The following is a 72,089-nucleotide window of genomic DNA, read 5'->3' as shown; positions in this document are numbered from 1 at the left end:
TATCCAATTATCCCTAAGACGTGTGTTGGCATAACAGACACAGAGCATCATGGGGTATTATTATTTTTATGATGGAAGAGTAAATATTTAACAGAATCTTACTTCTTTAGGAAGTGATAATATCAATACCAGGATATGGTACATCAAATGAAAATGTTACGTAGTTAGAATGCTGTAACAGACACACTTATGAAAGTGCTGGAACACTCCCAAAAAGCATTTGAGAAAAGATAAAACAAAAAAGGACATTAAATAATGTCATTCAGTTATCCTCTTATGTAAGAAAAGCCAAATAAGCGGAAATGAAACCATTGCAAAGTCATTTGAACTTAAATCTCAAAAAACATAAGAAGAGTGCTTTAATCCTAGCATTGACCACACTTCCTTTGCAAACCTGAGCAAATGCCATTGTCTTTAACCTCATTTCTCCATTTCTGAAATGAGAAAGATTGGATTTTGTTTCTCCAAGGATCCTTGAAGTGATTAATTGCCTAATGGTTTCTAAAGATCTTTGAAAACCAAAGGGCTGAAATTTAACATATTATGGTGCATCCCCCCTTGATCATGGCATTTCTGAAATTTCTTTGTAATTAAGTTTCCATTCTCTCTCTCTCTACTTTTTAAAATCTTACTGATTATTTTTCTTGAGATGCGTTTTACTGATAAAAGGGCCAATAGAGCCACTGACCAGCATTTGGATAAGACAAGTTGTTTCGGGTTTATTTTCTAAAATGTGACACTGCCTTCTCTCTTTTTAAAATTTCTTTTTTTTTCTCTTCTCTTTATTTTCCTTTCTATTCCTTCCTCTTTATTTTTTCCTTCTCTTTCCCTCATTCCATGACATATTTCAAGCATATAGAAAAGTGCAGAGAATAATGTAAGACTTCCAGGGCATGCAGCCATGGCACAGATGTCATAAAGAAAAATGGTATAGATGATCTTCTTTGCAAAGCAGAAATAGGGACACAGATTTAGAGAACAAATGTATGGATACCAAGGAGGAAGGGGGTGCAGTGGGATGAATTGGGAGATTGGGATTGACATATATACACTACTATGTATAAAATAGATAACTAATGAGAACTTACTGTATAGCACAGGGAACTTTACTCAGTGATCTGTGGTGACTAAATGGGAAGGAAATCCATAAAAGAGAAGATATATATATACATATGTATGATTCACTTTGCTGTACAGCAGAAACTGACACAGCAGTGTAAAGCAGCTATACTCCCCCTGCAAAAAAAAGTCCATCCAGAGTTCTAACACAAACATGTTTTAGTTTCCCATCTGTCAATTGTAGGAACAAATCATGTCAAATATATTGAGATAAAGAAATATGATGGATAGAATAAGTGGAGAATAATGGGTAAGATGGTATTTTTTTCACAAAATATTGACCATCACAGACCCAGAGGAAACTGAGAAGGGCTATCTTAATTTTTTCTGATAAAAAATTGAAACCCGAATAAGCCACAAATTGCTTGCAAAGAACTTCAAAGTAAAATGTAGGCTTGGCAGCGAGATTTTGCCCATTGCCTCAAGAGCTATCACAGTTCACTCTTCTCCATGGCTGGTTTGCATGTTTCAGCTCATTTCTTAGCATTATAAATAATTCATTAGACACTATATGTAATTCACAATCTTCCCTAAATATTGGAAGTCACAAGCATGCCTATGCCTCATGGTTCTAGCTATTTGTGAGTGTTGCTTTTAAGTGCCAGGGATATGGTTCAGTAAATTATTAGAAGCATATTAATTAGCTGTTTTTCATTAGGCAGTATTGCAAGAAAGATCAGCAACAAAATGTTAACAGGTGGAAGATCTGATTTATTGCATATCTCATAAAACAAAACCACACAAAATTTGGTACAAGTTCCTAGTCTCTGTTGCATTCGTTAATTCTGTTATTCACTAATGAACTCTAATATTAATAAATTAACTTATGCATAAAAAAGAATAACGTTGGGGCTTCCCTCGTGGCGCAGTGGTTGAGAGTCTGCCTGCCGATGCAGGGGACACCGGTTCGTGCTCTGGTCCGGGAAGATCCCACATGCCGTGGAGCGGCTAGGCCCGTGAGCCATGGCCGCTGAGCCTGCGTGTCCGGAGCCTGTGCTCTGCAACGGGAGAGGCCACAACAGTGAGAGGCCCACATACTGCAAAAAAAAATAATAATAATGTTTAGCTTCCTTATAGTTTTAACAGAAGTAAAATTTTACTTATGGGTTAAGTTTCAAATGTGCCCCTCCCCAGCTCCACTGGCTTCTCTCCTTCCATGAGTTAACTACTGTCTTCAAGATTTTTGTGTCCCTACCAGTATCTTTTTCCCTGTGGATGGACATTTATGTTGTTTTCAAGATTTACTATTTAAAAAATTGTAATGAACATTTGTGTACTTATTCCTTTTTGGACTGGTATAAGGTTTTCTAGTCTGGATCCTTGCAGGGAAATTTTTGAGTCATAGATAATTTTATATTCAACTAACTTCAGTATTTTCAAATTGCTTTCTAGATTGGTTATAATGCCACCAGCAGATAGATTATGAGGCTCGTTAGGTCCCTGGATCATCTTTAATTCTGGAGATTGTCAATCTTAAACATTTCTCATGTGATAGGTATTAAATCATATTTTATTTTTTATGTGTATGTTTTTTGAGGTATAATTTGCATATAGTAAAGTTCACCCTTTTGAGTGTACAGTACAGTATTAGAAATTTTAACAAATTCATACAGTTGTGTAACCACCACCACAATCAATGTATAGAACATTTCCATCACCTCCCCAAAATTCCTTTATTTCTCTTTATAGCCAGATCCTTTTTAATTCTCACAAATAGAGCTTCATGGATGCAAGTTGACTGATACACATCCAGGCAACACATCTGTAATCAAGGCACTGGGTTTGGGAATGCCAGCTGAATCTATCTCTTTTACTGAGAAAGCAATTTTTTAAAAAAAGGCATCAGCAGGTATCTCTTTAAGTCTACCTGGTCAGAATTAATTGGGTGTGTTTTGGGGCAGGATGCAGGGAGCATCTTCTGGGAGTTTGCTTGGAAATGCATAGAATTTATAGATTAATGTAGAAAATAAATATGGTCTAACACTGCATGTAGTTGGGCCTTTTTATGTATTTTGATCAAATTTTATATTTTCTCCATAGTCAAAAAAAGTGAAAAATTCTTGCACATTTTATTAGATTTATTCCTATATACTTTAAATTTATTTTTCAATTGCCAATTAATTTTTAATGATCCTATTTTATAAATGTTATTTTTATTTACTGAACTCTCTGTATAAATTTTCTAAACTTTTTCTAATTATAAATTCAGAATCTTCTGAATTTTTGTTTAGATGAATATTTAATCTATGAATGATGACAATTTGGACTCTTCTTTTGCAATTCTTATAGTTTTCTTTCACATTTTCCTTTCTTCATTCCCATTTTTCTTCCTGGTTTGCCCCCTTTTGCATATTTGTTTTAACATTTATGATCTATAAATGCATCTGTTCTTAGTATTCTTTTCTGAAGTAGTTTAACATCTGTCTGTTTTTCTCATGAATTAAACTCTTAAGCAAACATTTATTTTTATATTTGTAAGAGAGTCATGATCTTACATTTTTCTAAACATTATCATTTCACTGTTTTCACTCTTAGAATTTGGTAAGTATGCAAATCTGATTCTTGTTCCTCCATATTGTTTTAGTTTTTTTCTCATGCTTTCTGATTTTTTTAACTGTAATAAGAATATTTCTGATTGCCTTAACTTTTCTAGCTCTTAGCAGTGCTGTTATCTCCTGCTTGTTGCTTTTCCTGCCTTTCCTCTTGGGAATATGATTCCTGGTATGGTTTGGAACTTTTAAAGTCCTATTGCCTTTAGCACAATTTGCTTTTATTGTGGAATTTCTATTTGCCATGGGTTGTGGAGGGTTCCCTATAGAATAATTTTTGCTTTTACTAGGGCATGGGTGAGAATGAGCTGTGTTGTTAAAGTTCTGACTTGGTGTTCCTACATATGAGTATGGTGCTGACTCAGTTTCCATTTTTCACAGGGGAACATTATGGTCCTATCTTGTTTGTATGTTTTCTTATTGTTTCTCTGGCATATCAATCAGAGTTCAATGTAAGGTACAGGAAAGGGTTTAATAGAATGAATTAGGCTTGACGAATTGAAGAAGTGGATTCTAGAAATCACCCCCAGACTAAAAAATTCATCCTACCCTCAGTCAGAAATCACCATCGGTTCTGTGGTAGAAACATGAAGCTACTGCTGGCACCCCTGCCACTACCACCAGTGCCTCTCTAATTCCAGAAAGTCTAAAGAACAGGCACTAGACATATGTAGCTGAAAACACAATTCCACAGCTTTGCTTACAAAAGTCATTGAAAAATGAGCCCAACTCTTTTCCACCTTCCAATCTCATGTGAGGGCAGTGATTGGTAAACCATTTCCCAGTTCCCTTGCTGTGTGGAATCTAGGAAATGTAGTCGATTTCAGTTTTGTTTCTGATTTATTTTCTTTTGATTTGCTTTCAACACCTCCAGTCAGAATGAGGGTGTAATGAAGCTTGAGTAATTCAATCAATAATGGCCACACCTAGACTAAAGGGGGATGTTCCTTTCAGGAAAATGGTTTTTGTTCCCCACTTCTCAGGTACTGATGGTCAAGTGTCAGCTGAGTCCTACAGGAAGCAGATGCTAAGATGGAGTCAGGACTGTAAGCAATTTACTGGGGGATAACACTTGGGAAATGAAAAGGGAAGACTCCAACTGGGAGAAGGAGGCATCTGACTCCAGTACAGATCTAATCGAGTCTGCTAGTCCAACAGGGGGCTTCAGGACAAAGGTGGCCCATTAAAGGACTCCCACGTGGTATGGAAATGGCCAGGCCCTTGGACCAAAGGCTTGCTCAGTCATTGGCTGCAGCAACTCTAGGCCGTAAAGCTGAGGGGAGCCTGATGAAATTCAATAACACCTGAAGGCTCTCAGCTCATGACACTCCTTGCAGCAGGGCAATGTGCTCTTTCCTAAAGGGAGATCTTGGCAGGGCCTCACTATGCCTGCCAGAGATCACTTGGCCTGTCACTAGGTTTATGTCAACCCTTGCTGCCACCTATAAGGGCCTGCCTCTGCTCTAATACCCAAATGCATTGCCACAGCATCAGCTCTTATTTGCTTCCTTGGTTTCCTCTTCATTCTGGGCACAGAAAAATTGTCTTTTTTTTTTTTTTTTTTTCCTTCAAGCTTGGCTACATCATCAGAATTTCTAAGTGTTAACCATAGGCATACAGCTGTTTCTTGTCATCTCAATCTGTCTTTTTGCATCACTAAATTTATTTGCCTCCAAGACATCACTTACTAGAGACTTACTGGAGTCAGTCATCATGTTTGATGCAATTATGAATGTCACTGAGACAATAAGGAAGAATGATCCTCTAGTTGCCACAGATTCACCTGTAAATTGTCCTCGTTACTGTGACTTCATGGTTCAATATTGTCCTGCTTCTAACCAAGTCAACTGAAAACTACTTGACAATTTTAATGATCATTATGCTAGGAGATGGAGGAAATAGAAAATGGAAAAGAAATTGTCTGTATATTTAAGTAGCTCTTAGTTGGATGTACTAATACACAAGGAAGAGTTGAAAAACAATTAGCGTGAAATTATATGGCTTGAACCCTTCCTACTCAAAAGTGTGGACTGTGGACTACCAGCAATGGCCACACCACAAATGCATAATAAATGCAGATTCTCAGGCCATGCTCCAAACCTATTGAGTCATAATCTGCACTTTAACAAGATCCCCAATGATTCATGAGCACTTAAGCTTTGGAAAGTGCTCATTTATACAAAATGCCATTGTTGATGGATTTGGGAGAAAGAAACTCAACAGGAAAAGAGAGAAACAGGGTCCTTAAATGGTTGTATGCGATCTCACCTTAAAAGAGAATAAATAGAGTTATATGGAAGGGATTTCAGTTCTGTGGAACAAAATGTGATAATTCAATTTTAAAACCTTTCAGAGAAACCTCCAATATTAACCTAAGAATCCACTATAAAATTTTATGGGACATCTAATAAAAGATTATTTTAATTGATATTGACATTTATGTTGTATGTCTTCTATGCTGTAGGATTTTTCATGAAATACATGAAGTCCTTTTGATAATTCATTAACTAGAGCTAGAATGGTCTGAATTTATATTGAATTTCGATATATAGTAAATTTTGCTATTATAAGGCACATTGTGGCCAAAAAGTGTAGTTTTATTCTAAAATAGTCTTAGTAAATTCTATCACAGGTATTCTCTGGATTATAGAGAGACTGACATTTTTATAAAGTGGGTTTTGCCAACAATATTTTTAGTGTCTTTCCCCTGTATTCCTACCTCTTCTATGAAGTGGAAACTGTAACTTCACAAAGCAGATCCACATGCTCTGAAACAGTGGAAAGGGGGCTTTTGTTATAAATTAAAATGTGTCTTCTTTGATTTCTTCTCACATTGTTAAGACAGGTAAATTGTATTTTCATGAAATGTTTCCATGTAGAAAAAAACTCTGCTGATAGATAATATTATTTCAGAGGGTCTCGCTGCAGCTGCCATCCTTTTATTTCTAACTCCAAATCAGAGAGAGGGGACAAACAACCCTTGACTGACACGACTGATTCCAAATCTCAGTGATATGGAGAGAAGAAAAACACCTCTAGGTATGACTTCAATGTAATTTTTAAAAATTGTCCTCAGGGACTCTGGTTTTTATAGCTTGAGTTAGAAGACATATTAGTGACAGCTGAGAGGGAAGTACAAGGAGGAATGTCAGTGGTGAAGATTGTAGTTTATGTTCAATGTATTAGGAATGAGGACATTGGTTTAATTCCAATTTATTTATTAAGTGGTTCTTATCTCCCTGTTTATGCTCTCAGTTTCCTAATTTATAGGCAAGTTCAGATATTAATACTGAAAAAAAGACAAGCAGTAGATTAACCAATTTAGTGAATAAACAATCAGGCTTCATTTTATTTATTTATTCATTTATTTTTCGCGGTACGCGGGCCTCTCACTGTTGTGGACGCTCCCGTTGCCGGAGCACAGGCTCCGGACGCGCAGGCTCAGCGGCCATGGCTCACGGGCCTAGCCGCTCCATGGCACGTGGGATCTTCCCGGACCAGGGCACGAACCGGTATCCCCTGCATCGGCAGGCGGACTCTCAACCACTGCGCCACCAGGGAAGTCCCAGGCTTCATTTTAACAACTTCATTGAGATATAATTCACATACCATAAAATTCACCCATTTAAAGCATACAGTGCAGTGGTCTTTAGTACATTTAGCATATTAATTGTGTAACTATCTCCACAATCAATTTTAAAGAACTTTAATCATCCCAAAAAGAAAGCCGGTACCCTTTTGCAATCATGACATATTCTTTCTCACCTCAGCCCTGGCAAACACTAGTCTACTTCCTGTCTCTATGGATTTGCCTATTTTGGACATTTAATATGACTAGAATCACACAACATGTGATCTTTTTGTGACAAGCTTCTTTCATTTAGCATGTTTTTAAGGTTTGTCTATATGTTGGCACCTGCCAGCACTTCATTCCTTCCTATTGCTGTGTAATTGAATGGACACAACAATTAGTTTATACATTCATTCATTGATGGACATTTTTGTCGTTTCCTCTTTTCAGCTATTATGAATAATTTTGCTATGAATATTGGTGTAAAAATTTTCTGTGAAGTCACATTTCATTTCTCTTAGGAGTGGAATTGCTGGGTCATATGTTAAATCTACTTTTAACCTTTCTAAGGAACTGTCAAAACTATTTTCCAAAGTGTCTGCAACATTCTCACAGCAGTGCATGAAGGTTCCAAGTTCTCCACACCCTTGCCAACACTGTTATTGCCTGTCATTTTTATTACAGCCATCCTAGTGGGTGTGAAATGGTCCCTCATTGTGGTTTTAGCATGCATTTCCCTGGTGGCTAATGACACTGAGCATCTTTTTGTATGTGTGTTGATCATTTTATATATTCCTTGGAGAAATAGCTATTGAAGTCCCTTGTCCATTATTACAGACTACTGGATGAAGATTGAAGGAGAGCGTCGGGAGCCTGATTGTCATTGCGATTATATAATTGAACAATTTTCAATATTTCTTTACTGCCTTGTAATATATTAAGATTTATCTTGGATTATCATTCACACACACAAAGTTAACTTAACTTTCTTTATCTAAGAAAAATGATAGTTGTTTTGCAGATTAAATTCTTCCCTCAAGATTTGAGGAGGTCTTGTTTCAAGTGTTTATTTCATATAAGGGGTTATCTCCAGGGTGTGTGTGTGTGTGTGTGTGTGAGTATGGATATGTGTATCTATGTGTGTCCGTGCATGCCATCATTGGGAATTTACCCTTTTACTGAGTTTGTTGAGTTTTAATGAAGCCTGATATTGTCCCCCAGGGATGTACTCTCTCTCTACTGGGTTCCTTGGTGAACCAAATGATGTCTTAAAATATGATGTTCATGTCTGAGGGCCTGGAGTTGTCTGGTTATGTCCACTTATCAGTAGAGTTTGGGGCAATAGCAATATTTGTGGGCTGATCCAAACCATTCCAGTCATTTATGGGAAAGAACTGATATTTATACAAATGAATTAGATACTTTGCATTAGTCCTTGCCATCTTTTTCTTCTTGGTTTCCTGGATATTTGCATTATCTTACTTAGTTGTCTATGATAAATGTACACAATAGCTTAGTCTTAAACAACATCAGGAAAAGGATTTCATGCAAACTAGTAAGAACAAGGAAGAAGTAATTATTTAAGAGAAAGTTAAACAACTGAGGACTTAGGAACGGGAATCAGCTACCCAAGGGTAGCTATAATATCAGCTTTAAAAATGTTTTTGGTTACCTAGAAGTCACAGGAAAAAGGTGAAAAATATTTTTAGAAATCAAAGTATTTTAAGAAAGCAGTTATTTAGTCTGAATTTTGGTTAAGGACATTTTGCTCTTCCTATTTAACTTTAAGAATTGATGCTTGATTTTTTTAATTGATCAAAGATGTTTGGATTTACAAATAATTGTATGAACGAATTTAGCACAGCAGGGTTCTTCATGTGTCTTGTATAATGAACATATTGCAGCAACTATCTTTACTTTCTCATTTCCCATTCACCATCCATTCTTTCAAGTGCACTTGCATTGTCTACACTGAATTATGCAAATAAGTGAATTTTATCAAATAAGAGACACATAAAGGGAAGAAGGTCTGACTGAAACATGATAAGTCTGAAATTATTTTCCTTACTCTTCTCCTTGATACTGTACATTCCTGTGGCTCTACAAGCCTTCTGCATTTACTTACATATTTGGCACATATTCACTTAAACTTGCTACTTTTATTTAGAGGAATTCTCCATCTTCTTCATTTGAATTTGTCTTGTCTCTTTCATTAAGCTGGAAACTACTCCAGGGGACTTGGTTTTTCCCATGGCTGAGAGAACCAGCACTTTGTTGAGTCCCGGGCTGCTTCCGTGCTGTACAATGATTGACAAGTAGATCATACATCGTTGTTGTCATTTTCGCTAGAATTCCAGAAGTTATTATCCTATGTGGGACATCTTCCTCCCCACCCTATCCCCAAGTCTCCCATCTCTGTTGCTCTCAGATAGGAAGCGCATCAGGCAATCCTGCACTGAGTAGCTGAGTCATCCACCTCAGATGGAGAATGGAACTACAGAAGAGATACTGTGTAGTTTGTTGAGGGCAAAAAGGTTTTAGCTTAATGTAAACAGGAGGGAGGAACCGATGTCAGTCTAAGATCAAAGGCTGAGACTCCTGTTCCAGTGTAAACATAATATTTTTGCAAAATCTTTGCAAGCACTCAACACGTGAACATGTCTTTACGCAAAATCAAATGATTGTGGAGTTGGGCTGCATTTATGTATTGCATTCTCAAGCTCCTCATTGTTAAGGCAGTGTAAATATGACTCTTACCTTACAAGCATCTTTAGAAAACATGGAGAAGAAATAGGTGAAGTGAAAATGGGAAGATTTCTTGAAGACAATTCAGAGCCAATGGAAGCTACACTGTTTGGAAATCTTAAACTCTCCCAACTTTACTAATATGAAGTGCAGCATATTTTAAATTTTAATTTATGTTTTTATTCTTGGGAATTTGTACCCTCCCTCAGCCAAACCCTCATTTATTTGTTTGCTCTCATCTTTCCTAGAACATCCATATTTTATAGCAAGTAAAAGGCCTGGTTAACCAAAGTTACTAATCCAGGAGGAAGAGTTCCAGCAGGAAGCATTTCTAGACCAGGTCAGTAACAGAAAAAATGAGCAAAGAAGCAGACTTGCTGAGCAACTTTTTGGCTAATACTATTGGAAGCAACACTCAAAAGCAATTTACAGCTTTGTAAAGTTTGGGTTTTAAAGCAATCCTTGTCTCCTCCTCATTCATTAGTAAGGTTGCAGGGTTAGTGACTGGGTGATCCTGCCAGGTTCACGTGTATCAGTCCCAGAGGCAAGACTCTGTGTGCTGAGAGCATCCACCAATATGACATAAAAAGTATAATTGTTAACATTTTAACTTGCTTATCTTTAATTTGTAATAGCTACTAACTGTCTCAGTCAAGGACATTCTAAAAAGAAGTGTATAGGGGCTGAGCCTGTTGTAATGGACTATTATTTCTCAAGTAATGGCAGGAGAGCTTTTTCGGAGCAGGGTAAATTGAGATATCCCAAAATAAATTTAAAATATTTCATTTCATAATAAACTTCACTTTCAATGTTTTAAATTATTTTTTATTGTGGTAAAATATACATAACAAAAATCTTACCATGTGTAAGTATACAGTTCAGTGATATTAAGGACATTCACATTTTGTGCCACCATGACCACCATCCAACTCCAGAACTCTTTTCATCTTGCAAAACTGAAACTCTGTCTCATTAAACAACTCCCTGTTCCTCCCTACCCCCAGTCCCTGACAACAACCATTCCACTTTCTACTTTCTGCTCTATGGATTTGACTACTTTAAGTACCTCATATAAGTGGAATCATACAGTATTTGTTCTTCAGTAATTGACTTACTTCACTTAGCATGATGCCTTCAATGTTCATAGCATGTACCAGTACTTCCTTCCTTTTAAAGGCTGGATAATATTACACTGTGTGTGTGTGTATGTATGTATGTATCTATATCTATATACATATATATATATTACATTTTGTTTATCCATTCATCTGCCTATGGCTCCTTGGCTTTTCCACCTTTGGGCTATAGTGAATAATGATTATCAACTTCATTTTAAAAGGAAAAGTTCTCTGTACTCAAAGTGTTAATGTTTTGTCACAATGTTTCATGTTGGATTTGAAGATAGCAAAATCCATTGAAAAACTGAGATCCATATACACTGTATAGAAATCATAGATATTATTTATTTTTCTGTCCAGGAATAAAATATTCCTGGAAACCTTTATATTGTGCAGAATAGCCAGTCTTTCAAGCTCAGTGTCTCTGTCCACTAACTGTGTTTACAAGAGAAAGGTGACTGCATTATCTTCCGGAATGGAGGGATACATGCTCCTTTTGCCTGTGATATTTATGGTAAGGACTCTGTTCCAGGGATTTGGGGCTTTATGAGGTTCTCCTCAGTGGGATGCCTTTTAATTGCTTAAGTTATATTAGTCCTTGAGGTAAGATCATTTTCTCAAGTGTCCAACTAAGTCCCCTGATCAACCCTCCTCAAAGCCACAGTAAAATTGGCATGCTTCAGTTGGGCAGGAATGCTAACATCCCAGATCTGAGAGAGGTAATTTCGTCCAAAATGCACTCCAGTGATGTTTATGTTTCAGATAAAGTGCTTACAACACTGTCGCTGCCCTTTTGACCCCTGTTTCCTTGTTCCTGTGCTTCTAGGAGAAAGTGATACTTAAATTCAAATCTTTACTTTTATTAGCTCCCAGAGTGAACTAGGATTTCAGTCCAATCTTATCTCTGGTATAAACATCCTGTTACCATTCATATCTTGGAGATATCTTGAGGAAAACAATTAAATACATTCCATCAAGGGAACATATGAAAACTCCTCAGAATCTGTTCCTTTCCTTGTTTTTCTTTCTTCCTTCCTTCCTTCCTTCCTTCCTTTCTTTCTTTCTTTCTTTCTTTCTTTCTTCCTTTCTTCTTTCTCTTTCTCTCTTTCTTTCTTTCTCTCAGTCTCTCTCTTTCTTTTCAAATTCATGACCGTATATATGACAAACCCAAAGCAAAGCATTTTCAGAACAAAAAGGCACACTCTGCAGTGGCTGTTGTGGGGAGGGGCAGCCTGTGAGGTGTGAGTGAGGGAAAGGGGGTGAGGGCTGGAGTTACAGCCATATGCTGAAGTTGTTTCTCAGGTTGGACCCTCTTGTGTGGACAGCATCTTCAGCTGAGCTATAGGGTTGAAAAACAACACCTTAACCTGTTGCAAAACACAGCAGTGAAGATGCACTTCCCAGTTCTCTTAAAAGCAAAACCTGCATGAGCCTTTAGAGATTTATGACTTCAGACAAGTAGGATCCCACTTCCCGTGGTTGGCTCTATTCTCCTAAACCTCATCTCTTCAAATATAACAAGTGAAGGGCGTAAACAGAGAGGGAGGAGAGCTTCAGGTCACTTAGCTGATGTAGCCTCTGAAGGTATGATGAGAAATCATACGTTGAAACTGAGACCAAAAGACAGCTGAACCTTAATATCTGGGAGAAGGCTTGTGCAGACCAATTGAATGGTGAACCATTTTATTTACTGAGGATATTATAATGGTTTAGACAAGTAGATTAAACAGCTCTATAAAACAGAATTCTGCACATAATCAAATTTCCATTTTGCAATAAAACTTATCTGTCAGTTTGACAGAAATCAATGAGCTAGTAAATATGAAGACATGGAGTGAACTGAAGCAAAATGCCATAGGAATAATTGTCAGCACCTTGAATTCAGTTGGTGTTTTCACATGAGAAGTATGAGATGGGGAGCCAGTAGCCTCACCACGAGTGTGGATCCTAACAAAACACTATCGACCCAGAGTGCTGTGCAAATCCCACAGTAGCCAGTCACATCCAAAGACGAGGGGCCTCATATAAGGAAGACTGCCTGGATCTTGCTATGACTTTCCGGGGGTACCTTATTTTTTCTTATTAAGTAGTTTTTCTTGAATGAAGGGAGAATCGTATGTTCAGATTCTGGCAGCATGGAAGTTTCTTGTAGAACCAGAACTACCCTATTTTTTCTAATTGTGAATATGTATTATGTTAAAATCTGGATGTCATCTTTGCATATTTAAATTTTTTTATTGTTTATATATAATAAAAAATGTCTAGGCAGTGGAAAAGACAAAAAATGAAATTAAGAACATAAATGGGAATGTAGTAGAGACATAGAAGAAAAACAAAGATTGTGTAAATCTTGTTTGCAGAATTGAGGAGAGCCATACTTAATACAGGTGAGGTGGCTTTGGACTTTCAGAGTGCCATCGAGCTGAGTATATCTAACCTGAGAACAGTTATAAAACAGTGGCTCCATTTATAAGAATGCTTGTTACATGAAACCTTCTTTATTAACAGAATCACATCAGCATATCAGAATATCAGTATGCTCCCTGAATGTTCCTGTCTAAACCCTTTACAGGCTTTCACCTGTTTTTGGCATAATGACAGCTTCTGGAAACTGCCATTTACTCATGTAAAGAACTCAACTACTTGCTATCTGTGTGTATATGTCCAATTTAACTTCCCAATGATGATTAGTGTCCAAAGCAGAGAAGAAATATTCAGTAATGAATTATTTCTCTGTTTATATATCTATTCCTGAGGTGAGTTGTTTAAGGAAGGTTTCTTCTTAGATTATCAATCTTTGCCAAAGAATATCATCAGCTGTTTGAACTTTGCATTTCATACCAGAAAACCAGACACATCAAAAATTGCTTGAAATAGACATCAAATTTGAAGTAAATAAGCACTCATAGATGTTTTAGTGATGTATTGTTATGTAACAAATTACCTTGAAATTTATTTTTAGTTTAAAAGGACAAGAGTTATTGAATATCTCTTACCATTTCCTTGGGTCAGGAATTCAAGAACGGCTTGGCTGAGTGGTTCTGTGTCAGTCTCTCATGAGTTTACATTCAGGGTGTCGGCCAGGCTGCAGTCAACTGAAGGCTTCACTGGCTGGAGGGTCAGCCATTCATGTGGCTGATAAGGGCTGGCTGTTAATGGGAAGCTCCAGTGCCTCATAATGAGGGCCTCTCCAGAGGGCTGTTTGAGTGGCCTCACAGCATGGTGACTGGTTATCCCAGAGAAAGTGATCCAAGAGACCACAGTGGAAATTATAATGTTTTATATGACCTACCTCAGAAGTGACAGTCACTTCCTCCATATTCTGTTGATTACATGACCAGCCCTGACTGACTGTGGGAGAGGACCACACAAGGGCATGAAGACCTAGCACCAGGGGCTACTGGAAACCATCTAGGAGGGTGACTACCATTTTAGGTAATTTTTTCAATAATTAATACATGTATATGATGCATGCTCATCATATATATGTCCTGAGAAAGAACTTCACACATAATAGGCTTATTGTAAATATATGTTGAAGGACTTCATGAGATATTTATTTGAATATTTAATCCATGAAGAGTAAAGGTGGATACTTTGTTACTCATAGTTATTTATTATTAGAGTCTGAGTTTGACTCCATGTATAAATTAAACCTATATAAGCATGTTTAAGAAACTGGAGGGCTGGGAAGCCACTTATGCAAGACTGAGGAAGACTTGGAAAACATACTCAGAGAGATGGGCCTGACCAAAGAAATAAACAAGAGCACTGAGGGACACCTGGCTCTGGAATTGATTTCCATACTGAACTCCACTAGACGTTTTTCTTTTATATTTTTAATCCCAAATGCAAACAATATGGTCATGTTGCATTATTTTGCATTTACTTGATTACTATTGAGGTGGATTATTTTCATCATGGATTTATTGGTCTTATCTAGCTCCTCTTCTGTGAAACTTCTGATCATAGTTTTTGGCCCATTTTAAAAATTCAGTTGTTTGTCTTTTTACATCAGTTTCTTATTTATGATCTTTGCACACTATTCTTTAAATTTATTATTTATTTATACAAATACTTCTTTAGATGCATTTGGTTGTTCATATTTTGCTAAAAGTAATCCATTTTTAGATTTATTAACATAAGGTTATATATTCTATTCCAATTTGTTCTACTTTTATAAATATCTCTCATTCTATTTATCAAGTCCAAAATACTTTATATTTTATTCTCCTTTGAAATTTCTTTCTTCTATCTTTTAAAAACTTAATTTTGCTTTTCCTAGATTCTTATTTATTTATTAGTATTTTTTTCTAATGAATGTGTTAAAGGTTCTAAATGCCTCTGAGTGTTGCTCTGGCCATGCCTACAATGTTTTAGTATGTATTGCACTCACTGACATCTATTTCTAAATGATAATTGATTTCCATTTTTAACTTTCTCCTTACACCTAAAATTATACACAGAAGAATTTTATTGTCGAGTGGATAGATTTGAAACCTATTCTTCTAATAACTTCTAGTTTCATAGCATTGTAAATAGAATATAGCCTCTATAATTTCTATTACTTGGCACTAGGTAATATTTTCTCTGTGGATTAATTAATGGTTGGTCTTTTAAAATGTCTAACAAATATTTAAAATATGATTGTGTCCTCTTCCTTAAAACATTGATTGTAGTCTCTCCTCTCTGCAGTCTCAAATTCTTCAGTATAGAACTAAAGAGCTTCTTGAAGTTTCCCAAATATTTCATGCTCTTTGGGCCTTTGCTCATGACATTTCCTATTCCTGGAGTATCCTCTTTCTTTACCTTAAATTAGCTAAAACCTACTTTTTTTTTTTTTTACATTCATTTTAGAAAATGTAGCCTGTGCACTTTCTATAAACTATTATCTTCAAATGCCATTTTCTCTACAAAGGATTCTCTAATCTCCCTCAAGACTGTACCAAGTTTAATCTGTGGGGCTTTCCACTAATACTCTACCCTTCCTCTTCTGAGTATGGCACTTGCCTATTTATTGACTTTCTGTCATTAGTGTACAGACCACTTTGAGGCAGGGGTCGTATGCTGTTCCCTAGTATATATCCCATTCCTAGCAGGGTGACTGGCATCTAGGAGGTGATAAGTAAATACATGTTGAATGACTCAGGAAGAAAAGTAACTGTACAAATCATGAAGGGGACCTGATATTACCAGGTAATGGGGAGCTATGGAACTTCTTCGTGCTAAATATTGTGCTAAGTGTCATAAAAATATAACTTCTAATTCTCAAAACCCTGAAAGGAAAATTGAGACTCAAAGGTACACATGTGTTGGCTTAAAGAGGCAAAATGAAAATAATTGAGAATAATTTGAACATTGTAAAGAGTAAAGCTATCTCACTGGTAGAGTGACATCGAAGAAACTGATGGAGAACACCAAACAATTGAGCAAAAACTTTCACAATCAACTTTATCAGACCTCTGGAAAATTGTCAGAAGCTTACATCAGTGAAACAAACACTGAATAAAGAAAAAAGCAGCTCATAGCTAGGGTCAAATCTTGGCATGCTTCAGGGCGACAATTAGACAGGTTTTTCCTGTAACCTGGGAAACAGAAGCGAGAATTTGCTAACATGTATTGGCAGAAACCTGGGGAACATGTGTGGGAAAGATCTCCAAAGTGTTGGACTAAAAAGGAAGGAATATAAAACTGGATTAGACTGAATTAATTGATATGGGAATATAGCCCCATTCCAGGGTTATCCTGAAGAACAGTGGTGAAGAAAAATCCTTCTAGGAGGCAGAAGTCTATTTTATGTAGTACACTGGTTGCCCACTATGTCTGAAGTGAATGCTGGCCAAAATGAAGATCTATACTGTTTTATGGGGCACTTGCTGATAGTTCAGTTCAATGGTTAGGGACTTTGAAAAAACAAGATGGGAAGATTGGTAACAAATATGCTTCTGGAAGAAGTATGTGGGTGGACTTTTCAGAATGGACACAGAATGTGAAGATTTTTTTTGTCTTATGTTAACACTAATCAAAGGATATCCACTGCAGAGCAGATGCTTAATAAGTATACAAAACAATGCATTTGTGGATATCAGTCAGTCTCTTTCCCCAGCCAACCCAGTTCTTGCTCTATAGACCCATGAACAAGAAGTCCACAATGGTAGAAATATGTGCTCGGCCCCGGGCGTCCCCGGGAGTCCCGACCAGCAGGACAAATCCTTGTGAGTCCGAGGAGGAACCTGTAGGGGTTGAAAAGAGAAGAAGGGGCAGGAGACGCGAAAGAATGGAGGCAAGACAAAATCCTGATCAAGCCTCAAATTTTTATTGCTGCAGTAGCTGTATTTATACAGTACAGAGAAAGGGGGGCGGGATCCAGAATAAGGGAAGTACTTGGCAAATTATCATTGGTGCTGCGTGCGCGGGCTTTCGTTTTAGGGGCGGGCTTTTATCTCATTAAGCAGGAAGAGAAGCAGGATGTCGGCCATCTTCTAATGGCGAAAACTTCTTGGCTCCCAACAGAAATATAGGCTATGCATAGACCCAACATAAACTTCCTCTTACTAAGGCTGAACTGGCTACCCCGAATCTATAGCCTAATCTGCCAACATTGCAGATCAGCATTGAAATCCCAATATGGCACCATTCCTGGGTACCACCCTACCACATAGTGGCAGGCTAATTACATTGGCCCTCTTCCATTATGGAAGCATAAGAGATTTGTCCTCATTGGAATACACAAATATTCTGGATATGAATTTGTCTCCCTGTCGGTAATATTTCTTTTAACATTACCACCCGTGGATTCACAGAATGCCTGATCCACCATCATGGTGTTCCCCATAGCATTGCATCAGATCAAGAAATGTATTTCACAGCAAGGAAGGTACAGCAAGCTCCTGCCTGGGAATCAACTGACCTTACCATGTACCTCATCACCCCAAAGCAGTTGGCCTAATTGAAAGATGAAATGGCTTGTTAAAGACTCAGTTATGGTGCCAGTTGGGAAATAACACTATGAAAAGGTGAGGTTCTGTTTTACAGAGTGGAGTTTATTCTTTAAATCAGAGACCATTGCACAGCAGTTTTTTTCCTGTAGCCAGAATCAAGGGGTGGAAGTGAAAGTGACTAGTGTCACTATTATACCTAGTAACCCCTTGCAATTTGTTGCTTCCCATCCTGGCAACTTTGAGGTCTGCTGGACTGGTGATTTTAAACCACAAGGGTGTTTGGCTCCACCAAATTGGAAGATGAGAATTCCACCTGGACATTTTGGGTTCCCTATGCCACCAATCCAAGAAAGGAAAAAGGGAGGTGGGCTAAAAAGGAGGAAACCTAGTAGTTGATTTTGATTACTAAGGGTAAGGGGTAAATCTGGTTACTGCTGTACAATAAAGACAAAGAGAACTATGTCTGAAATTCACAGGATCTCCAGGGAGCCACTTAGCATTTCCACCTCCAGCTGTAAAATTTTATGGAAAACTGTATCAACTGATATTAGGCAGGATGACTAAGGACTCAGACCCTTCAGAAATGAAGATTTGGGTCACTCCATCAAGTAAAGAACCCAGAACAGCTGAGGTTCTGGCTGAGGTTGAGGGAAATATGGGGATGGTAGATGAAGTTGCCGTAGATATCAGTTATGACCTTGTGGCCATTTACAGAAATGAGGGCTGTAGTAACTTTGCAAAAGTGCTTTATGCTTGTTACATGCATATGTTTACTTGCATATATGACTCATTCTCTTCTTTCTCCTTGTTGTATATGAAAAAATTCATACACAAATTATAGGAAGTTAATACATTTATTGGAGATAATAAATAATTGGAGTTATTGGAGGTAATAAATAATTATAATTTAAATTTGGGTTACAGAATATTTTGAGGCAAATATGTGACTGAATATGAGGAGTAATTAATACAGCTTACAACACACTGTCATAGCATCCACGTTGGGACTGTGTGTCTTCCTATATGGGGGAAGAATGAGACCTTCACTTGTAAAAAGGAAAGTTGTGTTTTGTTGCAGGACAGATCGTGTGTAGAAGAGAACAGATGGAAGCTGAGTATCCAAGGGTGGGAACTGTTTTCAATTATTTGTCTCTCATCAATGAATATACCCTTCAATATGTGTTCTGTGATGAACAGGATTTGTTCAAGCATTTCCCCTTCAAAGTGAGTATGATGCTAAATTTCTCGGCAGTGTGCTGGGGAGACACTGCAGGAAGAAGAGGGTACCTGCAGTTTCCCCAGAGGAGGTGGTGGTGGTGGGTGTGTGAGGACATCCAGTGGAGCCTGCTCCAACCATGATCCCTCTGTGACCTGGTACCTCTGCCTCGTGATCACTTTCCTGCAGTCTTCTCAACACAGAAACCAAAGTCCCCACACTGTCTGCGTGCAGCACCTGTGATGCAGAGGGTCATATCCCAGGCAGCCTTTCCTTTGAGTCCACACGTAGCCTGTGTGTGCAGCCAGGGTGGTGAGGAGTCCACCCAGAGCTTCCACTCCCTCTGCAAGTCCCTGTGCACCTGGATTCCTACTGCGTGCCCACGCACCCAGTTCCTCATCACCTGCTCCCTCACGTGCCCTCCAGAGGGTTACCTATTGTTTACCCAGAATCTCCAGACCTGTTGTGGTTTAGCTGAACTACTGAATTTCTCTGTTATCTGGTGGCTGAATCATACCTTCTCCTCTAAGGTTTAAACTCCTTCCACGTTTGTCTTTCTTGGGGTACTCTCCCTTAGCCCTACAGTATCTTGTAGACTTCCCTTAGATCTTATACTTACTCCTTTACTATAGTTAGTGTTTTTAATTTTTTTAATCTGTATACTGGAGATATATATATATATATATATATATATATACATACATTCTTTTTCATATTCTTATCCATTATGCTTTATTACAGAATACTGAATATAGGTCCCTGTGCTATACAGTAGGATCTTGTTGTTTATCCATCCTATATACTAGTTTGCATCTGCTAATCCCAAACTCCCACTCCATTCCTCCTCTACCCCCTCCTCACTCTTGGCAACCACAAGTCTTTTCTCTGTCTGTGAGTTTGCTTCTGTTTCATAGATAAGTTCATTTGTGTCATATTTTAGATTCCACATATAAGTAATATCATATGGTATTTGTCTTTCTCTTTCTGACTTACTTTACTTGCCATGATAATCTCTAGGTCCATCCATGTTGCTGCAAATGGCATTATTTCATTGTTTTTTATGGCTGAGTAGTATTCTAGTTAGTGTTTTTATATCAAGCTTTCCCTATTTAACCTACTGTGTTGTTTCTATATTCTGATTGGACCCAGATACTAAAATAATCTTCTTGATTTAATATTAAATTCTTTGGATGTAATAATGATAAAAAACAAGAAATCAAATAAACAAAGCTATGATGCTCATTACCTTTGGGTAGGAACATGAGATTAGGGTAGGAGGCTTAGGGTATTATCTCATTTTTTGTAATACTTGAAATTTCCATATGGAAAATATTTCACATAAGTTACACAATTAATAAAACTTAAGTGAGAAGTTGTTCCTTTTGAAATGTTAAAATATTTTATTAATTTGTACATATATAGTTATTCTGAACCTAGTTATAAAGGGCTACAGTTTATTAATAAATTCAGCAAAACTTATTTATTTTTATATATCAATTTTATTTCTGGATATGTCATATCACTGGTCTGGTCTACCAGTAACTAGCTTCTAAGGAAAGATAACAACTCAGCATCTCATTTTAGTATAATGCCACTGGGAGGGGCAAATCTGACTTAGAGGAACACTGTTAGTTCTATGTGCCTATATTAAACTTTTCTCAAGACTTGGGTAGCAAAAGTTTAAAAAATGTAACTTTTTTTTTTTTTTTGCGGTACGCGGGCCTCTCACTGCTGTTTCCTCTCCCGCTGCGGAGCACAGGCTCCGGACGCCCAGGCCCAGCGGCAACGGCCCACGGGCCCAGCCGCTCCACGGCATGCGGGATCCCCCGAGACCGGGGCACGAACCCGCGCCCCCGCATGGGCAGGCGGACTCCCAACCACTGCGCCACCAGGGAGGCCCTAAAAATAATGTAACTTTTTATCACTCTCCAAATAGAATATTATCTTGGAAAATACTGAATTCATGATTATTAATGTGGTTTCAAAGATATTATCATAATTTTAAAGAGTTCATAATTTTTTCTATATTTAATACTTGTGCTGGTTGCAAAATTATTATAAAAAATTAATATTTCATCTCTGGAATAGTTCCTTCTTTACATAGGCACACAGACACACACACATACACACACACACACACACACACACAGGAATGCATTGATGTATCATCATACTAGGTTAAAAGTTTGGAAGTCTGGAAATTCTAGATTGCCAACAAGATATTGTGTTTCCTAAGATGTTTTAAGGAATCCACAAATTGAGATTCACTTTAAGGAAAATCCCCAAGTAAGTTTGTCCAAGAGAAGATTAAGAAGGAAAATGGAGGAGGAGGCTTAGGTATGGTGGAAAGTGTTCAATTCTCTAGATTTTTTAACCCAAAATCACCAGCTAATAAGGCATCTAATTAAAATGTAGAATCCACAGCAATCACTATTTTGCATCTGATTTTTACATACCTTGGAATGGAAATAAGTTAAAATATTCCTGTTAAAATGACGACTGAACAATATGAAGACTTAGACTTGACCACCTGCTCATGCAGTGAAATCTCAGCCTGTTTTGTTGTCTCTTTGTTGGCTGTTTAATCAAAGATGGTAATGTGGAATTAAAGACATATGGAAAAAGAAATCATTTTTTGAAAGGCTCATTATGATTTGCCTTGCTACATCAGAGAGTTAACTTTGAAAGTAGATATTGCACGCCCATAATCTGGCAACTGAATTTGGAAAGAAGGAAAGAAGGAAGGAAGGAAGGGAGGGAGGGAGAGGGGAAGGGAAAAGAAAGAAAAGAAAGAAAGAAAGAAAGAAAGAAAGAAAGAAAGAAAAGAAAGAAAGGAAGGAAGGAAGGAAGGAAGGAAGGAAGAAAAAAAGAAAAAGAAAGAAAGAAAATAAACTGCTACTTATCTTTCTTAAAAGGAAACTAAAGGAATGAGGAGTGTTATTTGTGAATGAAGACGTGGCCTCATGTTGACTGTTCCTCTCTGAATTTGGCCAGAGAACTATGTATCCCACTTAGGGTTTTGGAATTCAAGAAGTATCACTAAAGGAACAAGAAACTTTCTGGACATGAGATGGTAAAAAGTGTATGAAATAGGATCCAACTTATATTTGAGGATATCTGCGTTATCCTCAAATGAAATGAAAATGTATTGAATATTAGTTATATTGAAAATGTAATATTGAAAATGTAATTGAATATTAGTCAAGGCACAGTGAGTGCTAAAATTAATTTCAAAAGTTTGGAATTGTTGGAACTCACAAAACAGTACTATCAAAGAAATGGGAAGTTCTGAACTCTTCATTGCAGACACTGGATTTGAGATGGACTAATAAACGTGGTAATCAGATAGGTAAGAGGTATGGAGATGGGGATGTGAAAGCATGCTCAGCGGAAGAGACAGAATAAAGAAAGGCAAAGGAAAAAAATATACATAAAGAAAAAGAGACAACATATAATGGCATGTTAATCTTGTTCCATGTATTAAGATATATTTATTATTTATTTTACACAAACTAAATCATTTTCAGTGTAATCAACAACCACTTCTGCATAAACATTGATTGATGAAAATGGATGCTGTCCATTGAAAGTAACATTACAGCTTATACTCTTCTCATCTGCAAAACGGTTCAGTAATATTTGTCTCCCCTGGTAGTTTGAGGGTGAATGGACCCAGTATTAATTAAATGAGTCAAGGAAGTCATGCTTCAGCTTCATAGCATGTGAGACTCCATCCCATAACTTAGCAAACATGAATTATCACACAACAAGGTGTCACTGCACACCCACCCGAGGCTAATTTGGTTTAGAATGTGGAGTATCTGGAACTCTCATATACTGCCAACCAGAGTATGAAAAGGTACAATGCCTTTGAAAAACTAACAGAGTAACTATACTTACCCTATGACCCAGCAGTTCCATTCCTACATGTATACCAAGGAGAAAGGAGTTCATGCACCCACTAATAACATACAAAAATGTTCATAACAGCCTTAGTCATAATAGCCAAGTAGTAAGGAAACATCCATCAATAAACAAGTATCCATTAACAGAAGAATGGAAAGATAAACTGATATATTCTTATAATAGATGCACCAGAGCAATAAAAAGAACAAACTGATAGATACAACAACATGGATAAATAAATATTTTAAAAAAATGAACATTGACTGACAAGTAAGCCAGTCACAAAAGTTGGCATCCTGAGTGGTTCCGCCTGTATGAAGTGGAAAAGCTGGCCAACATTAACCTACCGGAGACAGAATAGCAGTTGCCTAATTCTGAGAGTGGGATGGGGATTGACTGGGAAGGGGCACAAGGAAACCTTGTGGGGACTTAAAAGTCTTCTAAATCTTGACCAAAGTGACAGTTACAAAGGTGTATACATTTGTGGCAAATAATAGAGTTATAGATTTGAGTTTTGCTGTATGTAAGTTATACTTCAATAAAGTACTATTATCTAAATAAATGAATGACTGAATAGCTAAATTAATGAACACATAGCATCAATTTAAAAATGCTTGCCAATTGTACTATTACTATTGTTGCTGTTGTTGTTGTTACTACTAGTGTTTTTCTATACTGGACACCAAATGGCTATGTCATATCCGCAAGGGTGGTGGAGATGGCTTAGGGTGAAAGAAAAGTAATAGTCTGTTGTATTATATTAAATCATATTAGATGAGTTCTGGAAGCTCAATTCTTTGTTGGCTCTGGAAGTTAGGCAAGTCTGAGTTCTCTAAACTTTCATCCCTATTCTTAATACATGGGTAATAATTGTACCTCTCACAGTTTTGTAAGAATTGAAACATTTGTAAGGTAACATAACACATATGAAACAATATGTGATATGAATGTAACATGTAATATGAAACATGTTATCTATCCTTTTTATTTTCACCATTAAAATCCTAGCTAATTTTTGGTAGGTTATGTGGCAAATGTAGTTTTAACTTAGTTTTTGGTATTATACTTGCTAAAGTACTTTTTATTGTTTTTTACTTGAGATTTATAAAAAATCACTTTCATATTAATTCATGTTATCTTTTGATTACTATTTATGGTTAATCACTCTGGTGACTGGATGGCTTTTCTGAAGGTTATTGTTACCATAATCAACAGGATTAATATAACCTCCTAGGAAATTAAATGCTTATTGTAGTAAAATGTAAGCTGCTTGAGAGCAGACACTTCGCTGTATCTGTGGCTACTGACATCTATTATGTACATGGCCTAGCATACAGTAAATGTTTAATAAATATTTGCTGAATCCATAATTAATATATTTGGCAAACAAAAACCTATTTCTTAGAACTGAACATGCCCAAATTCTCTCTTTGTGAAAATCCTGAAGGCTGAAATTTTGAAAGGCTGCTAGTATATATATTTCATGCAATGCACCAAGAGTTTCTAAAATAGAAGTCTCAAAATATGATAGACTTTGCTTCCAGGAAAGTGTTTTGCACCTAGGTTAGAAATGATTTTCTTTGGATGTATGGGACTTTGGATGATCACAAGACACAGCAAGCAGCCTTGTGTCGGCATGACATGGTGACTGGAGAGATGCAAGCAGGATCTAAGAAATCTGTTAAATAGAGAAAAGAAAACTCTATTACCAGTGGCAGCAGGCCAGAAAAGGGTGTTGGACCAACTTCTGGGCTCCTACAAATTTCTGTGAAGTTTGTCAGATTATTTTCCCACAAATATTGTAGTTTTTTGAATGGAGCTCAAAGTCAAAACCACCCCATCGCCCCTCTGACACCTTTGCTTTTCTTTACTTCTTTCCCTGTTTTGACGTTCATGGAATTGTATCCAGCGCTTTACTTCCATAACAGATGACAAAATCCAGACAACCGCTGATTAATGTGGAAGAGTTCTGGATTAAATATCCTGTCAAAAAGCGTAATTGAAATGTTAATTCTATAGAAGTATTTGAACCAATGCGTCACAAGGAAAATACGCTGAGTTGTGAGATATGTTAAAATTTAAAAAAAAAAAGGTTAGGGGACCTTGAAGATGGCGGAAGAGTAAGACGCGGAGATCGCCTTCCTCCCCACGGATACACCAGAAATACATCCACACGTGGAACAACTCCTACAGAACACCTACTGAAGGCTGGCAGAAGACCTCAGACCTCCCAAAAGGCAAGAAACTCCCCACCTACCTGGGTAGGGCAAAAGAAAAAACAGAGACAAAAGAATAAGGACGGCACCTGCACCAGTGGGAGGGAGCTGTGAAGGAGGAAAAGTTTCCACACACTAGGAAGCCCCTCCGCGGGCGGAGACTGCGGGAGGCGGAGGGGGCAGTTTCAGGACTAGACGCAGACCTACTGGAGAACGGACTTGAGGATATGGGGAGGGGGAAGGGTGAGTTTTGACAGGGCGAGAGAGAGTCATGGACATATACACACTAACAAACGTAGTAAGGTAGATAGCTGGGGGGAAGCAGCCGCAAGGCACAGGGATATTAGCTCGGTGCTTTGTGACGGCCTGGAGGGGTGGGATGGGGAGAGTGGGAGGGAGGGAGACGCAAGAGGGAAGACATATGGGAACATATGTATATGTATAGCTGATTCACTTTGTTATAAAGCAGAAACTAACACACCATTTTAAAGCAATTATACCCCAATAAAGATGTTTAAAAAAAAAAAAAAAAAGGTTAATTTTCACTGACTGGAAACTAGAATGTAAAGGAAAATAAATGTAAAGTAGTTTTAAGAAGCAAATATTTGAGAAATTCATTTTTATGCTGTAAATTGTGAAAAATAGTTACAAAATCAGATTCTGTCTGTACCTATCTGCCTGGTTGTTCATTCAGGGAAGTAGTGCCTGCCCACCCCCAGTGATATTTGAGAATGTGTGGAGGTGTTTATTACTTAACAAAATGGGAACTACTGGGATTGAGGGTGATACACATACATATATTTTATATCCATTAAATGTCATATGTTACATGTTATAACATGTTTTATAATGTATATGCTATATAATGTTATCTTGTGTATATAAATATGCATATATATTTTTCATATATATAAATAAATTATCCTTTGGAAATGCTATATTCTTCTGGAGAGACATGGTATTATGGGAAACAGTGTTGTGCATAGCTTTGAAAATGATATTGGATGTAATCACAGGGAAACTAGTAAACAAGTCTAAATTGAAAGTCATTCTACAAAACAATGGGCACATCCTCTTTCAAACTATCAATTTGATGAAAGACAAGGAAAAGTAAGGACTGATGCAGATTGAGGGAGAATAAAAAGACTTATCAACGACTTGAAATGTATGATCCTGGGCTGGATTCTGGACCATTTGAAAAAAAAAAGACAATATTGGGACAATTGGTAAAAATTCAATTTGCACTGTGTATAAAATAATAGTATTGTAACAATGCCAAGTTTCTTAAATTTGACCATTGTATCATGATTGTGTAAGAAAATGCCCTTGTTCTTAAAAATACATGCTGAAGTATTTAAAGATGAAGAGTCATTGTGAATGCAACTCTCAAATCCTCAAATCGTTCAACACACCAAACAGAAGAAGAATAGGTATATGATAAATGTGTACCCACGTTGGTGCTGCTATCCATATCCATAAGCATGTGCATATCATATCCATATCCATGTCCATATCCATATCATATCTATATCTGTCTATACAGAGAAAAGTATAAAAAAATTTGATAAAAGAGTAGCAATTTCAACGCTAGGTGAAAAGTAGATGGTAATTCATTGTACTTTTCTTGCAACTTAAAACAATTTTTAATAAATAATTTTTTAAAGGAATAGATTGGGAGATAACAGCTTTGTTGAAGGGCCACTGGCACACCTAAAGAGTAAATCTGCTTCTGCAAAGGGACAATTGCAATGTCATATGTGATATATGATGATTTTAATTAAAGACCCTTTTGGAATGCACTGTTAATTAGAGCAGCGATATCTTTGAGACTGAGGGAAAGAAATCATTATTTAAATTTTTTCTTAAAAGTCTATATGATCTTACCACATGTCATTAAAACTCAATTTTAAAATAATCAATGTGATTGTCTTCCACTTTAACCAAAATAACAGCAGCTTGATTGAATTTTTCAGTCTCTAGAATGCTGTTGGGAATAATGGAGACTATTAAACCAATCCAGATTGTTGAGCTGGGTTGAATTTAACTTGGAATTAATTTAGTACTATTTGCATAGTGTAGACACAACAAGATATTCTGAATACATTTTGGTTCATGATCCGCATGTCACTGTTTTGTGGTTAAATATGAGGAGAAAAGTCCTAAAAACAATTTATTTTCATCACGATCTCTTCTTGTCTCTCTGTCTCTCTGTCTCTCTCTTTCCCTCCTTCTCACTCTGAATTTGTACTCATGTGAGTCTGTGCTCTTTGTTTTCAATCGAGTGGTAAAAGTATATTTTCAGTGTCACTGTCACTTCATGCTTTTTGTTTCTTGTGGGAACACATATACCACTTGTGACCCTTGGCTGTGTCCCTAAGATGTGGTAGCCTTTGCAGTTAAGGGTAAGTGGCAGTAAAATACACTTTGCTCTGTACAGTGTTAAAAAAACCTGTTTGATCAGTTGTTTGTTGTTTGATCAACCTTCATGAACTTCCGTTTACTTCAGTGGCAAGTGAAACATTTGTGTAAGAAAGAAATATTGTCTTCAATGGGAAATGTGATCCATGTGTGTTATATTTCATATTATAATAGATTTTTCTTGAGCCTATACTATTCACCACATGAATACATGACTTTTTTCAGGGGTCAGTATTTTGAGGTAACTATTATTTGCATTTGTGGGAATAGGTGATAAATATTAAATATTTTTATAGCTAAGTATCATTTTTAACTCAAGTTCCCAAAAACTACTCCCACTTTTTATATGAAAGGTACTTGAACAATTCCCTTTCAAATAAAGAAAAAAATCTCTTTTCATGGGGCATAGGCACAGGAGAGCAAGGATGGAAGATGAAGGAGCATGTCAATGTCCATATTCTGTCACTCTCATTAACTCGGTCAGTTCTTCTCTGCTTTGTCTTTCCACTTTAATCTTGCCTTATTCAGCAAGTGATGTCACAAGGTCCAACTTTCAGAGGGATATGCTAGTGGTGTCTCCAAGTGGTCTGCCATGATTACCTTTTGGAGAATGTTTGAGCCATAGGACAGAATCCTGGAGACTGACACTGGCAATGAGAATAGAAGTTTTGCAGTGACATGTGTCCAGGGGAGGGGGAGCTGAAGGGGTCAGGATGGCATTGATTAGTTGTTAATAGATAGAACCACGGAATTTATGAAGGAAAAAGAAAAGTGGAAAACGAGCTGACTCATTCTGATACCCTAAAGAAATATGTGGATTCTGCTCTCAGAAATGTATGTGTGTGTGCACCAGTTGGAAGAATCTAGATCCCTGAGGACTGTTCATGGACGCACATATTTGGAACCTCAGAAGGTGACAGTGCAGTAGGTTTACAGAGGCCTCTGGCCTTTCCATCTCCCTTCCTTTCTTTCTTAAGAAGCATCAATGTCTTCCCAGTCATTCCAAAAAGTCGAACTCTAGCCCTTTGGGACTTTATTAAGTCTAGTAATTAGATTGCCCTAAACATAAGCCCTTTGACACATCCCCTGACAGTAATCCATTCCTTGCAGAGCTTAGGGCCTGAGCAGCCACAGAATGTTTTCATTATAGAGCTCTGGGCTTCCTCTTGTCTGGAGCTTTAAGTACTGATGTTCAGCCACTTAACAAAGACTGCATTGCGATCCTTGGCTAAGTTCTCGACAAGGGAGTACAGTGTCCTGGGCTTTCAGTCACCTGTATCTGAGGTATCTTGGATTTAATGTCTGCCTTTCTCCTTTTCAATTTCCCCACTCCCCCTAAAAGATGCTGAGCTTATTTTCTTAATTGCTTCAATATAAGGCTAGAAAGTTGAATTTCATTACCTAGAGGGAGCCCAGCATCTGTGTACCTATTCAACCATTATGTGAGTTAAGCGACTAGTGTTATAGACTCTGCATGTATCTCCAAGAGTATTTCCCATTTACTTCTTTGGGCTTTAACAATTCTTATGCTCAGAGATCTGCTATTCAATGTGCAGTCCAGGACTAGTAGAGGCACAGGCATCCCTGGAGGGTTGTTAAAATGCAAAATCTCAGGTCGTGCATCAGACCAGCCAAATCAGAATCTGTCCCTTAACAAAATTGAAAGGCGATTCTCATGCATTTTAGAGATGGGAAGCTCTGGTCAGAAAGGATTTAGTCAGTTGATTGTTGTGAATTACTTAGCCTATGAAGTGGGGGTCTAACTAGCCCATTTTTCTACCACAAAAATAGCTAGATGGCTCAGCATTAAAAAGTATTCACATAAATGAAATTATTTATTTTTTTCCAAAATTCATTTGGGTAACCATTTTGCATTACTGTGTCAAATTGTTAAAATAAGTCAAAAATATTTTTATCCACTAGCCATGAATCTTTAAGAAACGAGCATCTGGTAATGCAGACAGTGCTGAGGCACATGGGAATTTGACAGGTACCTGCACTATGCTTGGTGCTTCATATATTTATTCTAAACAAAAGCTACCTGACACAAGTATCACTCATCATATTTCCCACATAAAAACAGGAGTCCCAGTGAGATTTTGTGCTCATTCACAGCACCACACGCAGTGAGCCCACATTCAGGGCTATATCTTGCGAATTTTTTCCTTTTCCCACTCTTCTGCATAAAAGACAATTCCAAAAATTAAGAAGACTTTAATTCTAAGCCATTATCTGGAGCCAGTTTCTCAACCTCAGTGTTATTAACTTTTGAGGCTAGATAATTCTTTGTTGCTGCGCTGTCCTGTGGGATGAGCCCATTGTGGGATGTTTAGCAGCACCCTTGACCTCAACCCACAAGATGCCAGTAGCAAGTCACCAGCTTCTCACTGCACCTGATCTTCCCTCCTTTTCCCCCTCTTCCACCTCCCCTATTTCCCTGCCATCCCCTCCCCTACTCCACCCCCACCTCCCACCATCTTGCAAACTAAAAAATATCTCCAGAAAATGCAATATGTCCCCTGGGGGCAAAATCACCTCTAACTGGGAACCACTGGCCTAGAAATATGTGCAGTTCTAATTACTCCTAGCTTTAATCTGATTTTCTCTATCATGTAACTATTTTTTATGAGACTGCCCCCCTTCTGGTTAATTAAAGATTCCAGGTAATCAAGGCTAAAAACATTCCGTAATTGACGCCAGCTTGTTTTCTCCACTTTCTCGGCATTCCATACTTTCACAAAAAAAAGGACATTCAACTTCTGCTTGTTTATCTTAACAGGTGTGCTCACAAGTTTCTGAGTCTTTTTATTCTTCTGTGGTTGCATTACAAGCACTGCCTACAGGAAGGTAGAGAGATGCTATGCCATGGAAGCAAGTCAGTCTAGTGGATGAAGACACAGGCCCTCCAGCCCGCATTCTCCTGCACCACTTCCTAGCTGTGTGATCTTGGGTAAGTTACCTCCTCTTTGTTTTCTCTGTGAAATGGATTCCTGCCTGATAGGGTTATTGTGAGAATTAAATGAGATGTTTCACTGATACTTAGAAGAGTGTCTAACACAGAGAATGTCAACAGTTGTTTATTATTATTCCGTTGGTATTATCTGCACCTCAGGGTCTTGTCAGGAACAGCAGAAGGGCCAGACTCTCACTCATAAGCACATACTCTGTGGTTTTGAAATTTTATTCAAGCAAAGTTTTAGCCTATATTTTACATATTTAAATTGTGTAACATATTCTATTTCTACCACAGACTTTTCTATGTAGGAGGTGGGAATATCACTGAAACATGTAAGCTGCTTGTTAACATTGGCTACTCTTGATTAATTCATAAAAAGTTCAAAAATGAACAAAACTGATCAGTGAGAGAGGGTTACCTTTGGTGCTTGGGGACAGGGATAAATTGAAAGGAGCCTGATGAGGATTCTGGGACAATTTAAGTTCCATTTTTGGAGTTCGTTACATGAGACTGAGGAGTTTGTGAAAATCCATCAAGCCATTCACTGATGATTTAGGTACCTTTCTTTAGCTATTTATAGTTCAGTAAAAGTTCAAACATACAACACAGATTAATTATAGAAAAATAAAAATCTTGTTCTACACCTAATAATATTGTTTTTGAGAAAAGTAGAGACTTTCAGAGTTAAAACATTTTTGGTATTTTGTTTCATTATGGTTCCTGCATTATTCAAATGGTTTTTTGGGGAAGCTTGATTTCTTAAACTCAATAAATATGGCATGGGGTGTGAAAAGAAGTTACTATATGGTTGTTTATGTTCACATAGCCAAACACAAACCTGAATATTTTTTTTAACTCAGACATAATATTGAGAAGTGCTACTTGGATAACTTCAACTATATTTTTAGCTTCTCATGCTATTGTTAATGTGAAAAATATAAAACTAAATTACAGGTCCCCCTATTTTCATTATGGAACAATTTTATAGCTGTCAAAAACTTTGTGTTTCACACTTCCCACATACACAAGGCTACACTTGTACTAGAGTTTATGAGTTTTTCTTTGGCTTTTTCTTAGTAGCTGAAAAGTTGATATAGTAATGATTTTGTTGCAAAGTTGTCAAAATAAATAAAGCACACAAAGCAAAGGCAAGGACACTTAAATTCCAGAAAAAGATGAAATTTAGGTTATAACCATGCATGGTAAATAGAGGAGCCATTGGTGGAATGACCATATTATGCCCAAACCTCTTTCAAGCCAAAAGTTTCAACATTTTCACCCCATTTTCCCCCCAGAACTGCTGCAGATGAGACAGTCTGACTGATGAGGTTTCATGTATTTTTATTTTTTCTGCCATCTCCTATAGATGTGCCCATAAGCAGAGAAATAATAATAAGACCCAAGGGCACAGAGAAGGTGAAGAGGGAGGGTGGAAAACAGAGCAGTTACACCCTGGTTAAACCCTCAGCAGCCCATAAAGTAGTTTAGCAAAGATTGCTTATGAAAACTTAGTAGAATATAACAGCATCTTTAAATGAATAAAATTCTCTAAGGATGATGTAGAAAATATAATATGATTCATAATTCTAGCAAAAAGCACATTTTCAGAGCATAAAAACAGTTAGAATGTTCCTAATAGTAACACTGAAACATCCTTGGTCCTTTTTAATCGTGCTTGCATTTAACAATAGAATATTTAGAAATTTAATTACCGCAGCCTATCTTTACATCTAAGCAACATATATTAATTTCACCCATGAGAAAAAAATCATGGTAAATGTCAAGGCAGATTCACATTGAGGTTCAGATGTCATCACAAATGACCTTCCTCTTCTCCTTCTAAATATAAGCTGTGTTTGTTTCCCCAAAGAGCAAGGTAGCTTGGCCTGAGGGGTTCTCATTTGTCTAGTCAGATAATAATGCCTATAACTAACTTCTCTTTTTAAAATTGCTATGCCTTTTTCCCATTTTGTGTAGTAGGCCAGGCCTTTTCAAGTTTTTTTCACAGAGGCAGGCAGAGTGGTTAGTAAGAAACTGTACATGCTTTGCCTTGGGTTCAAAGCCTAAGAACCAGCTTTGTGCTTAGGGTGGAATGTAGAATTCTGGTGACAGCAATGGGCATGTCCTTTGTTTCCTCTGTTCACTTAGAGTCTTTGCAAGGTTCTAAGTAAATGCTATTAACAAGCATTAATACAACGCATGAGTATGGAATTTCAGGGAGAGTCAAAGTAGCAGAATGAACAGCGAGGGGAATATGAGACAACCCAAGTAGCTGAAGTCAGACATCCTCAGCAAAATGAGGTTGCTGATGGCAGACAGGTCTTGAGGGTCTGAGTCTGACATAAAGGCTGTAAAAGTATCAGGACCACCAACTGCTACTTATGCATCAATACCATAGAAACTCCCACACGTGAGAGAGATGCTTGTGTATTAGAAACAAGTGATGCAGATATATCCATAGAATCAAATGTGGCAAATGTAAGAATAGGCAACAAAACCCCCAAATGAATAAAACAGTAACATGGGGAGGGGGTTTGGAAAGGGGGCATCTTTAATGACTAAACCCAATGACAAACTATTCTCTGGTGGAAGTTATGCCATATATGCCATTTGGGAGATTATTTCAAATGGCATTCCCAGGAATATTCTCTTCTGGATGCCTTGGTTCTGTCAATTCTTCCATCTCAGAGTTTCTTAATCCTTGAAATCGGCATTGATCTTCTATATCCAGCTATCAGCTTTTATACATTTGCAATTTATTCTCTCAAAATAGAGGCTAACATAAAGCAAGCAAAGTGGACGTGAGGCAAACTTTCCTCCCGGGGTCAAACTGGTTGCTCAGTGACCTGCTCACAACTTTAGGGTAACTCATAGCCCTACAGTCATTCATCCCCTGGAGCTGTCCCCATGAAGCTGAATAACCTCTGTCTTAGCCTGCCAAAAGGTTTCTCAGCTCAGTGCTACCCTTGACTGGCACTCTGTTATTATGCTATATTTATGCCAGGAAAGTTGTAATTAGCTTTGTTCTGCTGCAGACGTATCCAGCCTCACATGCAGTATAAAAGGTAATAAAATAGGTGGGCAGATATAAAAACCTGAATAAGCACCTTATGCATGATTCCCAAACTGATGAAAGAACCAAGAAAAGGGAATGTTCATGGCTTCAAAAGCAGTAGAGGCCAGCTAAGAAGCCACATCTAGGTACGGCCAGCTTGCCATACAATGTTTAGTCAATCCCCTATCTCTCCCCCATTCCCCCAGTCCTGTCCACTGACAAGACTGTTCTGTAACTTGGTGATATTTATTTGGTGGAAGCTCTTTTGTTTTGTTTTATTAATATGGCATCTCATATCTCTTTAAGGGGATAATTTTGTTTAAAAGTGGACTTTTAGAATTCCATTGTTCAGTATCCCTGCATTATCCGCTCTAGATCTTGTCTGGGATGTGAATGCCATCTGTTTTTATCACACATAGCCACATGTGTTTGCAGGAATGAAAAAAGAGCTGGCAGGAAGGTACCAAAACATTAGGTCCACAGTGCCAAAATCGTTGTTATGAGTTGATGAATCCCCTTTCATTCTCCAACCTGGTTATAAGCTCCCTGAAGGTGAGATCTATTGTCTCTTTCACAGGCTTTAGTTAAACATGGGCTAGCTGTAGATTATTAACAAATGAGTCATCAAGGAGATGCACTTAGAAAAAAATATACGCTTTTTCAAGACCCAGGTTAAACATTTTAAAAATAATCTTTATTAAGCTATTGACAAAGGTTTTTCCGACATTATGTGGGATTTTGGGGAACTTTGTGTATTTGTCAGTTTGTTCAGTGAAAACAAATTCAAATAAAAGAAATGGATACGTGTAAGGAAAGATTTTCAAAGAAAGAACAAGTATGAATTTTGTGTATACAGAAGTATAAAAAGAGAGAAAAGAAAAACAAAGAAAGGAGATCCAGAGGAAAGAGATGAAAGTATATTGATGAGTTGGTATATAATACTTAACAGTGAACTTGAAGTCAGGAAACATTATGGTTACTGTGCCTTCCGGAATGAGCTATAGAGTAAATGTTATTTCTTGTATTTTGTGGTTATGTGAGAAGAAGTGGGTGGGGAAGGACTCCTCATCCATCTTAAAAGAGGGTCCTAAGAATAAAAAGAGCAAATGGTATCATGCAGACAAGAAGTGGTCTAGCTACCAGGTAGATATAGACATTTTTTTCTGTCCTCTTCTATTGGGTTTGTATGTAGTGAAGTGAGCTAGATGCAAGGGAACATCTGAGAACAAAAGTTCAAACAATATCTTATATCTGTGTAGCTTTTGACAATTTACTTGCCTATTTTTGCATTAATGTTCATATTTAATCTTTCTAGCTCTTTGAAGTGGGAAGGGTCAAGTTTATTTTTCAGATGAGTGAACCAAATCCAGGAAGAGTCAGGAAACTTGATTGACCAACTTCTCAGCTAGTTAAAAGCAGAGGTGAGATTCAAACCTAAACCTACCTCCCAATTTAATGCTCATCTAAGTCCTCACTCCCTGTCCTATAAAGAGCCTCAACAGCTTTGAAGGGAAACCAGATATCAAGGATGTTTGCAATTTCCCATAGGACTCAAAGAAAGCAGTTTTAATCCACAGCTAAAATTTCATCTGCATTTTTATAACCAGAGCGTTCAAAATCCCAGTGCTAGCAGTGCCAGCTTCCACTTCTGGAATCTTCTTCCAGAGGAAAAACCACCCAATTCTCCCCTTTTGGCCACTGACTAGAAAACATGGGATTTGGGGTGACAAAGTAATTCTAAAGGGAACTCAAGGACCTTGGTAAGTTTAGGACAAAATAAAGACATTTGAGGATGTCTACTAATTTCCCTGATGACTGGTGACAGTTTTGCCATTGTGTCTAAGGGAAGTTATCTAAAGTCCTAGTGCACATTTCTTCACATTAATTGAGTAGGTTCATATTGTTATATTAAATATACTTTTTATTTGGGGGGGGATGAGAGGCTTGGATTGTATTTTTCTTTATTGAACCTTGCATTTTTTTGTCAGCTTAGGTATTGAATATGGTTCACTTTGTAAGAAAAAGAGAAGGAAAAAGTAGGATATATGAAAGATTTAATTACATTTATTTTATGGAACTTAGTCTTGAATTTTAAATTCATAGATTTTTTTTAGATAAATATGTGCTTTTTAAAAAGCACATTTTAAAAACTTCTTCTATGCCGTAACAATATAACAAAAAATTCAGTTATAAATGTTTATACTATTCATAACAAGTGGCATTTTTTTCATTCATAGAGAGCTTCATTTGTTTTCCCAATGTTGACTTTTTCATATTCAGAACGAGGCATTTGAAGGATTTGACATTTTACAGTTGATAACAGAAAATGGAAAAAAGCACACTTTTTTTCCTCCCCCCTTCTGCTTTCATAATTCTATCCTGGCTCAACATGACTTTTTTTTTTTTCTCTCCCCTCAAAATTTCCAAAATTGTTTATACTGTTGTGATAAGACCAAAGTCAGTGAGTTTAAGACTGGAAAGAATTTTTTTTAAGAAAATGTTGAAAATGTGATTGGGTGGAAAATGGGTAGAAGGAGAGTGAACACTTGTGATGCTATTTCTTTGACAAGGTGTCAGCTCAGCTCCCTCTGTATCATTCGAAATAATAGAAAATTCGTCAGGCCATACTTTTTCACTCCAACTCAGATTTCAATATTGTACACTTTTTCTTTAAAGAGGTGTGAAGTTTCTTTTTAAGAGGACTCTCTAAATATAATAGAAATTTCCATACCTTTATATATAAATGTACATTATATAAAACACATGAAGAAAAATAAAGATTTAAAAAAAAAAGATTAAAAAAAACACCTGAAGAAAAGTAAAGATTAAAAAACAAACAAACAAAAACAAACACATGAACACTTTCAGCCAAAATCCAAAGAAAATTGGTTTTAAAAATGTGAGAGGTGCTTGGAAAGTCTCATTATCAGGCCTAAAACAACAAATGAGCTTTGAGATTAAACCTTGTAATCATTATGAACATTAGCTTACGTTTTTTCTTTTTGACACAAAATTCTCACAGGTGGTTCTAATTAGGCATAAGTAGTGACAGTGGGCAGTTTGACTAAATCCAGATCCTAGCCAAGAGTAATGGAAAAAAGTCTCAGCTTGCCTGCTTAGAAAACAGAATCTATATTGAGACAGTTCAAGGAAATGACACCCAGGACAAAATGTAAAAACCGTGGCTTGAGATCCTTTGTGTTTTCTTCCTTTAGGGAGCCAAACACCATGAAACACCTAATGCCATGTTTCTTGATGCACACATTAAATTCCAAGTTTCTTAAAGAAAGCTTGTGTTCCTCTAAGACAAACTCTGTCCACTTTGCCATCTTGTAGGAAAAATACAAGGTTGTATGTTATATATATTGTCAGTCATTTTTATCCTTTGGTCTGGCATGGCTGAATGGCTAGTTGATAATTCTGTCAAGTCATTTCCTAAATAATTTACTGTTTTCATTAAAACTCTCTATTACCTTTAGTTTAGTTGAGCCATACAGGAAAGGAAAAAGATCTTTTTGGAAATAGTTTCCAAAAATCAGTAGGTTAGTAAAACTTGGATCATTCACCTTACAAGTTTTGTGATAATAAAATTTCTCCCTAGTCGTTCGTGTTCCTTTCTTATTAGTTAACACTTGTGTTCTATGAAGCAAACACACTCATCCTTGGCTAAGAAATGTCTTGAAAAATTCATGCAGGTATTTAACAGCCATCCAGAGTAATTTTTTAATCTTCTTAAGCAGGACCATTGCACATAACTGTGCCACTGCATTATAGGACACCCAGTCAATGGGATGAGTGAGGTTTAAAATTTATGCCTTCCTGACAAGGGGCTGTGTCTGCATGAAAGAAGCTGCAGCATTTTCTAATTTGCAGAGACTGGGCTTACTGCCTTCCACTCATAAGTCATTCTTGGAAATCCAACCAAAAGGTTTTTTTAAAAAAGCAAAGGATCACTTATGTAATTATTTACTTATTTTTTTTCCTACTCTAAATAGTATATTATTGTCAATCAATGAATCTGAATTATCTTCATATTTTTCCCCCCAGATATGGTAAGGCATGATATATCGGCCATTGACATCTCACTTTGTGATTTCTTAAGCGTGCCACCCAAGCTTGCTGAAACATGGGTTTCCTTGGCCGATTCAATGTACATTGATAAGGTAGATTAAAAATTGGGGAGTGAAGGGACAGGAAGAAATACCCAGAGAAGCCCATATACACTTTCCTCCACATGGTGGAAAATATGCTCTTGACTAAACAATTTTCAGAGCAGTTAGTGATGGTTCATTTCTTTCTGTATACCTGCCCCTAAGATACAGAGTGAAATAGCAAAAATGTAAGCAGATAGCCTTTAAAACTCTAGCTTTTGTGAAACATATCTTCATTTTGATGATAATAATTATTATTATCACTACTATTATTTTACCTCATACAAAACTGTACTTGAATTCATAGCACTCACAATTCCTGGATGTTATCTTGGAGGAATGATTTCTTCTGAGTCAACAAGGTTAAAAGTGTGAAGGAAAGCAAAACAAAGTAGTCAGCAGTTTATAAACAGCATGTGTTTGTGAATTTTACTTTTTAGCAGCTCAAATTGATCTCAACTGAATACCCCTTGAAGTTCTTTTCAGCTCTTGCTGTTTGCAGATGTAAAATATTTTTTCATATCAGTGCAAAAATAACTGCTCTTTATTGGTGGTTAGATTCCTAATGAGGCTGATTTCCTACAGAGAAAGGCCTGGAATGTCAGTCCCACCCTTTTAACTAATAGTGATAAAATAGATATCTCTGTCCTATTGCTTTGGGGAATGCATTTGATCTTAGCAGGGGATCCACTGATAATGAGAGGAGTCCTGAAGAGAAATATCAGAATTAAAAGGTAGAACATGCTATCCATTTTTCTTATATCACCACTAGTCTAAGGAATCCCTAGGGGCCTGGACTTGTAAAAGATTCAGCAGCTTATCTCCCAAAGCTTTTCCAATTCAGGGGAGATGACATATGCAGAATAACTCATTGTCTTGGGATCTTATCAGGATTTAAAGAATATTTTTCCAAGTGAAGTTCAAGATTGGACACTTTTGGAAAGGAATCATTTTGAGCAAACTTGTTTCCTAACTCCTATCTACCTCATGAAGCTGTGATGGGTCTACAATTCACCATGCAAAAAATTTCTGATCCGTGTTCAACTTGCCTCCTCCCATGTGTTTCACTCAAACACGCCCTTAACAAGTCAGAGAAGGTTTCTGGCAGCTGGTTTTGGAGTAAGAAATCCTGGACCAGCTAGAAGGGTGGGATAGGGAGGGTGGGAGTGAGGGAGACGCAAGAGGGAAGAGATATGAGGATATATGTATATGTATAACTGATTCACTTTGTTATAAAGCAGAAACTAATACACCATTGTAAAGCAATTATACTCCAATAAAAACATTAAAAAAAAAACAAAAAAATCTTAGGGAACTTAATGCACCTTGGTCATATTTTTTTTCTTGTTACTTCCAACCCCTTCTCTCTCTTTATCCTTTTCTCTGGTTGTCACTTTCTGTTTCTTATTTTATTTTATTAAAAAAATTTTTTTTGTCTTTTTCTAGAGTGGCAGCAGCTAGAAAAATTCCTAGATTGTGTTGGCCTTCGTCTCCTTCATCACACACAGAGAGCTTGGGGCAGGGGCCTGCTCTTCTCGTAGCCAGCAGGACACCTACTGGTCTAACCAACCAGTCGAAGAAGAGAGACCATTGCTGCTCAAATGCCCAACTTCCCCTAGCTACAATTGATATGCCTTCTTTTACTTGTGGAGTTACCTATTAAAGCCATCACTTATTGATTTTATAGTCATATATTGCAACTTTTAATCACATCAGTTCAGCTTTCTCTTCTTTAGTGCTGGAAACTGCCCATCAGGGCCTCTATTTTCTTGTTGTCATTCCCACTGTCTCAAGCAAGGAGGCAAGGAGGAGACTTCAAGCTGGAGCTATAATCCTAGAACTACTCCAGGTTTTACTTAAATAGTTGTACTAATTGGTTTCTTCATCAGTAAGTTAATCATGGATTTTCTCCCTCAATTTTGTCATAAGCTCACCTAAGAAAAGCTATAAACAACACCTTTTTTTTCTTCAAAACATAAAAAAGGACTATTCACAATAAATTAATACAGGTAGTACAAAAGCATGGTTAACACGTTGGGATCTCCCAGCACAGCAATTAAGTCATCTTTCCTGTGGCTTGCTGAGAGATGACAAAGTGAGAAAACTTTAGGTGCAACTAACTTTGGATTCTTCATAAGTCTCACCTCTGCTCCTCATTTTTCCCGTCTGTAATCATGGCTATGGGTAGAGATCATCTCAAAGTTCTTCCAGTTCTAATATGATATGTAATTATAGATTTTAAGTGTGTGCATTTCACTTGAATTTCTCTCAGAAGATGAGATGATATGAATATTTCAACATAAAAAAAATGTATTGCGGCCCACAGTGGCAGCAAGCTTTTTAAACCACTGTGTAAATACTTCTGCTGGTAAGATGGTCCTAATAGTGAAGAATAAAACCCATGGAATTGGAAGGGAGCAGCTTGGCAAGTCAGTGTTCTCTTGGTCCCAGAAATCCTGTTGGTTGAGAGGAGATGAGCTGATAGGCCTGGTGATGACAAATATCAACACACTTTGTAGATATAACTTCATAGATATAACTAGTCAGGTTGTAGTATAAGGGCAACAGTGGAACGCATCTCTCAAATACCTTGTGATATTTGTATAGGGTGCTCACCCACTGTGAAGTGTGAGCATTCCACAGGGAAGAATTAGCTGATTACTCAACTAACTTCCAGACTACATGCCTCATGCTGGGAGCCCAGCCCTGTCAGTGTAGGAAATGATTTGGGGTGTGATCAGTACAGTGTCCTAATTCCATAGTGAAAAGTTCCCTGCTACCACATGGCGAAGCAGACACCAGGGCTTAGGAGAGTGGGGACAGGAGTGTTACCTGAGGATGAGTGGCTAGAAACAGCAGGTGCCCACACGCTCCTGGTCGTCCTTCCTCTTCTAATGGTAGGCAAGCTTCATCCTTCTGTGCAGCCTCTGCCTCTAAACTGGCCACTGGGCCAAAGTCACAACCAAAACTTTAAACCTACTAGAGAAAAGGGCAAGAGGCAAGTGAGTCCCTCTCTTTGTATTCCCTCTCTTTTCTATTTAGAAATATATTAAAAAGATAGCTCCTCTTAGCAGATAAGGAAAAACTATATGAAATCTTAATATTTAAGAGCCCTGATGTCTGTCGCCCTAACATGATATGCAGAGTTTGGTCTGATGTGAGGCCCTTACAGCATAAGAGACGTGAACTCAACCTGGTCTGGAAATGATGCAAAAATTCTATGCAAAGAATAAATGAAATAAAGCAAAACACAGAGGCATCTTTTCTAGTGAACCACTTTTTAATGCATAAGTTCTCTGTATTGTGTACCAAAAGGTTAGTGACAAAACATCTCCATAAAAATAAAATTTTCGAGAGCCATTTTTTTTTTCCAGAAAATTTCCATCAGCTTTCTTCCCAGAGTTAAACTGCACTGTACATGTTAAGTGAGTATGGAAGTCTATATATTCTTTCTGGACTGTTCTTTCCAATTAGGTGGGTGTCTGGAGAGCTGCACGTGATCTTAATAATGCTCAGATTTTTACATAAGCCATTTTTACATAAGCCATTTTACATAAGCCATTTTTACATAAGCCACTCTTTGAAGGTAAGCAAGAGGGATAATAGCCCCTGGCAGTATTTTTGTTCAGGAAATTTCAATTCTTTCATAGGAAACTGAAAATACAGAGAGGGTTAAAATGAATACAATACACTGATGAAAATGCCCATTTGGAAGCTGGCTTTTCTCAAATAGTTTCTCTATGTTGACTGTTCTAACAATTGTCCCACTTAGGCTCTTCAGGCTATAGCGTAGAGCATTGTTTAAAAGACTGATAAATCAAGTGTTGAGATCAAGCACTGTGTGTGATGAGTTCCCTTGTAGTATTCACAAGTATCCTGTTGAATGCTCACTCCTGGCCAAGTATTTCTCAAGTACTGTAGTCCTTTACTTCGATGTCGGGACCCCAGATTTACTTGCCATCTCAACAGAGAACACCATCCACAGAGACAATGATAAATGATCCAAAGACTGAGCAAGTGTGCTGTTTGCAGCAAGGCAAACTCCACACTGCTTGTCCTTAAATCTTGTGGGCTCAATGTTCAATGGAACAGTGCATTATTTGTGATTTCTCAAAATTTCTGAATATTTTAATTTCTTTCCTTGGTGTAATATCAGCAGTTGTTTGTATCCGATGAGAAGTATAAAACCCAGGAACTGCACTTGAAATAGAATCATGGGTCCTCAGCTTGGGTGGATTTTAAAGGTGATCAAGACTGTGCTTTGTAAACGTTAATATACCTAAAAAAATTCTGAGAATCATGTTTAGATACAGATACTTGTGCACTCAATGCCCAAATGTATTTCCATGATATACACTATAATTAATCTGAAAAGACTAATTACATTTATTTTAGAGTTATCATCTATGTTCTGGATTATCTCTTTTCTCTTGAATTAGTTGATCTGTTCAGTTTGTGCATCTCTGGGACACTGATTTCTTCAATGGATTATTCTGGCATATCAATTTACATTTGCAAATGATGGCTTGATTTATTGATATCAGTAATTGAAGTAGGTACACATGACACAAATGGGGAAAAAATTGTACTCTGAGAGAAATTACAAGCTCTCTGGCTCTGAAAAGAGGCAGGTAAGATGAGAAGGAGGCAGGTAGGGATGGGTATGCAGTCAGGTGGCTCTCCTTTGGAATGGAGGGAGAGCTTGCCTTATGGAGTGTCCAGAAAGAACCCTCTTGTTCTTTGTAGTGATAGAAACTTGCCTGCCATACTGCTTCCCTCCCCTAATCCCCAGTACATCTCTGGGATTCCTGTTGGACAGATCCCCAACTTTATTCAGAAACACTGTCTTTTGGCTTTTGCCTGAGGGCAAATGTCTTAGTCATCAGCTACCTTGAGGATCAGACTGCCCTGGTGTTCACTAACATATTCCACTGACCCTTACCACGGCCTGCTTCTGAAGTTTCAATATCTGGTTAGTATGAAGTTCTGATGAGAATTTTTACTATATTAAAAAACAGTTCTGTCTAAGCCTGTGTTGTCCTGTGAGCTCTTCATCATTTTGGGCTTCACATCTGCTTTGTATCTTCTGGATATTTCTCATTCTTTGAGCTGGTTGGCGTAACCCTCTCAGTTTTCCACTGCTGCCTTAAATTTATTCTCTTCATTTTACTTTTCCTACGGAGTTTTGGGAGGGAGGAGAGAAATGCCTATGTTCACTAGCCTTCTTCAATGTGAAACTGTCAACTGACGTAGTTACATGGTTGTCCCTTTACTCAAAATAATTTCTGACCCAACTAAGATTTCCTACTGTGTACTGAAATTCAATGGCATTCCTAATTCTATAGTTTAAATCAAATGCTAGCCCCTTCTAATACAATAGTCCAGCAATAATAATCTACTAATTATTATATCTCACCTCAATTCCTAAGCTCTCAGGTCAGGTCGGGACTAATGTAACCAAGCCAAGCTACTTACACTTTCAAGTTACTCCATTTTCATATGTTTTGTCAGGAGTGGAATTGGGGGTGGGCGCTATAGGTTTAGAATTTACCCAGCAGTAGTCATCAAAATGTCTGATGTAGAGAAGTCACATGTTAAGTAGCTGTTGATATCATAAAGACTCTAATAAAATGATGAAATGGGAGAATTATAATGTTTTGACTTTGACAGTGATGTCAGAAAAGTTTCACTCTGAATTCTCTTCAAGCATGCCTTTAGCTTTACAGTGTCTATTGGCTTTCTTCATTGAGCAGAATAAAATTATCTGATAATTATGTGCCAGAAAAGTCTCTCAGCTTTTGGCAGTTCCTCTTTTAAACTCAGGCAAAGAGGAGGAAGCAGAATATAGTAATAGAATTTTGCTATAGAATATAATTACAGACATTTAGTAATAAAGTATGTTGTCATTCTATACTATATTATAATATATAGTAATATATAAATAGTAAATATATAGTATAATATAGAACAATAAAGTAGGACATAGTAGAAATATAATATAGAAATGTCAATTCAACATTAAACAATTTTGTTATTTTAGGGCTACGTATAACTGTAAAATATCTTTAATGTTTCTAAGCCTCAATCTGTAATATAAATGTTCTTCCTTATTCTGCATTATTAAATTGTGGAAAAGGAGCCTTATTACATGAGTATCTCTACACAGTAATTTCAGAACAACAGCTATAAATCTATAGTGCTACCAATTCTTCTCCTCTTTTCTATAACTTATAATATTTTAGCTTGAAACATGATAACAGGAAGTACCCCAAAACATGGGATGCACATGGTTAAATCCATTTCACAGAGCTGATTGCTTGCCACTGACTGAGTTCTATGGAGTTTCTATTTTTCTGGCATGTGAATCATTCATTTTCTCTCCTTTGGTTGCACTTAGTTCTACACTGGGAACTTGTCCTTATGTTTCTTAGCACAATATTGATTTTTTTATAATTTCTTTGCAAGCTTTCTTTCAATGGAGCTTCCATTGTAACCCCGTGTTCTTTTTCTCAGCAATTCTCTATCCTTTTGTTTTTAGACCAAAGGTGTCATTCTTGGTGTATGATGAACTAGAGGTATGGAGGTTAAGCTATCATTAGCTTCATGCATGATACCATGAAATTTGTTGTCATTCAGGAGATATGCTCTGTCCCTGGGCATTTATGAACCTGTGCACTGCAATCATAGGCCATATAAAGTGGGTCTCACCAAGGAGTGTGTTGACTAATCTCCCAAGAGTGAAAAGGAAGTTCATATTAAAGGGAGGTGCAGTCAGTGGAGGCTGGAGAGTAGCTGAATGTTGACATTTGCAGCTGCACCTCGAGACACAGGAAGAAGAGGATAATTGTACTTTATTCCCAGCACTGCTGGTTGACTTGTAAATTGTTTAGATGGCCCTTAAATTGGTTTTGAGCTTCAAATGGGAACTGTGACTTTCAGTGGAATTTAACCTGGGACTTTCCAAGATCTTGCAAATGATGACTCCCTCATAGGATGAGTTAGAGAATTATCAAGCTTTATTTTAACCAACTACTTTAGGAGGATAGAATAGGTTTGTAACGTACATGGGAAGTGAGGTCTAAATGAGTTACATGGTCAAAACTACTCATAACTTTCCCACTTCTTACGTCAACAACAAAAATGGCTGCTCTAAAATCTGCCCTCTGGACTCTCTGCCACCAATGGCAAGAGGTAGTTTGGGGTGACTTATAAAATAGTAACTATGTCCTCATTGATAAAGATAGGACTTCAGCCTCAAAAGTTCATCATGATCTCAATCACTGTCCTTATTCCAAGTATCTGAAAATTAGTAGAATGTGGGATATGACTAACTGAAAACTGTAAGGACTTCAGTCATCCAGGAAACTTGGAGAAGGTAAAAATAGCATCTATGAATCTAAATGATGAGGAGGTAAAATCTGAAATATTTTCAACATAACATACAACATGGCCATGTAAAAACAAATCTCCTAAATAATATTCTGCCTGAGAAGTTGTTGGTGTGTTTCCTGGATTACTTTTTTTGGATGTATATTGGCAATAATTTATTAAATCTTTGGATATCTTAGATGCTTTTGGAGAGTTAAGTGGTAAAGGTTTCATCATGCTTTACTGGCAAGCAATTTGACATATTTTTAAAACTAAAAAGATGATATTTACTAGCCACAAAGCATGTGTCCTTCCAGCAAACTGATCAGTGGCAGAGAGGAATTGCTTGTGTCTTTCAGCAACTAAATTTCTTTTCTCTTAAAAAATGTGTCTGTGTGGGAGTGTAACACATTCTCAATTTATAGGATGATTTTGCTAGAGTATGGTGTGTCCCTCAAACTTCTCACTTCTCTCAACACCAGCATGCTCCTTCTCAGGTCTTCCTTTATTGCCATATGCAATGAGACTAAGGTGATTTAAAATCCAATTTAACTCCATATGAGACATTTGGAGTTTTTCAACCATTGACTCATTTAATAATAGAGATGGGAGAGATGGAGGCAATGAGACACTCAGGTCCTAGATATGGCTGATAGGTCACTTACCGATTTCTTTGTGTAGGTTATTTTTGATGTTTTTGCTCTGCTGACAAAACAGAAACAAACAAAGGCAGTGAGTCATTCACTTCCTGGGCTGTCAGCTGCCACCCTGTCACCTTTGGTATTATTCATACACATGGAGATGAGACGTGTCTCTTCAGTTCCCAGGTAGTTTTCCAAGGGGAGGTCCTCAGTTTAGTATCTTCTCAGGCAATCTTTGAAAGAAAAGAAAAAATCAAATTGCAAGAGATATTCCACTTGGAGCATATTGGCTCCAAGTAAAAACAGTGTGAGTAAATCTGTTTCCCTTCCCCCACCCCAGGCTCAAAGTAAAAATTGTCTATATTTACATGAAAATGAATGTGTGTTTTCCTTTCCTTCCTGTTCTTAGGCAATTAGATAAAACTCCCTGAGGGCCTGCCAATCAACAGGACAGTCAGTTTGGAGGTGCTACTTGTACTGTGATAGTGGTATTTGCAAGTCTGGCTGGATCTGATTCGGAGACAGCTGGGCTGTGGGTGGTCAATCTTCCCTCCTTTTTGAAATCTTATCATTGTCGGCCTGGTTGAGATAAAGTTCATTCCTAACTTCTTGAAGTCGTGGATATAGACTCACAAGTGATTTTTTTGTGGTAAAGATTTCTCTAGCCCTTCATTTGTACTGCCCACTCAAAATCCTGGTCTTACAACCCACGTGGCAATATTAGTCTAGGAAAGAAAGAAATGACAAATAGTTCTTTAACTTTTTTCATTTACATTAAAAATAAAAACAGTAGCCATTTAAGGTTCAAGAGCTAAAGTCTGATGATATAGAAGGCTACACAAATTATTTCAAGGTTTCGGAGCATTTATTAAGATTGCCTGTGTAATTTTTCATTTCATTCCTAAAATTACACAATGTTAAATGATGGATGTACAATAGTTCTACAGCCATAGGTTTATGTAACAGTTGTGTGTGAATGTGTGTGTATGCATATGTATGAATATCTAGATATATAGATATAGATTAGGGCCATGTATATTTTTTTTAAAAATTCTGGGATATTATAATATTTTGAGTTAAAATCTTAAACTACAGGTTATTCATGGATGTGTTCTGTAAACTTCATTAAATATAAAGCATTTGAGGTGGTTTTAGAACTGGGGCTTTCAGTGGATAATAAAAGAATAAAAATAAAGCCATTGGGAACCATTTCTGAAGAATAGCCAATGTAAGGACCAGGAATTGGAGGCCAGATCAGATTTGAAGCCATAAGACAATAATTCTCTGAATTTTTTGGAATAACAGACGACTAAAATTACCTGAGAGCTGGATGGTAAATGGAACACCGTATCATAGATTAGGGAACGTTATTATTTTTTGCTAGCATTTGTGAGGCAAATCTGACTTGCAAAAAGTAAGTGAAATGATTTAGGAATTAAATTGTTTGCCTCTAGGCAACCATGCTTTACAACATTCCCTTGGAAATATGGTCAACTTCTTCCAAGTAAGAGATTCAGTGCCAGTCTTTCCTTATACTCACCATTGAGTCACCCAAAATTCTCCTCAGAAGATATCCAGGATTTCATCCTTGACTCCAGATATCAATATTAGAACAAAGCATATGGTATCCCTGCTTAAAAGACTGAAGCCAGCCCAAAAGGCCTAGTCATTTGAGCTAGGAAGTCAGAAACAGAGTATGTGGCAAACATACATTGCATTTTGTCCACACAGTTTCAACATAAGCCTTCATTCTACTTCTTTAGTTTTATTTTGATCCAAAATAATTTAGAAATAACTGGGTATATATTTTATTTATATTAATGAAGATGTGTGAGTGAGTATATGAATAAAGCTGTTCTTGGAATAACTATAATATGCCAGGCATTCTCTAAGGTCCTTTTCTAATATGAATGTTTTATTTATTCCTCACCATAATTGTCTACACTTTACAGATCAGGAAACTGGCCCTCAGAGTGGCTTGCCCAACTTCATATAACCTAATTAATAGCAAAAATGGAATTCAAACCTAGGTCTATTCAATCCTGCATCTACTCATTTATACCTGACTTGTCAAATATCTTAAGAGATTCAAAGGTTTTATGACAATTGTGTACTCTTTCTTTAATTTAAGCATCTGTATGCCTGCCAACCTCCTCAAGAAGTTATTGCCATTTGATTTCAAATGGGGAGAAGGAAGATGAGCTGAAAAATAAATTTTTAGAGAGATGTTCACCATCTTTTTGGATGTAGTAGGAAAAATGCATTCATATTGTATATTTGTGGCTATTGTAGCTGCTGTCATATCAGCTAGAAAGACTGGACTTGAGACTAAAGCAAGCCTTTCTTTTAAATCAAAAGCAGATTGGCTACAACTTTTTTACCCTACATGGCATATGTGAACATGATTCCACAAAAGTTACAGTAAGATGAGGAATTTAGGTATCTGACTGCTGACAGGTATTGAAGGAACAAGAATGTAAAATATGTTTGAAATACATGCTTTGGATAAGAAAAGTTTTTCAGATATATCAATACTTAAAAATTTGAAACAAGATAAATTAATGCATGTGCCATACAGCTGTCCAAAGTAAGTATAAAGCTAATTGAAAAATAAAACAGAACTAAATGTACAATACTTGTATTAAATTCATATTCTTCTAGAAACATCATTCCTAAAATGATTTAGACCTGCCAGATTTTTTAAATGCCATACACATCACTCCATTAATGAAAAACATTTTATCTGTATCACAGGTGTCTGTCTACTAAGTGTTCTTTTGTGTTTGACATGCAGTTTATCCAAATCCCTGCAATTGTCTTGCCTCCTGCTCTTCCTTCTGCTGTGTCGGGGGAGGTTCTCTATTTTACTTCTGTTTACCTAGGCTTGTTTTTCTCTATGCTATCTTCCTTACCTTTCCCGTCTTTTATGGACCCTTAATTCTATTGCATGCAGAGCCATAGACCCCTTTCAATTGCTAACTTTTCACTAATTGTTAATTCTGCCTTTCTCCTCAGATTGCAGCTTTCTTAAGTGCTGGAATTGTGTTATATACTTGTTCTCTGTCAGCTACAGCTATCCCGAAGAGTCTGGAATGAGGGACTATCTTTGTACATTCTTTACTAAGAATTAAGGCCAGTCGATATATGTTATAAATAGAAATAATTTGATTCAACATAAATTAAAACTTTCTAATGAATAGAGCTCTCCATGAAAAACAAAACAAAACAAAAAACAAAAACAAAAAAGCAAACGAACAAAAAATAGGTGTTGAGAAGCAGTGGGGGTGTTCAAGTAGAGACTGAATGATCACTTAGAACAGATTGAAGGAAATTGACCTGTAACTGACAATCCATGGGGATTTCTGAGTTTGAGGCCTTGGATATTCCAAGGAAAGAAAAGAATAAAGGAGGAAGAGTAAAATCAGTTCCATCTCACTTTTTGTGAAAGAGCAGCTTTTGCTCCCCCAGACAATCCCCTCATGCAAGGTCATGGTCTGAACAGTGCCTTAGGAATTGCCTATTAGTTATGCATTGCAAAGAGTATTGGTGAATAGAGATGCTTTTACTTCACCCTTATTATTTTAGAGAGTGTAGGTTATTGCCCCAGATAGTGGAAACCAAATAAAACTTGCCACCAGATTTAAGCTCATTTTACTTCAATCTGCTTCTTCATCACTGAAAATATGATTCTTTGATATATCAAGTTTTTCTTTATGAGAAGAATTATTATTTTTAGCATTTAGAAAACGAGAGGATGTGTAGTAATCTTTTCCCAGCCAAGTAGGTTAGCTACTGTATTAGGCTTTTACTCTGCAAACTCCAGTTCCTTGTAAAATACATCTAAGTAAAGTAAAAGGGTCTAAAAACCATGACTAGTGACTAACTCTAAATGTTAGTATGTGTGTGTGTATGTGTCTATTCATTCATTGATTCACTGATTCATTCATTTACTAAAACATTGGTTTGGTTGAGAAAAATCTTTATGTTCTTGCTATTCATATATTTACCTGCCATTCTAGGGTTGCCAAAAATTTGTTTCTGACTTATTGTCAGTTCTTGATTGCCCTATAAGAGGCTTTCAGGCTCTCAAAAATAGTGAAGTCTTCAGCTGTGGTCCTAGAAAATACATTTTCACTGGTCACATAGTAGGAGGAGAAGACTTTCTCTAAGCTAGAAGTTCTGATTTGTTGTCAAAAAGATCCATGGATTATTCCTCCACTCTGAGGATGTTTCTATCCCTGTGACACACTTCTCTCTGTCTTTTCAGGGTGAGTTAGTTCAGAAAGTTCTCCTTACTTAAATCTATCCATAATTGGCCAGAGTTACTGCAGTTTCAAGAAATTATAGGTGTAAAAATGGTGTTTAAGTTGACTTTGGAAAAATACTTAAACTGGTATCATCAGTTCATGTCACATTGCATGAGAGGTTCACAAAACCTCTCGGCTTGCAAAGACTTGGGTCATCACATGCATCCCAGGACAGGCAAGGTAGCGATAATGCTGATGATGCTGATGCAGAGCCTCGGGGTCAGGAGGCAAGTGCTATTTCAGTTGTCTGCCACATCTGCCCTTACTGTGGTGCCAAAGGGATCATTTTGCCCTCCTGGCTATGATTTTCTTATCTGCAGCCTGGCAATGCCAAAATACATTCCTTGGCACCCAGCTGTAATCTTGTCATACAGATTCTCCTCCTTGAGATGGTCCGGCTATAATTATTTAAACATGAAAAGGTAAGTCAGTCCAGATATAGACATTTCAGGAGCTCTGACAAATATTTTAGGGATAATTTTACTGTTCCTTTGCAGTTTCACCCTTTTCTAAAAAATTGGAATAAAAAAATCAGCTTTTAACTTTTCTTTTGTGTGTGTGTGTATCCTTTTGGTTTCAAGTGTAATAAAGCAACACATTGAACCCTCAAAAAACAGTCCAAATGAAGCCATGAGTTATTAAAATGTGATCATATTTTCTCAAAGGTCAAAGTTGCCATTCTTATGCTACATTGTCACAGATCTTTGGGCAATTACTAGCTCCTCTTTATGGGCTACCAATGGGTCATGTTTATGAGGTGACATCAGTTATTTTCTTTTTGGATATTTGAGAACATATTGTTGCTGACGGGAAATTTTATATACGTATTCTTGAGCTCTGATGTCTAATGCAGTAGTCATTAGGCATCTGTTGCTGGTGAACACTTGAAATGTGACCAGACCAACTGAGATGACTATACATCAAACGTCAAAGTTTTAGTATTAAAAAAAGGTAAAAAAAAAAAAAAAAGGTAAAGTATGACATTAATAATTTTCATGTTGATCACATGTTGAGATAATAGTATTTTGGAAACATTGGGTTAAATATTATATTTTAGTAAAATTAATTTCACTTAAACTTTTGTTGATTACTGGAAAATGTAAATGTACATACGTGGTTCACATTGTTATCTCTGCTAGAGAGCACTGTTCTCGAGAGCTTGCCACATGACCAGGCAACAAATGAAGCATTTGGAAACATCATCTGGTTCAAAAGGTGGCAGAGCACCTGCCCATCCACAAGCTCCGTGAGGGTCAAGATGCCTCAGGGACCTGTGGACCCAGGCTCAGTGTGTGTTTCTTTCATGCTGGTGGTCCTCATGGCATCTCCGTCCTCTGTGCCCAATGCTGATCAGCTCTGCATGAAAACCATTTTCTTATTTCCACAATTTATGGCGAGAGTGATCATCATTTTGGTTTTCTTCCTATTCAACAGAATGTCATTTAAAGGAATGTATTGGGAAATGAAATTGCTTGTGTCTTGTGATGACTGTCAAGCTTTTATTTGAAAATTTTAAACAGACACATATATCACAGTCTTTTATTGTCCTAAAAGAAACATACCATTTTTATTTGAAATATATCATAGGATGTGAAATTCTGTTGAATTATATAGACTGGTAAGCACTAAGAGAAGACCCCATGAATGAATTTTGTTAGCTTTTCTTCTGTCAGTGGGTGGAATAGGCAGAATTCATTAGGTAGAAAGAAGCAAATAGTCCTTCTCAAAACAGAAATCTTTGAATGACCCTTCCCTTCATGTGTGACATCCTGCTTCTCAACAAAAAGTTACCCTTGTTACTAAAATAAAATCTATCCTGCAAGCGTTGACTCATGTTTTCACTGTCATGGCTCCTGTATAAGCACCAGTTTTGCTTGTCTCGACCACTGTGACAACTTTGTTTCTTCACCATGTCCCCCTTTAATATACTCTGTCAGAGTAGCCTGAGTGATTTTTCAAAATTCTAAATCATATCATGCTATTGCCCAAGTTAAAACCCTCCAGCACTTCATCATGGCATTAATAAAAAAGCCAAGCCATTCAATAGTCTCTTGCGGCTCTGCATGCTCTAGCCCTTGCTTGTCTCTGGTATCACTTCTCCTTCCTCACAAAGCAGGAGCCACACGAGCCCACTCCACATTCCCAGAACAGACCAAGCTCATTCCTGCCTTTCAGCCTTTACACTTGCTGTTTCCTCTCCCTACACTCTTACCCCCAGGTCTTCACATGGTTCACACCTTCTTGTCATTCAGGTTTTAGCTCCAATGTCATCTCCCAAGAAAAGTCCTCCATGAGCATCCATCTGTAATAATCGTCAAGTCAATTTCTGGCCATCACTATGTTCCTTATGTGATTTGATCTTGTTGACTTATTTATTTTCTTGTTTACTTTCTATTCCCCACCATCCTTGAAAACACTCCAGTCCACTTAAAGAAAATCCCCAGGCATTTTAAAGAAAAACCCCAGGTATTTTATCTGCCTTATTCTCTAGCATGTTATCAGCACATAGAACAGTTCCTGGATATACAATATACCCCCAGTGATTATATATGAAATGAATGAAAGTATCAGTTGCAAAATAATATTGAGACAGCTTGACTTGCTTCCATATCCACAAGTTTCTCTTAGTAGCTGGAAGATGTCCTGCTTCAACATATTTAATTTCATCACAAGCTGATGAGCTTTTTCTTAGAGGAGACCTCGTGCCTGAAAATTAAAATGTGTAGAGATTTTGCTCAATGTCAAATGTCCAACTTGAGAAATGGGTGATGCACTGGTCAGAGGAGGACAGAGACTTTGGCCTTCTCCCGACTTTCACCCTCCCGTTGACATACTCAGGATCTGTTTCTCTGCTGTGTCCCTGGCCTTGTCTGCCTGGGATTTACAGTCTCTACAGATGTGGATCAAGAACACTCGGGGTTATGCTCTAATATTTGTATCTGACTTTTAATGAATGCAAAATTGTAAATCTTCTGATTCTTGGCTTATCCCACAGACTTAACCAATAGCCCTGCCTCTGGTTGCCATTTAAATGGCAAATTGTCAAATACATCTTAAGCTCAGGACACCCAGGTGATTAAGCAATTAATTCAGCTTTATCTTCTCCTCTGCTCTGAACATGCATGGTTAGTAGTGAGTTCTGAGTCCTCTTCTTGCCCACTCTCCCCAAGGGGAAAAAAAAATTGCGATTAAGAAGGCAGGTAAGTCTTCAATTACAGAAATGCCTCATTTGACATGAACACCTTGAATGAAGGTGTATATGTCAACTATTTTTATTAGTCTTCCCAACTAATAAAAAATGCATTCCAATCTTTTTAAGGGATTTCTTCAGTGTAACTTAAAGTATTTTTTTAGTGAGATTTTTGTTTTGTTTTGTTTTAGAGCAGAGAATTCTGTACTTGGAGTAGCTGACCCACTTTTACATTCTGTGAGTTCAAATTTAGGGGTGTAACACCAGCATCAGTCTTTATGGGCACCTGGGAACAGAAAACAGGAAATAAAAAAGGTTGACAAAGTTGTACAAATCAACCAACTCTATTTGCATAGTCCTATTTGAACTTAGTGATATATATAAAATGTAGTACTTTAAATCTAATTTTACTTTTGAACTGTTGTTTTACTCTTTGTGTAATGTGTTCTATTTCTGCAGAATCATTTTCTCCTAGAATTAGGAAACCTTCTTTTCAAACCTGCCAGTAATGCTTAGTGAATTCACAAAGCAGGCTTGATTTTATATAGAGAGTAGTTACTCATAAAATCTAAGCGTAAAGAAGTCTTGCAAATACAAACGAGGCCAGCATTTTTGAGATTACTGCAAAGATAGCGGGAGGAGAGGCAAGTCTTTTTATTCAGATTCCTAGATGGAGGCAGTGAATCAGATTTCTAAGAAGAGAAACAAGATTTTTAACTTCAGAATGTCGTCCAAATTTAGCAACGTCATTCTTAAAATGGAGGGAATGTAAAAAAGTATCTTGTTTTAGGCAACCTGTTGATTTGGCATAAAGAAAACTTCTGGTTTATTTATAGACTTCTGGAACCGTTCAGTACAGCTGAGGAATTCAGCTACCTCTCAATTAAAAAAAAAAAACAAAAACAAAGAAACAACAACATCCATAAAAATAAAGATTTGGCCGAAGGAAAAGAGATGTCCTCTCAAACATACCCATCTTCTAAATGTCTTCTAAGGTGTTTTGTTCTGTTTTTAATGTGCACTAACAGTGGATCTGGACTCCAGGCTGTGATGATTCACAGAACAAAAGCAGAATCAAAAACAAAACAACAAATAAGAAAAAGAAATTGTGTATTTGTAATTATTTTGTATATCAGTTTAACAACTGAGAATGAAACTGAAGCATTCTCTCAAAGGTTTTCTTTGGCTTCGATCTCAGCTTGCACTTCGGGAAAGTATGATCTGCCTTCCGGTGAAGAACACTCCAGTGAAACCTCAGACTGAGATGAGGTAGATTTGCTCTTCCCCCACAAACACCCCAAAATGTGCATCTGAAGAAAAAAAAATTGTGAGAGGGACTGAGTCCCAGAGATATTCCCCAGGAACTTTACCCAATCTGTGGCACAAAATGTGGCCTGACCTAGCTGGGCACCAGGCTGGCCTTGGCTGCCATCCCTCTGGCTGGACTCCTCCCCAAGGTAGGGCTCACCCTCACATGAAATTGCCAACCAGGGCCCACGTGGGTAGAGAACTAATTTAGCCTCCTGGACACTTGATGAATGAAGAATTTCCTCTTGGGACTAAATTATAGGGCTTGTTGGAGTTGCTCTTTCGTGATCTGTTATTTGGAGGTAATTTTCCAGAAGGGCTGGGACACGGGGCCATGAGCTAGAATAGGATTCACCAGGCACAGCTGCCACGTGCCGGCCAGCACATCCCACCGCGTCCAGCCTCTCCTCCAGCCTCCGCACATCCACCCTTCCTTCCCCAGAGAGGAGGCCCAGCCAACAGAGCTGGACTTACATTAGATTTTTACTTTCCTTCTTAATTAAACAAGAATGGCATCTGCCCACCTTTTTCTGCATCCGGGTTTCTAGAAATGTAACATCTTGTCCTAACACGCTTACAAACAGATGAACAGGCTTTCCCCTCATCCCCCAATGTGGATGATTACAACCTTCTGTCAAATTCCACCTACCCTCCCTCCCCTGTTGGCTGGAAGATAAGCTTCTGATCTTCCCTTGGCTTTTTGAACTGCTGGAAGCTGTGTAAACACAAGCTGTAGGTTAGTCAGATTCTGTTTGACCCAGGGCCTGCTGAGTGCAAAGAGATTACATTTGAAAACTCCCTTGTCTAATTAAGCGATGGTAACTTATTATGGGGTGGTTGCTGATGAGGTCAAGTAGCAGGAGGTTTCAGGCCGACCTGCTGCAGCTGGTCATTTGCTGATAAAAAAGGAACAGCTAGTTTTTATTGGGCCAAATTCCCTACAGAGCTCTCATTTCATAAACCCTTGAATTTGGTTCTTTCTCTGAATTTTGCATGTGCATTTCAGCACTTTAGAGAATTTGCAACAGCAAGAGTGACAAGGATTTGTTCTATAATGGCAACTCTTCTTTTCTTGGTCTTTGCAGTGATGTCCCGTACAGTGGTTCACAAACTAGTGTGCTGTGCCTCTAGCTCCATTTAGACCACTGACTTCTGGCAAATCTAGAAAGCCAGATGAGGGCCACTTCGAATTTTGACATTTGGATGGAGTGGGGTGGTGAGGACAGGAGAGGAAAACCCAAGAAATAGATCATAAGACCTGGACGAAACTGTGCAGAATGATCACGTTCATTTATTGGGCACCCACTATGCAGCAGAACTGTTGCACGATCTTCTCATATGTGTCTCCAGACCTTACCATGACCCTCAGAACAGGTGTTATTATTCCTGTTTCACTGTGAAGATTCTTAAGGCCAAAAGAGGTCAGCAATTTCCACAAAGGCATGCAGTCACCAAGTGAAAGGTGTCGGATATGACCCCAAATCGCTTTATCTTTAAGTGTGTCTCACACATTCCAGGGAACTGTGTAATTTTCCTTTGGAATAGGACGTGTCTGTGCCCCCCGGATGAGGGGAAACATTTGATGAATGCAGATTCTCCTTGTGAGTAGGTGATAAAAGTGAAGATGAGAACTTTGGAACCACAAACCTTGGAAAAGTCATCAAAGAAGCCCTCCTACTTGCTATCACACCCTCAGCTAGGTTTATCCCCAAATCGATTGTTGTGGGTATCTATTGTTTCTCCACCAGTGTCTGTTTCCTGGAGTTCTGGAAAAGCACGTGCAGAATTCCTCTGGGGATACCATCCTTCTGCCAAAATTTTGCATAAGTCTTCTGTTACCGTCAGAGTCCTTCAGATGCCCTGGTTGTTGTGATTACGTTTGGACCAATCAGCACCAATGAAATAAAGTACACATTTTTATGGAAAGTAGAAAAGACACAGTTGTTCTTTCCCTCCATCCTCAAGTCAAGAAGAATAGGCTGGAGTTACTTCTGCCGTCCTTCCACAAGATGTGGCCATCTGGATGTATCTGAGAGACAGAAAGTAACTGGGTCTCAGTGATACGGTTAGAATCCTGATCAGGCTGTCTGTGACCTTCCTCTGTGCTGCACTTTAGGGATTTGAGAATGTTTTAGATATTTGCCAACTAAAGAGTTTAAGAGGTTAAGTGTTAGTATCTTGCCAGATCCATGCATGCACCCATCTAGTTATGGGACAAGAGCATAATAATATCTCCCTGTCTCCAAAGCCACTCCTTTGCCATGGAATCATGCTGCTTCTGACTTAGAAGGAGGATGTTGGAAATGAGAGGCCACACATTTTCATCAATGTGGTTTTTCTTTGTGAGCAAATTTGGATGAAGTGTGATGATTCTAAAATCACATCTCTTGCAAAATCTTTCAGCCTGTACCACAGTTCATTTTTCATCCCTCTCATAAGTTGACCATATCAAAAGTTGGTAAATATTTCTGTTAATTATCCTCCATAAAATAATGCAAAGTCTCTAATAAAAGAAACATTTTCTGATGCCTTACAACCTTAGTTTAGACAGTTCTGAACACTATTCACATACATTTCTCTGGCTACATTTTCAGCTAATGTGCTATCTTCAGCTTCATATGTAAAACAGTTTTCCTTTAAATATCCCTTAAAAACTGTAGCAAGCCCACAATTCTCATGAATTTATTGGGCTAGTGAAAAATCTGTTTTATTTATACAGGGTTTCAGAGTTTACAGAATACTTTTATGTAATTTATCTCATTTATTCCTCTTTTCAACCCTATAAGGTTGATATTATTAGCCACATTTTAGAGATTAGCATTAGAAGGTTTAGGGATTAAGTGATTTGTCCAAATCTCCCCAACCCCTCCAATGGGGGAACTGTATTTTACACACAAGTGTTCTGATCTAAGCTCAGATTTTTCATAGTTCCAAATAGTCTATTGGTACTTGGAAATCTTTGAATAGAGAGGAGGAGTTTGAAATTAGAACACCACCATGTTGCTTCTTTTCTCTAGGTTAAAGAAGAGAGCTGATTCTCTAAATAGCTGAGAATGGCTTATAATGTTTTCTGTTCATAGTTATCCCTTTTGGGAACCACAGGAATCTTAATTTTCCTGACCATTTGTCCTCCATTGGGCCTAAATGTTTAAAGGCCATTATTTTTATATGCCAATGATTGCAGTATTTGCATGTGCAAATCAAGTAATTACTTAACTACCCAAATTGTGCATGCAACTAAGGTAATTATGAACTTAGAAAATTACTATAAGAATCTGACCCTGGAAAAATTATGAAAGAAGAAAATAAGTGTTGGAGTGGAAATTTCTTGCAAGGCTGATTTTGTTGTTGTCATTGCTGTTTAGTGGAAAAATAAGCTGATTAAATTGCTTGCTTTGCTTCAGTTTCGACATCTGAAGAATGAAAATAATAATGTTTGCACTACTTACTTCCAAAGGGTAATTTCCTTGTGAAGGAAATTGGGACAATACACGCAAGATATTTGAAAGAAAAGGACAACATTTTTAAAAAGGGAATATTATTTTTAAGTGGCCTCATTAAACCCCCACTTTGAAATCAGAAATTCATATTTTTATATGAATCTTTGTTCATTTATCCAAAGAGACGCCATGTTGTGATTAAATAAAATGTAAAAAAATAAGCTCAAATTGTGAAAAAATAAAATTATCGTTTTCTATCTCTAGGGTGCATAACGATTTCTCATGTGGCTCTCCTAACAATTATATATGGTACATGGAGAAGGAAAGATTAATCATGGTTACATATGGGGGAAACTGAAGCTCACTAAATTTAAAGTGGGAATCTAGCACCAGAATGTCTGACTCCAATTAATTTTTGCCAGAGAGACCATATTGCCTTGACACTGGTAGTTATAGCCATGAATAGGTCAAGCTGCTAAATGAGTTTAGAAATGTATCTGCTTTCCAATAATTTTGTGAATGTAATCACTTGTATTAGATTGACTTATAGGTTACTACTGTGTTATATGCAAGAAAAGGTCTTCCTAAGAAAGCTAATGATGTACTTAAGAAGGTGGGTGCTTTTAAAACTTACTTAAGAGAACAAATAAATCAGTGGGCTGTGACTATTCTTTATTTGTTGAAACAGATACAAAGGGATAGAGACTAGATCCAACTCTGTGAGCAGATAGCTTAGGTTCCTGACCCAGTGAGAAGAAACTCACATAAGTTGCCTATAATTCACCTAACCTTTCCTCCCAAATGTTCATTACAGTGAGGTCATTACTATAATCATTAGAGGATCATCTGATAAAAACATGCATACTTTGGTACAGTTCTTCAAACAATGCTCACCTTAGGTTGCCAAGCCTTTGAGCTATGGTCTAGGTTCTAAAGAGTGTAAAAGATGGATGAAGTTTGAAGTCTCCAGATCCCAATGATGTTTGAAGGTGATTCTGAAAGTTAGTGACAGGGATAGGGCATCAGTCATTGAGCCTGACTCCACATTCTGTTCTCTAACCTTCTCCCTCTGTCAGCATAGATGTCTCTAGACAGAAAAGGACCAGAGATGCCTTGGACAGTAAACAAGGGTATTTCAAAGAATAAGGGCCACCAAGTCACCTATCTATACCCAATGACTTGGCAGGAAATAGAATCATAATCTCCTTTTAGAGTGACAATATGTCTCAAATTGTGTTAAATTCTGGTAAAATGAACAGTCATCAGCATGATTCACATTTTTTCCAACTTTAGATGAGAAGAGATACATTATCTATCATTATTCTACTCCACCTTTTACCTCATTTTTAAAAAATTAAACAAGTTTATATGCAGAGCTACCATTTCTCAAGCATTTACCAGGCGTCCATCCCCTTGCTAAGCATGATCTATGCCTTATTTAACTTAGCCTCCACTATAGTCCTGTGAGTTAGGCATTATTCTTTTCCTAAGTTCACAGATAAGGAAATGGAGGATGAAAGAGCTTAAGTAACTTGACTAAACTAACACTGATTGACTTATATTTATAAGTACTCTTTTGAGTACATCTCTGTACCCTGAAAACTCATCATTGATGACTCCCAGATGGACATGCCAATGACAAACATTCATATATTTAAACAGATTTCCATAAAAAAGAACAAAATAATGCCACTTGCAGCAACATGGATAGACATAGACATTATCATGTTAAGTGAAGTAAGTCAGACAGAGAAAGACAATTATCATATGATATCACTTATATGTGGAATCTAATTAAAAATGATACAAATGAACTTACTTACAAAAGAGAAACAGACTCACAGATCTCAAAATCAAACTTATGGTTACCAAAGGGGAAACGTGGGGGGGAAGTGATAAATTGGGAAACTGGGATTAACCTATGCACACTACTATATATAGAATAGATATACCTACTGTATAGCACAGGGAACTCTACTCAATGTTCTGTAATAACCTATATGGGAAAAGAATCTGAAAAAGAATGGGTATATGTATGTGTGTGTATATACATATATATTTATCTATCTGATTCACTTTGCTGTACACCTGAAACTAACACAACATTGTAAGTCAACTATACTCCAATAAAAACTTTTTAAAAAGTTGAATATTTGACAAAAAATACATAAACAGATTTACTTCCTTCTCTATATTTGTCCTTCAGATGAAGACATGAATAGCATGTAGTGTCTCTTTGAAAAATCATATTTATGCCCTTAGTTTTTCCATAGAATAATGTAACATTGATAATCAATGATAATTACTAACATCTTTGCAGCACCCATGAGATATCATTTTGAATAGTAAAAGAATACTTTAACAGTTGGTAAATTTTAACGTTTTAAGAAGTAAGTTTTACTCTTCACTAAATAAGACTATATCAAGAGGTTGAATAAGCCTTCCATGATGGAATAGAGAACTTGATATAGAAGATTCTCCTGAACACTCAGTATTCCTGCCGATTAATTGTAAGCAGAATAAGAACAATACATGTCTAGAATGAAATTTATCTTCATTGAAAGGACACCAAGTTCTATCTCTCCCACTCCTATTTAGAGATTAACACAGATTAGTGTAACAGACACAGCAATCTATCAAGACATAGTTATTTGCCGGGGGCTGGAGATACTGGAATAGTCCATCAGGAGAGAGTAAACAGAGGGCAGATGGAATTTGGGAGCAAGTGCTGAGAAAAGGCTCTCAGGAAAAGTTTTCTGGCTGGGGTCAGGTAAAGGAAATTCAACCTAGATCTGTACAGTAAATGCCTAATTTCTCTAATTTTGGTTTTTGCCATTTTATTTCTACATAACAACTTGTTGATGAATATTAAGAAGTAAATGTTTTTCACCCACCCACCTAAGATCAATGGTGAGGGGAAGGTCACTGTGCTTCGGTGGCCTGTTGTGGTATCACAAGTGTCTTGACCAGCTCTAAAGTGGTACTGGAGTCCTGGCAAGATCATGGTTTATCACAGTTAATCATCCAGAGCTATGTTGTCTAATATAGGTGCCACGAGCCATATGGGCTATTGAACTCTTGGAAGGTGGCTAGCATGAGTTGAAATGTTCTGTGGGCATAAAATATCAATATATGCTGGATTTCAAATACTTAATATAAAAAATAATGTAGGGCTTCCCTGGTGGCGCAGTGGTTGAGAGTCCGCCTGCCGATGCAGGGGACGCGGGTTCATGCCCCGGTCCTGGAAGCTCCCACATGCAGCGGAGCGGCTGGGCCCGTGAGCCATGGCCGCTGAGTCTGCGCATCTGGAGCCTGTGCTCCGCAAGGGGAGAGGCCACAATAGTGAGAGGCCCGCGAACGCCCCCCACCCAAAAACAATGTATAATATCTCTTTAACAATTTTATATTGATTACATGGTGGAATGATAGCACGTTGGCTGTATTGGTTTAAGTTAAATATAGCATTAAAGTTAATTTTATATGTTTCTTGTTACTTTTTTTAATGTGACCATGCAAACATTTAAAATTACATATTTGGCTCACATTATATTTCTGTTAAATAATGCTGATATAGAGCTTTTCTACTCTCATTGATATAGATCTTTTTCAAGATATTTACTTAGATGAGAGAATTTATATTTTACAATAAATGACCCCCCCCTCAAATAGCAGGGCAACATTTTGATCCAATGCTACTTCCCTTTTGCTCTTTCCCCACTGCCACCCAAATATTTATAAAGCATTTTAAATACGATCTATGAAATGCCAAGAAATTGCAGAAATCATGAAGAATATTTGAAAAAAAAGTAGTGGAAGCAAAGCTTAGAATTTAGAAAATTGATGAGAGACAAAATTAGCAGACAACTTTTTTTTTTTTAATTCTTTTTCAGACACAACTTTGTATATTGTTCAAATCTAAATTTTATTTAAAAAATAACAGAACAGTAACAGATAGTGTTACTATCTCTTTAATGCTGTTCCTTTCAAAGTACATTTAACTTAAATGATTTTGATTAGAAGTTTAGTATTCAATAAAGATTTCTGTCAGGGGACACATGCTCTGGGCCTATGCATTCTCCTGTGTGTCATTCGCTCTGTTTCCTGAACCATTAAAAAGAGGGAATGGAATAAAACAATTTTTATATTTGTTTTTGATTTAGATTGTCTATATTTGATTAATAAAATGTGTAACTAATTACAATTCTGTTAAGTAGGAAATTTTTTGTTATTTTTGTTACCAGTCTAAATCTGTCATATGAAAAAAGGCAACAAAATCAAACTTCTGCAGCTTAAAATTGCTATGGAAATGTATAATGTATACCATATAACAATATATATAATAGAAAATAAGTCCGATGATAGAACTGTATGTTAAATGTACTTCATATCATTCATTATTAGTATAGTTAATAATAATAATAATAATTTTATAAGATTATATTAATTAATGCCTTTCCATTGACCCAGTGTGAATGTTTCATACTTCATGATCTCATAGTTCTGTAATAACTATTGTATTAGAAATGCCAATAATTCAGGTCTATAAAGCCAATAGCTGTAATTTTGTTTCTTAAATTGCCACTTTTTAAATGTAGACGTTAAACCTATGACTCAGATGTCTTCAATATCATGTTTTCGTCATTCCTTATATATCATGTGTACAGAGAGAAAAAGTATATTAAGATAATAGTTTCCTGGTAAAATGGTGACTCTTTACATTCATAAATATGCACCAAAGTATTCTTTGGACAAAGATTTGTGGATAGTGTGACACACTTTTGGTAGCTTACAATCATAACAGTTTAATTAAAACAAAATTAAGGTGATGCTTCCAATGTTTCTAAAGGGTTCTCTCTTCAAATGTTGATAAATACCAGAAAGAGTATTGTTTAGTGCCTTATTGATCCAATTGTCTGGTTCTAACTTGTTAAATGAATAAGAGGACTCATACTAGAGTGAATAGAGGCATTGGGGCTGCGGAGTTTGTTGCAAATTTTAGCCACATTTGAACTGTGACTGTTGCCAATAATTTCAACAACTGACTATGACATACTTCATCCTGCTGCTAATCAAGGGTGCATGCACACCTTGCTCAGCCCAAGTGGCTACAACTAATCTCTGTACCAAAACTCTGAGTTATCTGTACAACTAAGAGGCGTGGACTACTCTGTCAGCCTGAATTGAAATAGTTGTGACAACTTATAGCCCTTTGGACAATGACCTGGTGATAAAAGCAGAATAAAGACTGGGGATGTTAAACTGAGTTTACTACTGGCCAAAGCAGGGAAAGTTTATCCAACAAATAGGAGTGAGATTCTGTGGCATGAGTCATCAGAGTGTCAGAGAAAAAGTAAGAGAAAATTGTGAATTGGCTTGTAAATGGGTACAAGCACAGGGAAATGGTCCCTGAGAATACCATCACCCCAACCAAGGCAAAGGTGTGACTTAACAAAGGGTTAAGATTTCACAAGGGACAGAGACTTGTTGGTTCAGGTTTTTGACTTGTCGGTTCTGGATTGGGGGCTTGTAGAGTGCTTTTGTGCTGGTAAGTTGGGGAACCCCAGATCTATTTGTGGTTTTCCGAGCTGTCTTGACACACAATGCCTGTTAAGGTTAAGTTCAGATAGCTCAGTTGAGTCAGAGACCACAAGGAATCGTTAACCATATGGCCACTTTTCTGCTGATTCTCACTGGTTTTCTGGGAGGGGCTGCTCTGACTTCTTCTGGTGGCAGGATACTTACTCATTGTTTTACAATCTTCCATTCTTTTCAAGCACAGGGTAAATCACTGGCTTATAAGTGTGTGCTCAAAGCACAGAAAAGACTTCCTTTATCACAGGTGAAGTAAGAGCTTCTCCTGGGCTTGTTGAGGAATAGCCACGTGAAAATGTTAGTGATGGAAAGGAAAGTCACTTGAGGTAAAAGCAGTGCAGAGAGAAATGGAATGTGGTCATTCCTCTTTAAAAATATTATTCGCATAATCACTGTTCCAGGAGCATGATATGGATGGCTGAGTCAATTGTTTCAGTTCTTACTTGGTTCTTGAATTCTCTGATTTAGTTGTCTTTATAAAATAATGGGACAATAGCACTTCTGTGCTTTAGTTAGTATGGTGTGGAAATAGTCTGAACACTGTCATCTTCATCCTGCATTATTAAAATAAAGCCATTTTCTCAACCACCTTATCAAACCCCAGGGAAATGCATCCGTTCTTTTATGGGACATTGTTAAGTCTTTTATTGTAGGTCTTTACTCTTTGTTTTTTTAATGTTGCATTCATCTATGCAAACATTCAGGTCATGGTGATTGTGCTAATTAATGTCTTGCATAAAGCAGTTCTCTTTACTGGACAGTGGAAACCATGTGTAAGGTCTAGTCTCTGCTCTTAAGGAATTTAACATTTACTGAGTGGAAATGTAACACAAGTCGTAATACGGTACTTATTATCATTGTGGTGTGAAGAATAGAGGAGATGAGTCATAATTTAATAATTTTAGGTGGCACAATTAGAAAAGTCCTGGCAGAGAAGAAAAAGCAATTTTTGAACTATGTCTTGATGTAGAAGTTGGACAGGTGGAGATGAGAGTGAAATTATCTCCTGGCAAAAGTGACCAGATGTGCAGTTTCATAGGGATATGGAATTATATACTATGCCCTGAGAATAGTGAGCAGGGACACACAGCATAAGCAGAGTCAGTGGGAAAAAAGAAAATCTGGAAAGAGGGGAAAAGAAGAGGAAAAAATAGGATTTTAATTACCAGACTAAACATTCTGGGTTTTTTTGTTGTCATTATATTTTTTGTTTGTTTATTTATTTTTACCATAGGGATCCACAGATAAATGTAGAGAAGGAAAATGGATTGCTCTGACTTGGAGGTTAGGTGGATGCCACTATCAGCATTGTGAAGGATGAATTAGAGAGCAGTGGACCTGATTGGAAAGTGACCACAATAGTCTTGGGTATGAGCCTAGATAGTGGTGGGTGGTGGGGACTTTGGAAGGAGGAGGATTGATTTTATGAGGCATCCTGGAAGGAGAATAGACAGAAATTGATCATCATATGAATTCTCTTTGGAGAGAAGACAGAAGGGAGAGGAAGAAATCAAGGCAGAGTCATTGTTTCTTTCAGAGCTCCCTGAGAGGGATTGAAAAACAACTCATCCCTGTGCCCATGGACATCCATTCTCTGATTGAAGCTTATGAATGAGAACAGTAGAGAAGGGCTCCTTAGAGAAAAGTTGGGGTCCTGTTTCCAAGAGAATGGAGAACAGATTCTGGCTGAGCAAAATACTGCAAATCTCATCTATAGATTGTAAAACCATTAACTAAAATAGTGAATACAGAAGGAAGAAATGTTCAGGTGGGTGGATGAAGAAAGAGGGGTGAGGTAGTAAGAATGGTTGGTATCTACTGCTTGTCATAGCACAATAATTATTAATAATCATCAATCATGATTATGTGTACTACCTATTCAGAGCCTGACTCTTCCAAAAGCAGGAGATATAGTTTTAACAATATACAGTGTGCGAGATATTGTATTGCTTTGTATTTTTCCATAATAAGTGTTATTGTCCCAAAGATTTTGATATGCACAGAGCATGTATGTCTTTATTGATCAATCATAAATCAGACAATTATTTTCAGATGCATTGTAATAATATGTTTGATATGTTTCATGAATGTATGCAAGGATGGGTTGATAATTAAAACACTTGTATTATTCCATCTTTATTAACATGACATTTTTGTTTCTGTTCAAATGTCTGAGGATGGTACCAGGTGACAATTCTTCAATTTTTTTCTTTCTTTGTCATTTTTCTGAAAACTTCAGTTAAGTGCACCATATGGAAATAGACTACATACTGACACATTTCACGATCAAGACATTTTATAGAAACTCTCCATTACCTAGAATATGTGGGAGTATACATCCCAAATTAGTAACTACAGTATTTTAGCTAATGGATAATTTCTCCATGTACTATGCATGAGCATAAACAAGGGCAATGTGAGTGCAGTATAGATATATTTTATACTAATAATGCTAAATGTTTATTTTGAATGGCGGACTCTCAACCACTGTGCCACCAGGGAAGCCCTATAGATATATTTTGAAATACTTGTACCATAATTGAAAATGTAGAAGTTATAAGTCAGTGAGGATTTATTTGTGCTGATCCTGTGGTATAACCTGACAAATGAAAAATTAATTTTATTTGTCAATTTCAATCAAGTTGTCAGCATTTGATTCTCAGTGTTACTTACTACACAGTGGTCTAGGAACAATTCTTACACCTTCCATATTTTCATATGTGTATATATACATATGAAAATATACTCTTAGGATTCTGGATAAGAATTCTGGATAGGATTCTAGTCAGCATTCCTTGCAGGATTTTGTCAGGAATCAAAACTGGCTATATAGATGGAGAATTTGGTTAGAATTAGGGAGTATGTTCAGCAGAAAAAAAAAAAAAAAAAAAGGAAGGAAAAAGATAAAGAAAGGACTTATTGATCCAATCATTTTAGTCAATTTAGTGGGAAGGTCAAGCCAGCTGGTACTTGCTACAGGTTGATAGAGTCAGACATCTATGTAGGGATTTATAATGAGCCTGCAGGTTTTGACGAAATGTGGAGGTGGTTAAGAAAACTATAGCTTGTGGATTCTCAAGAGTTTTGGAATCTTATTCTGTTTCCAATGGAACTAGCTAAGCATGGCTTCAGTGACAGTATAAAGTAATAGAGAAATAATTTCTTCTCTATGGAAAAATAAAATCCCCTAAATAATAGTTGTTGGTTGTACAACCATTAAACTGATCAACTAATAATGCAATTAGTTAATAGTCTCTTAAAAAATGATACTGAATTTTGATAACATATAACATATTTTAAAGAATAGTTTGATACGTATCAAAATTTAGAAGCTTCCTGGAAGAATTTATTGACACCTAATTGAAAAATTTTTTTTGAAAATTAAAAGGATAATATATTTTAAAAATTTATTAATCAAATTAGCTGAGGTTTTTATAAAGAATAATGCTGATTAGGACCCTTCATAATGGAAACTTATGTTACTATTAAGTAGTACAATTTGGTAATGAGCTTTAAAAGTTTAAAGATTTTCTACTCTCATAACTTTGTCCCATTAAAATGGTACTTCAAGGCGTAGGTACTTATAAGACTGAACCAAGATTAAACATCACAATAGGGGAAAGTATGAAGTTTATGCTGAATTTTCTAAGTCAAAAAGAAAGTAACAAAACAGCATATTGAGTATAAGTGTATAGAATGAATATAGAGTGAACAGAAAAACACTGAAATACTGGGGGAAATGTGGCTATCTCTGGGTAATGGTAAAAAGAGGAATTTTTCCTTTCCTCTTTGTGCTTTACTGCAACTTCTAAATTTTGTAAAGTGTATGTTACTGTTATAATTAGAAAATGAATATTATAAAAATTTATTCTGCACCAATTTTTCCTGTTTACACTTCTGACCTCCAGCTGTTTACCTTTGGACTTAATTCACCCTTCCTTCAGTGTACCTTGTTTACAGATTTTCTTCACAAAACACACCCACAGGAAAGAAAAAATATTGGCAACATCGTAACATAATCTAATCATTTTCTACCCTGCCTGTTCTTGTCTATTTTCAACATTCTGGAATTTCCTGCCAACTTCTGCCTCTCATTGGTCAAACACTGTGACCACATTTCATTCCAACACCCAGATCCTCACAGATTTCTGGGGGCTCACAAGCAAAAGTCCATTGAGACAAGAGGACTTTTTCCATAGGATTAAAAGGGGGAAAATCACTCTGAATAAACACCTTAGAGTGTGTGGCTCACTCTCCCCTTTCCCCATCCCCCTTACAGCTTACTAACATTCTAGATCTTCTGAGACTGTGAAGAGTTTTCTAGTTTTCTAACCAGCTCCACCTGCTGGTGCTGACCTGTGTTTCTTTGTGATCTATACCTTTGCCTCACATAATGTCGGAGTTTCCCTCAAAATATGACTTCCTTTTCATATTTTCTTATTTCTTCATCGCTTAGTTCCTGGCATGAGAAGAAAGAGGGTGAGATCTGTTTTAGAATATTTTCTTTTGGTCTTAAACAGTGTTTCATTTGCATCACATTTAATTGCTCTCAGGCAAATGGATGAACAATCCTAGAAAATATACCTCAGAAGAGTATGCTGAGGTTAGGGTTTTGAGTGATGAGCTGCCAATTCCCTTCCTCATAGGCCTCCCTAAGGATAAACTTAGCAGGACTGTACTGTTGGGAGCACAGAATATTTTATTTGGGAATTCAGCAATGACTCAGATTTTGAATGTCTTGGATCTCTTCTGACACTTGACAAGCAAGTATGAGGCCCACACCTGCTTTAAAAAGTGTAACTGGCGGTCAGAAGGTTATTTTTCAGAAGCTTCTTGTTCTGTCTCTCTTGAGGTCAGTTGAGGCCATATTTCTGGTAACTTCTCACCTAGGTATCTCCCAGGGTCTTTATAAGACAACCACCCTCCAACCTCACCCCTGAAAAGTCTAAATCAGTGTTAAAATACTCACTGGCAATTCCTTTGGGGACCAAGAAAAAAAAAAAAAAAAGGCACAGTAAGTGAGTAACTTGAAGGAGCGTTGATATTTGGCACCCTGGCTGTTGTTTCTCTTAGGAGCCCATTGATAATAATCACTCATTCATTTTAGCATCCTTTTGCCCCATGCACAGTAGAGCCTGTAATTGGCTTCGGGCTTGATAGTGTTGGCTGGATCAGCTTGTGCCTGATGAGATAGAGAGGGGCAGGTGCCAAGAAGCTGGGAGAGAGGCTGTGTTTCCCAGTGTTTACTCTTTGATCTTACCCTTCATGTTCTCAGCCCTTTACTTGAAGGGGAGAAAGTCTGTTGTAGTCAATCCAAAGCTTCCTTCCTGGTTATTTTCCCAGAGACTTGGCCTCAAAAATTTTCCCTGGACATATTTATTTGGCATCTTGTACATTTGTTCAGTGTCCTTTAGCAAAGATGTTTAGATGCATACACACACACCTGCACACCCCCCATGCACACACACACAAGTTCAACTCTTGGTTCACTACAGATTTCAAGACCATAAATAATATTGAGTCATATCTACTAGCAATTCACTATGGGCTCTTTCTTCACATTCGCTCTGCCTAGGATGTTATCCTGGATTTCTAATTAGAATCTCTACTATTATGAGTACACAAAACATAGGAGAACCCAAAAAGAAGGCTGAAGATGTAACACTTGGTTACTGACATAATCTTTTGATCGCTTTTTGTACTGTTTACTAGAATTTCAATGTTAAGCTGTAGCCCCTGGACATAATGGATTCTAAATCTATTATCCACTGGAATACTTTATATCTGGGTAAACCTTATAACAATTCCTGAAAGACAGGAAATGTTTTTGCTCTGTTCTCCAAATTTTTGAAGTGGAGCTCATTTTTGTTCATGTGAAGGTAGTCAAGAGAGAAATACAAGCCCAAGTTAATTATGAATCCTTCCTAATGCATCTGCAGATTTCTCTCAATCTTCTCCTATTAGTAAATGAAAGGAAGGGGCAGCTGCAGCTGGTGGACAAATTCATTCCGAATATCTTTTAGTGTTCAATAGGAATGACACCAACAAAGTTAACCAATTCCAGATATCTTCAGGCCTATGCAGGTTGTAAGTATAGGGATTCTAGGGTATTGGTTTATGTTATAGTTTGACATGACAAATCCCTGCAGGCTTCTTAATATCTTCATAACATTTTTTCTTTATTTTTCTAATCATTTTATACAATCAGTGCTCTTACACTGTCCTTCTGGATTCAACTTTTTTTTTTTCACCACCACCTGATTTTCTACTGGAAACAAGCATTCCCTTTAACCTCTCTTACTTTCTAAATTCCATTATATTTGACTGTACTCTTCACTTTTAGTTTTATCTAAAGATGTGTTCACGTTCTGGGTTTCTCCAGTAGAATTATTTTAAGGGTATCATCTTCAAAGTGGTTGTAATTATAGATGTTATACATTAATAGGGTATATTCTGTACTCACTGGCACTTCTTCTCCCCCTTGGCAACCACAAGTCTGTTCTCCATGTCTGTGAGTCTGTTTCTGTTTCATAGATAAGTTCATTTGTGTCATATTTTAGAGTCCACATATAAATGATATCGTATGATATTTATCTTTCTCTTTCTGACTTAATTCACTTAGTATGATAATCTCTAGGTCCATCCATGTTGCTGCAAATGGCTTTATTTCTTTTTTATGGCTGAGTAGCATTTCACTGTATATATGTACCACATCTGTATCCATTCATCTGTCGATGGGCATTTAGGTTGTTTCCATGTCTTGGCTATTGTGAATAGTGTTGATATGAATGTTGGGGTGCATGTATCTTTTTGGATTAGAGTTCTGTTAGGATATATGCCCAGGAGTGGGATTACTGGATCATATGACAACTATATTGTTAGTTTTTTGAGGTATCACCATACTATTTTCCCTAGTGGCTGCACCAACTTACATTCCCACCAGCAGTGTAGGAGGGTTCCCTTTCTCCCCACCCTCTCCAGCATTTGTTATTTGTAGACTTTTAATGATGGCCATACTTACCTCTCTTTTTGATCTCAGGAGATATTTAGTGCCATTTAATGATGATGGTTTTATTTTATTAAAAAAAAAAGAACAGCACTCTCAACTGAGTAGCTGAGAGATTGTATAAAAGCTCAGGATTAAAAATCAGAAACATTAGTTTTATTTCCCAGTTACCAGCTATGACATCTATACGGTGGTGTGCTGGTGAAAGCTCAAGAACCCTTTAGAGCAAAAATAGGCCCTGATTTATAGAGTTTGCCAATTTCCATGTAGTGTTTCCAAATCCACTGTGACTAATTTTAAGCTCCAGATGGGAAGTCACTGAGCTCAGGTTGAGAAGAGAGGTGCACAGTTGTCTCTCTCCACCCTGTGAGAGCAGGTTTGATTCCTGACCAACAGGCCTCAGGAGTGACAACTTCCCTGAGTCTTAGTTCTACTATGGAAAATGAACTACGTTAGGACAGAATGAAGTAGTCTATGAGAAAACCATGAAATATAGTAGCACAATTAAATATTTTTCCTGAAATAGTCCTTTAATGTAGCTACCATATTTCAGGGATATATTGTATATATATAAAATAAATATATTACTTTCTTCAAAATTTTGTGGTAAAATTTAATTTTTATCTCAATGTTAAACTTTATTTATCTATTAATATTCAGCTTATAGTGATTTTTCCTGAAATCCACTATGCCTAAAACATATAGAAGGCAGAATTTTGGTGATTATGAAACAAACTCCATTCCTGGAACAGTTCTATACCACAGCAGCACTTAGTTGTCGAGCATTAGTTACTTGATACTGCAACTGAGTTTGCAACCTTCTTACTAAACCAAAGAGAGGGAAGAAAGTATGAGAGTCAAAGTTAGGACTGGTTTTTGCCCACTGATCTCAAAGATCTAGGAAAAGAGCAACATTTCTGAACTATACTACTGAGATGATTTATTTAATTGAGTCAAAAAATGTTTGCCACAGTGTCTAATGAATATTGCTGAGTTTCACTTTACATGAGCTGTTAATTATTTTAAGAAAGAATGTGTTCTCTCTTTATTTTAACTTTCCCATGTTGAGTCATTTGCCCTTGTTCCTTCCTGTCCAGCAGTATCAATGATATGAATACTCTCTAGCTCTAGTACATCTTTCTCTGTGATTTGACTGCTTATCTGTTTCTTCCCTCCCATAGCAAATGCTGGGAGGATAAATAAGAGGGTGACAGGAGAGTGGGTTAAAATGGTCAACAATAAGTCAATCAAACAAGTACTTGCCCAACGCCTCCTA

The 72,089-nt window shown here is 37.1% G+C and overlaps 1 long non-coding RNA gene across 1 annotated transcript; it reads left to right on the top strand.

Moving 5' to 3' along the window:
• The first annotated feature begins 30,601 nt into the window (after positions 1-30,601).
• LOC112412512 (uncharacterized) lies at positions 30,602-39,562 on the top strand. The gene is made up of 3 exons (XR_003005823.1): positions 30,602-30,749; positions 35,126-35,231; positions 39,408-39,562. It is a non-coding gene; the product is annotated as an uncharacterized LOC112412512 (long non-coding RNA).
• The last annotated feature ends 32,527 nt before the right edge of the window (positions 39,563-72,089 follow it).

Source organism: Neophocaena asiaeorientalis, unplaced genomic scaffold, assembly GCF_003031525.2.
Source record: "Neophocaena asiaeorientalis asiaeorientalis breed wild unplaced genomic scaffold, Neophocaena_asiaeorientalis_V1.1 scaffold400, whole genome shotgun sequence".
NCBI lineage: Eukaryota > Metazoa > Chordata > Mammalia > Artiodactyla > Phocoenidae > Neophocaena > Neophocaena asiaeorientalis.
This window is presented reverse-complemented; position numbering and strand designations above follow the sequence as displayed.